The 60,948-nt window shown below is 34.9% G+C and overlaps 4 protein-coding genes and 1 non-coding gene across 21 annotated transcripts in view; 1 reads left to right on the top strand and 4 right to left on the bottom strand.

The window, feature by feature from the left end:
- Positions 1–16,680: 16,680 nt before the first annotated feature.
- LOC131638317 (uncharacterized) lies at positions 16,681–20,189 on the bottom strand. The gene is made up of 2 exons (XM_058908867.1): positions 19,874–20,189; positions 16,681–17,044 (listed from the first exon to the last, which is right to left on the bottom strand). Exons 1-2 carry the CDS (start codon positions 20,051–20,053, stop codon positions 16,958–16,960), a joined length of 267 nt encoding a protein of 88 aa, XP_058764850.1. The 5' UTR covers positions 20,054–20,189; the 3' UTR covers positions 16,681–16,957.
- On the bottom strand, positions 17,862–18,005 carry LOC131638330 (small nucleolar RNA snoR135). Its single transcript, XR_009294644.1, has one exon. It is a non-coding gene; the product is annotated as a small nucleolar RNA snoR135 (small nucleolar RNA).
- A 3,471-nt stretch (positions 20,190–23,660) lies between the features above and the next one.
- Positions 23,661–24,391, bottom strand: LOC131638320 (NAD(P)H-quinone oxidoreductase subunit S, chloroplastic-like). The gene has a single exon (XM_058908870.1). The coding sequence runs from the start codon at positions 24,289–24,291 to the stop codon at positions 23,782–23,784; it is 510 nt and encodes a 169-aa protein (XP_058764853.1). The 5' UTR covers positions 24,292–24,391; the 3' UTR covers positions 23,661–23,781.
- A 119-nt stretch (positions 24,392–24,510) lies between these two features.
- LOC131638319 (uncharacterized) lies at positions 24,511–27,145 on the bottom strand. The gene is made up of 8 exons (XM_058908869.1): positions 26,844–27,145; positions 26,633–26,771; positions 26,004–26,332; positions 25,825–25,918; positions 25,620–25,741; positions 25,334–25,483; positions 25,091–25,183; positions 24,511–25,009 (listed from the first exon to the last, which is right to left on the bottom strand). Exons 3-8 carry the CDS (start codon positions 26,322–26,324, stop codon positions 24,959–24,961), a joined length of 831 nt encoding a protein of 276 aa, XP_058764852.1. The 5' UTR covers positions 26,325–26,332; positions 26,633–26,771; positions 26,844–27,145; the 3' UTR covers positions 24,511–24,958.
- Positions 27,146–59,578: 32,433 nt separating this feature from the next.
- LOC131638322 (uncharacterized) overlaps positions 59,579–60,948 on the top strand; it is a 4,058-nt gene continuing 2,688 nt past the window's right edge. For 5 of the 17 annotated variants that reach the window (XR_009294640.1, XR_009294639.1, XR_009294642.1 and 2 more), the window contains exons 1-2: positions 59,579–60,704; positions 60,933–60,948. The exon at positions 60,933–60,948 is cut by the window's right edge and continues 175 nt beyond it. The gene's annotated coding sequence lies outside the window, so the exon portion shown is untranslated. The remainder of the gene's footprint in view (positions 60,705–60,932) is intronic. The other 12 variants (XR_009294641.1, XR_009294643.1, XM_058908877.1 and 9 more) reach the window with 12 other exon arrangements.

The raw sequence follows: 60,948 nt of genomic DNA, 5'->3' as shown, positions 1-60,948 counted from the left end.
TCGATCCCGCGATCTTACCAACATTGCAAAAAGAGATAGTTGTTACTTTATGTGATCTTGAAATGTATTTTCCTCCCTCGTTTTTTGACATAATGGTTCATCTAGTCGTTCATCTTGTGAAAGAGACACAATTGTGCGGACCAGCTTATATGAGATGGATGTACCCTGCTGAACGTTATATGAAAATATTAAAAGGGTACGTGAAAAACAGAAGTCGACCGGAGGGTTGTATTGCCGAACGATACGTTGTTGAAGAAGCGGTTGAGTTTTGTACTGAATATCTGTCAAATGTTCAATCAATTGGACTCCCCAAATCTCATATTGTCGAAAAAAAAGAAGGAAAAAGGCTAATTGGAAATAAAGTTGTGACAGTATCAATGGTCGAACGGGATCAAGCGCACTTGTATGTTCTGCACAATGAGATTGAGGTTGAGCCGTATGTTGAAATGCACAAGGTTGTTCTCCGAGATTTAAATCCAAATAGAAATGAGAACTGGATAGTACGAGAGCACAATCGAAGTTTCATACCGTGGTTTAGGGATCATATTTATTCAAAGTATCGTTCAGATCCTGCTTCAGTAACAGAAAGGTTGAGATGTTTAGCCTATGGTCCAACTGTAATTGTGCTTTCTTATAGCGCATACGCTATTAATGGATACACATTTTATACCAAAGAACAGGATGATAAAAGTACTATGCAAAATAGTGGTGTTACCTTGGTAGCTGAAGCAATGCACATATCAAGTGCGAATGACTTAAATCCGAAATTTGCAAATTTGTCATATTTTGGGGTTATCGAGCGCATTTTGGTGTTTGATTACGCGAAGTTTCAGATTCCTGTATTTGGTTGCAAGTGGGTTGAAAATAATAGTGGCATACGAATGGATAAGTCAGGATTTTTGCAAGTGGATCTCAATAGGGTAGGGTACAAAGATGAGCCTTTCATTTTAGCCTCTCAAGCTAAACAAGTGTTCTATGTCAATGATCCGACAAGTACGAAATGGTCTATAGTGCTTTTATCTAACAAAATAGTAGATGAAAACATTGAAGATCAAGGTGATATTGGTGTTGGCATTGAATCTTGTACAAGAAACGATCAAAATGAGAATGAATCTTGTACTAGAAATGATCATAATGAGGGTATTTGGATCAATCCAACCGTCCGCGTTGTTAAGAGACGCGTAGAACACAATCCTACCAAGAAAAGAAAGAGACGTTAGTGATAAAGGTAATAGTATACATATTCCGACTAATTTGTTTTATTCAATTTGTACCGATTGTTTTAATCAATAGCATAGTACTTATTCAATTTTGGTGCATATTCTCGTTTTGTACATAACTTTTGAACCATGTATCCGTTTGTCGACTTCTTTACATGTAACTATACTATTTTGACGATTCCGGAGCTGCTCATGCACTTATATGTTCATTTCGGGACTGTTTTTTTATCGGTTTTGCTTCTGCCCGTAATCAAAAGTCGGGCTTAGGGTCTGAATTTCGGAAAACCGACTTTATTTTTGAGTCCGTGGGGACGTTTTACCATAGCCATGTAAATTTCGTTCAATTCCGACAACTTTATTTTTTGACGCTTATTTTGATTTGTACCGATTTCGTTTCCGATTTACTTGTACATGCATGGTTTGACTTCCATTTTACTTGTATAGATTGTTAGCTTATTAATAGTGTGCTAATGTGCTTTAGTTTGTTTGATACAGGTTAAATGGCTCCGGATAGAGATGCTCCACCTGAAAACTCACAAGAAAGAGATGCTCAAGAAAGAGATGCCACGGATACAAATGCTCCACCTGATACTGAAACAAAAGAAGTTGCACGAGGCATCACTATCATGAAGGGAATCGTTCGACATAGAGACCAAGGATTAGTATACCGATTGGAATGGAATTCTGATAAACAAGCAATTGGTCCTAATTCTGCAAAGTTGACAAGTTATATTGGTACACTTGTTCGTATGCATATTCCGGTCTCCGTAGCTAAATGGAATCTGAAAAGCGAAGACTTGGATGCGAAAAAAAAAGCGATTTGGGACGAGCTTCAGGTATATATCATATATGGTTAATTGTTGTTATTATCTTGACGATAAATTGTTTAAATTACTTATACTAACACACTATGAGTATGTTTTTTTGCAGAGGACTTTTGAGATACCAGATGATCGTAGACGCTACATACTTGGTTTGGCCGGCAAAAGATATAGAGGGTGGAAAGCTTTTTTGACAAACACTTATCTTAAGGATAAAGATGGAAACTTTCTTGAAGAGGCACCGGGACGGCCAAAAAAGTATGAGATCTTCATTGGTGAAGAAGATTGGGCTAAGTTTGTAGAGAAAAGAGATGAAGATTTTCGGAAAAGGAGTGCCAAGAATAGTGCGAGAGCATCCAAACCCGCATATCCATACAAAAAAGGGCGTTTGGGATATGCACGCTTGGAGGATAAAATTGTAAGTAAATAGAAATGCGTTTTAATTAATTGTCTAAATGTGTTTTATTTGACGATTTTATCATTTGTGTCAATGCATAGTTAGAGGAGACTAAAAGTGAGGAAACCTCACTTCCTGAACATGTGTTGTGGAGGGAAGCTCGTGTGGGCAAGGATCATGTTGTCGATCCCGAAGTTCAGAGAGTTTTTACTGAATGTGTAAGTATAATACTGTGTCTTTAATTAAATCAAATGTTTTTTAATATATAAATGATTTTTTAATGTAAATGAATTACAGGAGACCTTGTCGCAATCGGCATCCACCGGTGAGGGGAGCGTACTTAGTAGAGCACTAGATGCTCCTGAGTATCCCGGTCGGGTGAGGGGTAAGGGTCATGGTGTGACTCCAACCTCTTTTTACAAGAGTCCTAGGAGAAGAAATCCTTCAAATGAAGAAGTGTTGCAAAAGTTGGCGGAATTGCAAGCACAAGTCTCTGAATTGCAAAGAGATAAAGAGGCGTATATGAGAGAAAAGTGCAACACTTCATCGGTGAAAGAAACTAGTGATAAGGCTAGTATCAACTATCAAAGGAAATTTCCCGAGGTAATTATAATTTTTTTTTCCTTTTAAATTGTTCTATTTTATTAATGATAATGACTTTATATTTACTATTGGTTTAGGGCATTTCATCTTGCCAACTATACTTATCGGAACCGAGTTATCGACTAGTTGGCAAGGGAAAAGTGCACAACACTTTGGGAGATTTACTTCACCATAGACCGCTCCCGGATGGACACCTGAAAGTATCGGTGGATGTTGTAGTAGATCATGATGCGATGCTACCGGTACCTGACATGGTCTCAGAGACGACATTGCTGCGAGATGCAATAGGATCATTTGTTGCATGGCCCTCGGAGCTCATTACCATTAGTGATGAGGTATATTGAAAACGATTATGAATCATTTAGTTTTCGAATGTCAATTCTAAACCGTTTATTAATTATTTTTTACATTTTAATTTTAGACTGCTCCTATAAAACCCACAGTTAAGGGTAAAGGGATTTTACAGGAGGAGGAGTCCGTTGCATCACTAAAAGAGGTACATTTAAAGTGTTAATAATTAATCTGAATCTAAATCTGCATGATTTTATATTTTACCTAACTTATATGATTTTTAGGCATCCGCTCGAGAGTCACAACAAGTGACGCAGCAAGTTCGTACCGTACCACCCACTGGTCCTCCGAAGCCAGCGGGAAAAAAAGGCCGTGCTTTTGTGCCTCGGTACCGGTCGACGCTCGCAACAATGGTTGATATGTCCGATTTGAAGGATGGTGCTTTACGTGAAATCGTTATGGATGAGAGTGTCTTCGGTATTGAATTCAAGTCACTTATTACACTTGATGACTTGGAGGAGATTTTTAAGCATGATCAACTAGGCGTCAATAACATGCACTCATACATCCGGTAATATTCCTTTATCCGATATATTATTTAATTAGTCCCACAATATAATTTATTTACACATTTCAATGAAAATAATCTAATGTTTATTATGTTTTTATTTAAGGTTGTTGTATGACAGAGTGTTGCGCGGGACTCCGTTGTCTAACAGATTCCGTTTCGTGTCTTCCGCCCACTGCAGCGGAATGGCAATTGCTTCGGAACGGGAATCAGTTAGACAGCGATTAGTCGATAGATTCATGTCCACCGGCAATACAGAATGTCTGCATCTTTGGGCGTATAATACCCGACCAGTAGGGTTAGTTTCTCATTCTTTGTTCATCTAATCTCTGTTTCTTTTGTGTATAGCAAAATTTTCATATAACCTATTGTTTTTATTTATAGAGCACACTGGTTGCTGCTTGCTATCAACCCTATAAGGGAAGTCGTGTATTATCTGAATTCGGTAAATGGTGAATGGACCAATTATCCGGCCATGAAGGACATCGTTGATTTGTAAGTGGGATCGTTCTAAATATATATTCGTGTATATTTATATATATATTTACTTATTTGTGGGATTGATCTAAACATATGCTTTTATATATTTGTTAATTAGATCAATACAAGTGTTCCGAAGTCAACGGGACGCACAGGTATCCCGAACTAAATCTAGCAACATTACTTGGATCCAAGTGCAGGTACATTATTTTTCACAATGTTGCTTATAATATATTTATGCTACTTGATAAAACAATGCACAACTATAGAATCTTATTTGTTTTTCTATGTAGTGTCCGCAACAGAAAAACAGTTACGATTGCGGATACTTTGTATTGAGGTTTATGAAAGAAATCCTTCAGGCAAATCAATTAGAGATTCCGCTCACGGTATGAATTTATAACTTAAGATAATTTCATATAATTTATTACATTTAACTAAATGTATCATTCATATTTTGTTTTTGTTTTGTAGTACCTTGACGAATTCCGTGCCGCTGGATACCCGAAACTTAAGTTGGAAGAAATAAAAGAGGATTTGTGTCATTTTTATATTAAGCGCTTTTTCATGTAGGATTTGTGTCGAATTGAAGTACTATAATATTATTGATGTTGTAATGATGTATATATATAATTTTGGATATTATAATGGTATTATATTAGTATATATATATATATATTGTCTTACTGATGGCTGAAATAATATCATCGAAAATAAATTACAGGTCGAAAATATTACAGGCTGAAAACATATTACAGGTCGAAAATATTACAGGTCGACTGGGAGGATTAAATTACAGGCTGCACATTAAAATACCTCATTTAGCTACTAAAGCGCTTTCTAAAAAGCGCTCTTAAAGGCCCACATACTAAAGCGTTTCTTTTTAAAAGCGCTGCCAAAGATTAATAAAAAAGAAAAAAAAAAAAAAGCAACATACTAAAGCGCTTTTGTAAAAGCGCTCTTATAGGGGGGCTATCAGAGCGCTTTTTCTGGAAAAAGCGCTCTTAAAGCCCACCTTATAAGAGCGCTTTTACAAAAGCGCTTTAGTATGTTGCATTTTTTTTTTATTTTTTACTCTCACAGGGGGGCCTATCACAGCGCTTTTCTGGAAAAAGCGCACTTAAAGGGGGGGCCTACCAGAGCGCTTTTTACTGAAAAGCGCTCTTAAAGGGGGGCCTACAAGAGCGCTTTTTCCAGAAAAGCGCTCTTATAGGGGGGCCTACCAGAGCGCTTTTAAAAGCGCTTTCGTAGCCTATGCCAGCGCTGGCTTTGGCAGCGCTTTAAAGCGCTGTTAAAGGCCAAAAAAAGCGCTTTAAAAGCCCTTCCTCGTTGTAGTGTTATGCTGCATTGTGTTGGTATTTTAAATATGTTTTCAGGTATTTATATTCCACAAGGCTTGCATGAGAAAAGAAGAAGAATGACAAAAAAACGGATTGAAAATCACATTGTAGCATAAAACTGCATGACATGAGACTGTGACGCTCGTCACATCCTTCATGCCGCTCACCACAAAGTGAAAATATGTGTGGCCCTCGGCACACATAGTGTTACGAATGCCACAAGTTCAAAATTGGTGTGCCCCTCGCCACAACTCAATGTCAGTTACTCAATTACGTGGTTTTTTCCCACGTCAAACGAAGGCGGTCACTCCCTATGTTTCCTCAAATGACCGAGTCTCCCAGGGAAGCCCCATAACATCACGACCCCTAGATTCTCTGGAGAGGAGGTCACAGTAAATGATATAAAAGGAGAGCAGTTAGCAACAGAAAAAGCTCTCGTCCATTCTTCCAACTTTTGAAGTTCAGAACTTTTGATTTCTTAGTTTTTAGGCATTTAATTACTTCCATGAACAGTGATAGTTTCCTACACCGGGGGGCTATCACAACCATAGTTTTAGGTTCTATTTTTGATTCAATCTATAATTTCGAGAAGCAACATCTGTGAGGATTGCCTTTGTACCCGAAGTTTAGCATAAATTCCAATTCCCTTTATAAATTCCAGGTTCTTATTCCATTTATATTTAATGTTTTCATACTTAGAAATCATGATTAAGTTATTGTTTGTTTACTGTTATTATGTGTTTGAACTAAAAAGTATGTCAGGCTAATTTCCCTGATACCGGTATGTAGAGTCATAAAAATAAAGTGGTTTGGCAATGATTTGACATAAATATTCACTAAATACTTTTTTGGTATTGGTTTCCATATAATATTAAACTTTTTTGTTACGAGAGTAAAAGACAAACGAAGGTTAAAATCAACACAACAAGAGTTTGAGATTTTAACCGGATAGTGGTGATCAAACATTAATTTTAAATACAGCGAGATCACTTTAGGATTAATTAGATTCTACTTGTTTTCAAAAAGTATATTTGGATTTTAAATTAGACAGCGAGAGCAAGCGTTTAGATTTAATAATATAGAGTGAATGCCATATTGGATTTTAAATGAGACGGCGAGAGCTCAAGTGCTTGATTAAGTCTAAGAAAAGTTTTTAATCTTATATTCTCTATATATTTTTTTTAAAATCATATTATATCTTACCATATTGGTTTAAATTTAAATGTTTCTTAAAAATTTAAATCTCTTGATTTTTTACCTTTTATATTAAAATTATTCCCTATTGTGTAAAATTTTGGAATTTAATATTTTTAAAACTAAGTTTTTTTAATTACCAAAAACTACGATACCAAAAATAGATTACGGAGAAAGAAAATTAAAATAAAATACAATAAAGATATACCATAAACATATTTTAAAACATTTATCAATAATTTCTTTTACTATAGCATATTTCATAAAGAATGTTGTATGTATCTTTAATATACTTGCACATAAAAACTTTTTTTTTTTGCTTTTTTAATTAAAATATACACTTTTTCACCATAACATTTATCTCTTAAAATCCTTCTATTAAAATAATTTAAATAAAATAAAAATAGTCTGTCTTATTTCTCAATCTAAAAATTGTAATATACATATTGCTATCATTAAAAAATACAAGTTGAATATTTAATTCATCAATGTAATAGTAACTTGAGATTCCTATACTAACATACATAACAAATTAATAGTCTTTTACCTTGCTAAAAAAAAAATTAAATAATCAAGACACATGTATAAAATAAGAAATAGAAAAAAAACTATCAAACAATTTCGAAGAGTACCAAAAAAGTGAAGATCTAAAACTAAACTCACATATTTAAAGTCATAATGTATCAAAGACATAGTTAATAATAATGTGAGTTTATGTGCAATTTTATAGGTGCGGTAGAATGCAAAGCATCATAAAATTTATTGGTGTTTTAGTGTAACGTTATGACCTATCATTTTCTATATAAAATATCATAACTTAAATTGAGCAGGGCCGTCTCTAACAATTTGGAGACCCTGTTCTAACTTAAAAAGTCGATCTCTTATATTTCAACGACTCTCCAATCGAGATAAGATACGTACAGACGCTTTAAGATGGTAGTTTTCTTTCGCTTTACTTGTTATTATAAAAAATATACATTATCAAAATTTTAATTCATATAAGTATGACTTTTGAATTTTTTTCCATGTAAAATTTATCTATTTATAGAAAAAACCGTATCATTTTATAAAGTAAAACAGTTTTTTGAACGGTTCAATTTTAATAATAAAGTGTTTTAATTAATAAACAATAAAAACCTTAAGTCGTAAAATATGAAAATATGTTGCGACCATTTGTTTTGTAGGATCTAGCAAACAACTAATGCAATTATAATTATAATAATGTGTTAATTCATATTGATAGAAAAATACAAACCCGAATTTGTTAAATATCTTTTATGTCTTTTAATTTTATTTATTATCAATTTAATCATAGAGATTTAATTAAAAATAATTTTAATATTGATGAAATTTTAATAATTATAAAATAAAATAATATATCTTTGATACAAAAAAAAATACAATCAATATGTTATATTTTATCATAAAAGTTTAATATTAAATAAGTATATTTTTAAATTTATGGGAATTATTATATGAAAAAAAAAAACACTTTCGATAATTAAGAATTTGATACGTATCTTTATATATCATAAACTAAAACGCAACTCTTCGTGGCTTACTATTTTTGGCAGTTTTTAAAATGAAAAGGAAATATAAGTTTTGATATGATGTGTTCAGGAATAGAGCCCATGTTCCTAAATCTCAAAACCTATGTTGCTTCCGCTGCACTAAGTTGGTCGCTGTGAAATGTGCTTTCGTCATAAAATATATATACACACTATACTACTATAGCTTATAAAGCCCACCACTAAAATATGAGGCCCCCACTTTTTTAGGCCCTGTGCAACGGCCCAGGTTGCACAGGCCCAAAACCGGCCCTGAAATTGAGTATTATGTATTATTAAAATTTAATTCAATTAAAAAATAGATTATTTTAAAAAAAAACATATAAAATTAGAAAGAGATTTAAAAACTGATTTATATAAATATAAATAAAATATATATTAAATTAATTTTTATTTTTATCAAAAATTAATTTTTATTTTTATCAAAAATTAATTATAATGTAGTGCTATATAGTCTAACATTTTTCATTTATAAAAATAATATTAAAAAAATCATTTTCTCACTGAAAATTTTAAAAATTGAATAATTTATAATTATACAACATATGAATAAATAAAATTAAATATTATATAATCTCAAAATGTAACTCTATTACAAATATATTTTATTAATTAATAAATTCTATAAAATAGAAAATTATTTCACTTTTAATTCATTCTATTTGTTTTTAATTTTGTTATATCATAATTATTAGCGCATTTAATATTTGTTTTTAATTTCTATCCATTATTATCATTGTATTATATATTAATTACAATTTCAATAACCATATGAAAAATATAAAAAGTAGAATAAAAAACGATGAGAATTTAAAAAAAAAAAAAGGATAAAAACGGTATAAATTAAAGCTATACAATGAATAGTTTTATAAAAAAAAACAATATAGTAGATAGTTAAGGAAAACTATTAAAAAGAGTAGCGTTTAAAGAATAATTTTTTTTGAGCAATAATAAAGAACAATAATTTTATAAACTAAGTAAAAAATGATTTTAATCATAATTAGTTATTAAAATAATTTTATACTTGTAATTTGTGATTTGTATTTATTTTCTTCAAAATTAAATAATTTGTGATTTGTATTTATTTTCTTCAAAATTAAATAATTTTATTAATATTTTTAATTTAAAAAAAAATGTGAGATTGACAAAACTTTTAGTTAGAATTTTGTCTAGGTTGTCATCTTGACAACTTTATATCTATATTAAATTTTATATTTATTTTTAAGTAGATTATATAGTTTTTTTTAACTCTTTTATTATTCTTTTAAAAACAAGTCTGTTAAGAAGTTGTCAAAATATTTTACAACGGACAAATACGTTGTAGCAAATCAATAAGTTAATTTCATATTTTTATTGATATCTTATTAAGACCATTTACAATGGTTGGTTTAATGAAACTCAACACCACAAAATCAAGTGCAATGGGGTGTTTAGTGGAGTGTTGAATGTGTGTTGGAGGAGAGAGGTGTTGAGAAAACTCAACACCATGTAAACTGCCACGTGGCTGGTATTGATTGGCTGGCCAGATTTTTATCCATTTAATACTTTGAACACAATTATTTCGTTGCAAATTAATTTTTTATTATTTTTTTTTATACCAAAATTCATGATTTTTTTTTCTCTATAAATAGAGACTTGGTTCATTTGATTTGGACACAGAAAAAAAAACCAAATTTTTCACTATCTTTCTCTATTATTATCTTTCTATTAGTGTTTTTTTTAAGTTAAGTGTCTTTTTTTAGTGAAATGGATCCCAATAATCATTTTAACACTCAAAATTCTGCTAATTTTCCATTTAACCAAAATTCCAACAATTTTCAAAATCCCAACAATTATCAAAATCCCAACTATTATTAAGTATTTATTATTTTAATTTAATTTTAATCGATAATTGTAGTTTTATGTAATCATAAAAATAAAAATAAAATTTAAATAAGAATATGAAAATAAAAAGTGGTGGGGTAAGGTGTTGAGTGAAAAACCATTGGAGAGGGTAAAAGTTGAATGGGTGTTGAGTTATTAGGTGGAAGAAAGAGAAAATGATGTGGAGTGTTGGGAGTTGAAAAAGTGGGTGTTGAGTTTTTCAACCATTGTAAATGGTCTAATAAAAATGAGCGTAACCTTTGCAACAGATTCTGTTGGTATCAAGTCAAGAGCATAATAAATTCAATTAGTAACACGTCAAGACCCATTAACCTACAATTAATTAGACTTGGTTAACCTGTTTTATCACAATCATTTTCGAAATTTGATGTAGTATTTTTTTTCATAGAGAATTTCTTTTTTTTTTACTTTGTAGAAGTGAAAAAATATCTGAAATCCAAAATGTTTTTCGGATATGCATTTTCAAACGCATTATAAAAGATGTTTTTAGAGATGCATCTCCAAAATACTATTTATGCGTTTGAAAGGTGTTTCGGAGATGCTTATTCGAAATCATCCCTGACACTGATTTTTTTTTTAAAAAAATCATCGAAAGAGGTGATTTTGTTTTGAAAAGTCATCAAAGTCTACTGCGATAATTAGAGCCGTCAAAATGGGCCGAAGCCCATGGGCCGGCCCGCGGGGCCCGAAAAATGTTAGGGCTTGGGCCTAATTTTTTGAGCCCATTTTGTTTCGGGCCTTTTTGAGCCCGGCCCTAAATGGGCCAGCCCGTATGGGCTCCGGGTAGCCCATGGGCCCAATAAATAGTAAAATTTAATATTTAATTAATAAAATTTAATATTTAATACTAATTAAAAAATTCAAATTTTTGTAATTCTTTAAAATATATTTTATAATAGTGAAATATAAAAACAAATTTTAATATTTTTTTAAAAATTAAGCTTAATATAATTTATTTTTTTAAATTAAAGAGAATATTTAATATATTTTTTGGAAATGGGCTTTTTGGGCCCGGCCCGAAAAAGCTCGAGGCCCGAACAGGGCTGGGCCTGGGTAGTAAAAACGGAGCCCATATAAAAATGGGCTTTTTAGGCCCGGCCCGAAAAAGCCCGAGGCCCGCTAGGGCCGGCCCGTTTAGGGCCGGGTAGCCCGTTTGGACAGCTATAGCGATAATAAAAATGCAAACGGAAATTGATAAGAAATATCAAACGATAATAAGCACAAAATGTTGTTCTCAAAATAGTAAAATATAATGCATAATTGTTCTGGAATAAAAAAAAGCATAGCCTACTGCGTATGCACAATCCTCACCCCTGGCCCCTCCTCTGCCTCTTGTATCCCACCGCAATCGCTGCCTCGCTAACCACCCTCCTCATGATGGTCACCGCCTCAAGTTCTCCCCTCTCAATGATCCCTAAGTCCAAAGCCTCATGCCCAATCGCCTATATTCGCTGACAGATCGACAAGACATCAGTGGTATGGTCATCCTCAGTCTGTTGGTTCTCCAAAATCTCCTCATGAGCAGGCCTAAGTGGACGTCCAGGAGCATATGGTGTCATGATAGAGTGTGACACTGTAGAACCATGTCACGTATACCTCTACACAATGCCAACTGTTGGATGCCTGCATCAACCAATAGTCCTGTGGCACCATATGATGCTCACAATCCTCAAAGATGTCATCAAGGTCCCGGTGGACAATGGTGTCGGGAGCAGCCTGAGATGGAGATTTGGGTATCATCTAAACATAGTCAAATTGCCGCAAGCATCGCTTTGGAAGATACCTGGCCATAGTGTCGGTCCCACATGTCGGCCACCCTGAGTACAAAGAGATTAAGTCGAATGGAATAATCTCTCTATGATCCTCGAACGGCGTTCATAGAATGTCATCATGAATAGTTCGATCAAGATATACCTAGAACGGGAGCACAACCTGATTCCCTCTGTGGGGAGATACATGGCATCCCTCAACATCTCTTCTGTATAGTCAAGATCAAAAGCATATTCATGAATGTGGTAGAAGTGAGAAATGATCAATCCCTGAAAAACAAATAAGAGACATGTAAGAAAAATTATTAATAGTAAATTAAACTCAATAGTAGGAATGAAAGGTACCGTCAGCAGTGTGCAAGAGTTTGTAAGTTGCATCGTCCTCCAGTTAGAGGCTTCATTCAGCTTTTGGTATAGGTAAACCAAACAGCTGGCCCCACGACTCCACTCCTTCACCGCATCTAAATTCATGAAGTACCTGAGGTATGTTACATCCACGTAGTTAGCACGTTTGTCCACCAAAAGGGATGTGCCAACCAAGTACATAAGGTAACACCTCAAAGCACACTGACAGTGATACTGAACAAAGAAGTTGTTGCCCTCATTCTCGGAATCAACCACCTCAATAAGGTGGTCGTGATAAAGATCATTTAGGAATGATAACTTGGCACGAGCCCCATTAGTCGAGGAACACTACTTAATTGTCATTTTCGGTTGAGCTCCCAAATAGTCAACCATCCACTCAATGGCAATATCACGAGTGATACGGGAGGGGTTAAGGAGTTTCCCTCAAATAAGAAGGTGTAGCATGCAAGCGATGTCATCCATAAGTTCTAAAAGTCTGGAGGAAATAATGACATCCTTAAACCAATTCGCAACAGGATGGACTAAAGTGAATAATTTATGAGTGTGGTTCATGGACTTTAGTATCGTTTGTTCCTGTAGAATAAAAATTAGGCTTAATTGCAACTTCGGTCCCCATGCTTTGTCTTCTTTTTTTTATTTTGATCCCTCCATTTTATAAATCACTATTTCAGTCCCCTTATTAAGTATTTTGTGCAATTTTCGTCCCTCTATTTTGGTTTTTTCTGCAATTTTAGTCCCTATTTTAGTCTCTTTTTCAACAGAAAATTCAAAAGGGGACTAGAATAATGGTTTTTAAAATGGAGGGATCAAAATCAAGAAAAAGACATAATAAGGGGACCAAAGTTGTAATTAAGCTTAAAAATTAATATCAAGATGGAGGTGTAATACAAAAGTGTAATAAAAAAAGTAAAAGTGTTATAAAAAGTGTAATAAAAGATATACCTCTCCACTAGAAACATGGTGGGTAGGGATGGCAAGTAGACCCAAATCCACGGGGCCCACCCGCACTCGAAATCGAGTCAACAGATGAAAACCTGAGTTGACTGGGTTTGGGTTTGGGTTCGGGTGCGGGTTTGGATAGTGTGAAACCTATATCTGAAACTCGAAATTACACCCGCTTATATATATATATATATATATATATATATATTTATTAGACATTCCCCCGCAAGATCTATGTTGGTTTGGAAGGTTATGCACGATAAAGTTCCAACGGACGAACAGGTTTGTCGTAGAGGTATTCAGATGGTTTCCAGGTGCATCCTCTGTCTTCGTGATGCAGAATCCACAAATCGTCTGTTTTTCAAGTGCAGTTTTATGAAAAAACTGTGGCTTTGGCTGTGCGCATTTTGAATTTACATAGTTGCCCGGATTCTCTTTTTGCTTGGTGGCAGAGGTACAGTGCTGGTAGTTCGAAGCAGTCCCGTTTGGTGCTTTCCGACGCGGTTATTTACTTGATCAACCAGATTTGGTTCATGAGAAACAATTCTAGACATCACAACGTGAAGCCGTGCTTGCGATTGGCCATAAAGAACATTCTTTTCCAAGTGAATCTTTCCTCAAACCACTCCTTGTCCACATCCTCTGGTTCGATGGATGACTTTTTGTTATTGAAAGTTTTCGGAGTTTCCGTTCTTCCCCCTAAAGATCCCTCCATAAAAGAGGTGCTTTGAAGTCCTCCTAGTCAAAGTTGGATTAAATGTAACTGTGACGGTGTGCATTTATCCAATTCTTCTACTTCGGGTTGTGGTGGTAAATTTCGTGATCACAAGGGTGATTTTCTTTTAGCTTTTGCCGAGTTTTTTGTGGTTTTGAGTGCTCTTGAGGTCGCTAAAAGAAAGGGTTGGAGCAAGCTTTGGATCGAGTCGGATTCGCTTCTAGTTGTCAAAGTTTTATCCAACATTTCCTTGGTGCCTTTGAGGTTTAGAGCTCGTTGGACTTTGTACACGGATCCTTCTAACTTTTCTAACCTTTTCATCACTCACATTTACAGAGAGGGGAATAGTTGTGCAGACTTTTTTGCAAATATCGGTATGTCTTCTTATTCCTTAGTTTTTTTTATTCTATCCCGATTGAGATTATGAATGATTTTGTAAAGAACAGGTTAGGTCTACCTTTCTTTAGGTTCTCTAATTTCTTTTGATGGGTTTTTGCCCCCCCCCCCCCCTTTGTAATGCTCTATATATATATATATATATATATATATATATATATATATATATATATATATATATATATATATATATATATATATATATATATATATATATATATATATGGGACGACTCAAGTGAGAACACTTGGTTATTATGAGAAATGAGAACAATGAATCACGACCATTAAATTTTGATTTGTTGATTTTAATGGACTGGATTGGTTTCTCTTTCTATGATCCTTAATATTTATTTTAAATCAATATAGAAAGAGAAACCAATCCAGTCCATTAAAATCAACAAAATCAAAATTTAATGGTCGTGGTTCATTGTTCTCATTTCTCATAATAACCAAGTGTTCTCACTTGAGTCGTCCCCTATATATATATATATATATATATATATATATATATATATATATATATATATATATATATATATATATATATATATATATATATATATATATATATATATATATATATATGAGGAGGGTTATATTGACTCCAAGAGTAAGTTATAATAACTTACTCCACATCTTGACCATTAATTCTTTTGAATCTAATGGTTAAAATTAATAAGTCATTAAATGTGGAAAGAGAAAACTATTCCTTATTAATTTTAACCATTAGATTGAAAAGAATTAATGGTCAAGATGTGGAGTAAGTTATTATAACTTACTCTTGGAGTCAATATAACCCTCCTATATATATATATATATATATATATATATATATATATATATATATATATATATATATATATATATATATATATATATATATATATATATATATATATATATATATATATATATATATATATATAGGAGGGTTATATTGACTCCAAGAGACATCTTGACCATTAATTCTTTTCAATCTAATGGTTAAAATTAATAAGGAATAGTTTTCTCTTTCCACATTTAATGACTTATTAATTTTAACCATTAGATTCAAAAGAATTAATGGTCAAGATGTCTTGGAGTAAATATAACCCTCATCATATATATATATATATATATATATATATATATATATATATATATATATATATATATATATATATATATATATATATATATATATATATATATATATCCAAAACCACATGCGACAGCCATTTTTGAACTTCACCCACAACACCAAAAAACTTCATTTTTTACACCAATCAACCACATTATACTATATATACTTCAACCTATTAACTCGAAATTATTCTAAACAATTTATTATAAACATTCAAAGTAGAATTTTTTTTTTGATAACTTACTTAAATTTGGAGTTTTGGGAGATGTTGTAATGAGTTGATATTAGGAGTTGAAATGAGTTGCCACTTGTTGGAATGAGTAGAAATCACTTGAGAGTTGTTAAAATTTGAGATTTTGGGAGTATTTGTGTATTTGAGAGTGAAGGTTGGAAAAAGACAAAAATGAGAGATTTTTGTCGTGAGTTTAATCAATATACCCTAATTGAAATATGCATCTCCGAAGCACCTTTGATTTTAAAAAATATATATTTCAATAGTGCATCTTCGAAAACATGTGTTAAAAAGGAAATTTCGCCATAGACCCCTAAAAAAATTAAGAGATCTAGAAGGAAATTCTCTTCTCCACTCTAAAATGAAGCGCTCCTTTGGCTTCAACCAAAGAAAGGGATTACTATCATCTCGGATTAGTAATGTCTCTCGGATTTTCCTCTATAGAATGTAGGGTTTGGCTGAGTTCCACTCATACACATTTTGAAGTAAAGTTCATCGAGGTTCTAACAAAGCTCAAATTGAGGTCCAAGCTGCACAAGTAGCGTGAGCAAATGTCATGTACAGAGCAATATGACATGCATTTTAAAAAGCTTGACAATCTCTTTTGAAATCATTTAAACTATTACATTCATTTAAATATTAAATCATTTTTATTCATAATTATGATGGGACATTGCATGCAATAAGTTTTGAAGTAAAAATCCTCTCAAAGTAAAAAGTTGTATAATAAAAATGAGGGCATTTAAACCAAAAGGTTATATGAACAAAATCGATAAAAGCATCAATTACTATATAGTAAACAGTAGTGCCAGTTTGAACAAGCTCTCCACAGAACCCAAGCATGAGCAGCTTATTTAAAATTTCTTAAGTTTTCAAATGAAAGTAAATGTAGCCAAAAAAGAAAAGGATTTCTATTACAATGATCCTAGACCCAAGTTTTGCATAACATTAACAGCAGCAAAACTCTTTCATGCTGTTCATAACAAGGAAATTTTGTTTGACAAGATTAGAACACCCACACCAGTGATGTAATTGATAGTCCTCGATTATTCATATTCTTTGTAGTCTTTGGTTCCGAAGTTCTTGCACCACATTTGGGAAGGGATTGGGCGAACCGGGTGATGTGGTCGTTGCTGAAGAAATGGTTCAAAAGTTACTGTTAGTCATAATTTACCAAAATATCATAAAATAGAAAACATAATTTACAAAAAATTCTGGCACATACAAAAGTATGACCAGAATAACAGCAACTAGGAAAAGTAGAACTAGATTCTTCCAAAAGGAAGTTCAACTCATCCATCCATTTCCAAAGTAAATCATGAGTAAGTTTTCTGGTTGTTGCAAAGCCAAATAAATATTCTATTTTATATTCAGAGAATTCGAGAATTCATAGAGAATAAGATCCATATGAAAAAATATATGCCCCATGATAAGTAGCTATTAAGCACTACTGAAAAACTCCAATAATTTAACGAATTCAATCAGTTAAGAGATTACTATACAAGTTTAATGGTTTCTATTCAAAATAAAAGCATCTAATTTAATGCCCAAGAGACATTAAAGGGGAAAAAACATAGGGAGAATATAAAGCTACCATGATCACTTGCAATTCATGTACATATACAGCTTCATTCCACTCATAATAGTAGATTTGTAGGAAGACAAAAAGAATCTAAGTTTACAGACAACATATTCGCAATAATTTTGGGAGACTGCAGGAAAATCCCAAGAAACTGCAGCAAAAAGACATTGCTAGTCACGTTTTGGTATAAACCTGACCTAATCTAGTAGATTTAACAAACAACACCTATTGATATAATGCAAAAAAAAATAAAACAGCAGAAAATAATAGGATATTTTTGTAGATAAAATTTAAAGCAACTGAAACACCAATAGAAAAAGTTTACTCAGAAATTTGTTTCTTTCCATGGCAAAAACAAAGAAATAATGAAATGTAGAGCAGCTGATTGCTGCTATTTTCAACCATAAAGATGAAACACAACTGCGCATCTTTCCCAACTTTATGTTGCATGGAGTTCTCTTGGAAGAATGCAATAATTGCCGTACGACATGAATACACACAATCCCTGCCCAGAACAAGGCTTTATTCTGCTGTTACACTTAAATTGTTTCGACCTACACTCTTTCGAATAAATTTACACTCTGCAGCTACATAGAAGATTGGAGATACAAGGATAGAGAATACTGACAAATGTATACTGTGAAATAAAGTTTGACCTATCTTTTAGTGAGAGGAAAAAAAAATCTAACGTGCAATATGTATTCCTTCCCTATAAACTGGCAAATTTTTATTTTGGTATTTATTCAAATTTTATTTGTTTTTAATCCCTACAGTTACAAATAATAGTATGTTTTTAATCCCAAGCCAAGAACTAAAGAGCTTATTTGTTAGGATTTACAAATTTAAACAACTATTTGCAGAAGACAGTTTACAGTTCACACCGTATAAAATTTTGAAAAAAATAAATCCGCCATTTATCATAGGTTTGTACTTGTGTGCTTAACTCATCTGTCAAAAATCCTCACCACATAACAACAACTAAGGCCTTTTACACTAGGTGAGAAGTGAGAACTGCTACATGGATCAAACGAAAACATAATGCCCTTATTAATCTTGTTTAAAGATAGACCACTTAAATTCTCTTAATGGTTTGGCATAAAGTTTTTTGAGATCTATCCCTGCATCCAACTATTGAACTATCCTCCAGGACTCCATCTATATCTATGAGTCCTCTCCTCTCCAGTCCATAATGACTAAATTACTAAAAGCAAGACTCTCATCTTTTGTACAATGGGAGAAAACCTCAATTTTCTAGTTGTCTCTTTATCGCCCAATATTCAATTCCATATTACATACGACTGTCCAGTAAAATTTTCCTATAAGAGTGTTGTTTCTATCACAAATTACAGCTTGGATACCTTGATTAAGATCACTCTCCCGTCCCTACTCCCTATCATACTGTATAATGAACCAAAATACTGAAACCATGGAATGGTAGGAATGTTATACCCTCCAATTTTTACATATAAGCTAGAATTTGTGTATTTCTCACTAAACTTTACATTTCACGAACTCTGAAGTACTCTATTAAAACCTGAACCTTAAGAAAAATTCAAATTCCATGACAAGATTAATGTCCTAGTACTAGTAGAGCAGTATTGTACAGAAAGATTGCACAAAACTAAAGCTATAATGACAGAACATGAAAGCATTCTCAAATAAGCTAAAAAAAGCATACAACCCATTCAACCCTTCTTTAACATCCAAGCAGAGTAACTTAAATCCCATTTTCCACTCATAATTTCAGGAATAAAATAATACTACACTAATAAAAAGAATTTAAGTAGACAGGTATAAATTAAAGAATAATAAAAAAGGAATGGATATAAAGAAAGATAAGAGTAGCTAGGAAAAATTCTAATCTTGTATAGTCTCCCTCGTAAATCAAATGCCAACCCTTAAGGAACATCAATTTCAAGAACCAAAAGATGTCTACAACACAATGAACTTATATTATTATGGTACCTATGTATTAGCACAAATCTCACTTCCCCTTTCATTTACAAATGCATTAAACAAAACCGTCGCCACATAACAATTCAGATACAGATTTTCTAAGCACGCAATCAACAATAAATAACAGTAACAACACTCCAGCATCCTAACCCACATTGAAAGGCTAAAATTTTCACATCTCAAAGTAAGCATTGCTGAGATCTAGAAATGTTCTGATCATCCTTAACATTGCCTGAAAACATTCTTAATTTCTTCAAACAATAACAACAATAAAATCCAATCAAATTAAGATTCCTTTCAGAATAATACAAAAAACACTAAAATTTCCCAATTTTTTTCATAATTTGAGAAATAAAAGAAAAACAGTAAAATCAAGATTGTAAAGAACAGGAATTGGATTGAGAGATAGAGAATGAATAGACACCTCGAGTTTAGCGGAAAGTTTGAAGATTGGGATACAGACAAGGAAGACGCCGAACATGGCGATGGCGGTGTTGCGTTTCCAGTGTTTAGGGCGACAGTGAGGGCCACCGGTCATACTCCAAACCTTGTATCTGAAATCTCCATTGCCGCCATTTCCGTGATCTGCTGCACCACCTCCCATTTTTTGGTTGTTGTTCCGAAATTCCAAAATCGAAACCCTAAATCGATTATGAATCGCTTTTAATTTTACACAGTTGGGTTGGGATTGGGAGGAAGTGAAGAAAGAGAACGAGGAAGTGCTATATCTGAGGTGAGGTCCGGTGTGTGACTGACCATGGTGTTATCATAGGGTTAACTAATTATCCTATTAGTTGGTTCGTTGGATTTTTTTAGTTACATTCGTTGGATCTATAAATCAATTATAAAATCAAGGGAAAACAAAAAATAAATCTTATGTATTTTTTTCTTCACTTTTTTAAGAATTTAGGTTTTAGTTTTTAAATTTAAATACAGAGTTTGTGTATCGGATGTGCCTAAACTTAATAAGAGTATTTTTGAGAAAGGTTAAAAATTTTTGAGGAAGGTTAAAAAGTGGTCTGAGTATTTATATAGTGCCACTAAAATGTACTAAGATTTGAAAAAGATGTTTTGATGGTCAGGAATGAAGAAGGAAGTGACTGAGTTTGTTTATGCTTCTTAACTTGTCAAAGGTTGAAGAATGAACAATAGAAACTGTTGGGTCTGATGCAATCATTGGATATTTCTGAGTGAAAATAGGACAACATTTTCATGGATTTTGTGAAAAGTTTGCCGAAGACGACGAAGGGATGTGATTTTATCTAGGTTATTGTTGATAGACTAACTAAGTCGGTTTATTTCATTCCAATTAAGATTAGTAATCCCTTGCCTAAGTTAGGCAAGTTATATATCAAGAAGGTTGTTAGTTTGCATGGTATACTTTCAAGTATCGTGTCGGATAGAGATCTGAGTTTCACATTGAGGTTTTGGAAGAGTTTGCAGGAAGCGTTGGGTATTATGTTGCGGTTGAGTTCTACTTCGCAGACGAACAGTCAAACAGAAAGGACTATTGAATCCTTAGAAGACCTGTTGAGGACATGCATGCTAGAACAAGAAGGTGCTTGGGATAGCTACTTGCAGTGATTGAGTTCACCTATAACAACAATTTCCATTCAAGTATTGGGATAACACCGTTTGAGGCATTGTATGGAAGGACCTGAGATCGTTTAGTAAACCTATAAGAAAATCAAGATAATCCAAAAGAAGATGAAATCGTCGCAGAGTCTTCAGAAGATTTATCATGATAAGAGGAGGAAATCACTTGAGTTCCAAGAGAGAGATGATGTGTTTTTGCAAGTTACTCGATTATGTTGTTTGATGTGTTTGTGTGTTTTAGTGATTGATTATGTGAAGTGTGCATAATTGTGATAATTATATTGTGGTGTATTATTACAAAAGATTGAATAATAATTGAGTTATCTACATGTTGTTGTTGAGTTGTGTATCAATGATGTGAAGATGTTTTTAGTGATATGTTGTGAATATTATCAGATGTTAATGTACATAATTATATGGTGATTAATTATGTATTGATGTTGTTGTTGTGATTGTTGGATAATAGTTTAGGCGAGGGAATTACTATTTTGTTGTTAATACATGTTGTTTACAATCAAAAAATGGCCTTAAATATTGTTGTTGTTGCATTGATTTGTATGACATGCATCATTTGTGTCGTGTTATTGAAAGAGGCATGTTCTCTAGTTAAGAAGGGGCAATTAGTGGCTTATCCCAAGCTCAAAATGGGTGCTTGGAGCTCAAAAAAGAGGTCTGATGGGTTCAAAAGGGGGAACTCGATTGGTGAGAGAACGAAATGTTAAGTTGGTACCACATGCATAGTATCACGGTGTGTTGTGAGTTTCATTATATGTGTGTGTCTGTGTCTGTGTGTCAGTTTGTGTGTGTGTGTGTGTGTGTGTGTGTGTGTTTGTGTGTGTGTGTGTGTCTGTGTGTGTGTGTGTGTGTTTATTTCTCACCCTTTGCTTAATATTTTCCACCATGGACATCTTACAGATAATCAGGAGTAGAGTTTTGTTGTTGTGAGTGGAAGATAGTTTGTTGGAGCCTACCTTCATTTATTTATCGCTTATCGCATTTTTAGTGATTTTAGTGCTCTGATTTTGTAACGTCGGAAACATATTGTTTTTATTGTGTTTGAGTATATGTTGAATTATGTTGTTTTGAGTTTTATACTTTATTTGGGAAGTTTTAAATTGAAGATGTATGATGTGATTTTCCGCTGCATGATGATAAATATGTTGTAAAGTCTTTGATGGTTGTCGTGGTGACCCATTCATACATATCTAAGATAGCTCAAATATATGCAATTCTAATCTATTTCTTCTCTAGGTATTTCCACACAATCTCTTTAGACAATCCATCACACGCCTTCTCCAAGTCTATGAAGCACGGACACGCCGAATATGACCCTGACACTGACACCATGACACTGTAATAATTTGAAAAAATGAATAATTTAAAGGTAATTACAAGTGTCGATGCAGGTGTCCGACATTGACACGCCTGTTTATAGAGGTGTTAGTGCTACATAGCTCTAGGTTAATAAAAACTAAATGCAAGTCGTGTTGGTTCATCCAATACTACTCCATCACTCGTCTTATAGATAGATCATTTCCTTGGACGACCTCTCGAGCATAAAACCAGATTAATTCTCAATTACTTGAGTTTGTTTTCTTAGTCTTTATTCAATCACTCTTTTCCGTAATTTCATGGTATGACTCATAAGTTTAATCTTCCTATAATTTGCACAATTTTATACATCCTTCTTATTCTTATAGATTGAGACTAAAGTGTTTATCCTTCATTCATCCGGCATTTACTTTAACCTCATAATCTCGTTAAAGAGTTTGCTGAGCCACTTAATCCCTCTATCTTAGGAACTTTTTCACACTTTAATATGTATGTTAATTGGGCCTAACAGCCTTACTGTTACTCATCATTTTCAATGCTTCTTTTACCTATTTTTTTCTGAATCTAAATGTAGTAATTATAGTTTCATTCATCTTCTTTAATAAGCCTATTTGATTCGTAACTTTCATTTTTTGAAATTTTAGCATGACATATACAAAATAAAATGAAGATTATGGTATTTTAAAAGAAATTTTGTATTGATAAAAGTATTAGAATTTTTGCATACAAACTTTACACCTTTTCTTTTTTGTATGAGAAAGTAAATTTTTACTTTTTTTAAATTATAAAATAAATAAATATTTAGTATGATTCTATTGGCACTGATTTATAATTTGACTAATAAATTAAATATAAAAATAATTTAAATAAAAATTAATATAATTTATATTATATGATATATAAAATAAAAAATAATTCAAAAGGTTAAAATATATTTTGATTTTAATTTTATAAATTATTACAAATAATTTTTTTTACATTAATATTAAAATTTGTTATATTAAATTTTATTTAATGTTACAAATTGTAATTAAAAATGTATAATACATTATCTATAATTTATATTTATTTGCAATAATCTAAATTAATGAAGATATTGCCCAGATTTTTTTATTAATCCATATCTAAATGGATAACATTCGTATTGGACAATCCAACAAAAGAAAAATTGGACACGTTTCTACATTTGTGGTGAACAGCTGAATATAGACAACTTGGAACTTGTCAAAACATTTTTGGATTCTAATCACATCATGTGATGCTATTTCATCATTCTCTTCAAGTTCATAAAAATAGAACACTATGATCAATTCAATTTGTCACAATAATAATAATACTAGTTAATTCTCATTTTGATTTCTCATAGGTACATAGATGCTACAAAAGAAAAGAGATTAATTTGAACTATGATGTTTTGGGTTCTTCAACAAGACTTTGATTTCTTTCTTCAACACTAAAAGTTTGAGAAATTTTTCTAGGTGGATTCTCCTCAATGAACTTGATCAAACCTTTTTCACCACCTGGAAACCCTCCAGTTAGCCCCATCATTTCCTTCTCAAAACCATCTTCTGGAATTTCAACAGTATCACTAGCCAACTTTTCTGAGTTTTCTTGCACTTTTTCATTTGATGATGATAATACTGATGATGATGATGATGATGATGATGATGGTGTTTCCTCTTTATCAATTTTCCTCTTCAGCTCTTTTTCAACTCCTTTTTCTCCATTGCATAGTCCTCTTCCTCCCATCATTTTTAGTATGTTGAATTCAGCACATATTTGTGGTTGACAAGTTAGGTTTCTATGAGTTCTTTTGGATGTTTTTATGACAAGAAGATGATGATGATCTTGGCCTAGGAATTGGGATCTTAGAAGAGAACCATGAAGGCCTTGAAGAGAAGCAAAAATAACCATTTTGAAGTGAAGTTAGGTGGAAAAAAAGAAAGAATGATGGTGTAATCTTCTTAAAAATGTTAATGAGTTTTGGATGTATTGTTCAAAAAATCTTGATGAATAGATTCTTATGAAATTCTAACCACACATTAATATCTTATATATTACATCCAATAGGTGGTTGGTTGAAATTGATTACATCTATCCAAAATTTACATGTGGACAAAAGTATAAGGCAGGTGGATCCTCTACAAACTCATATATCTCTCTAGGAAAATGTTACATTCAATGGATTAATCCAATGGTTGAGAGATCAAAATTCTTAGTCATTAGATTAATCCAACTGCTACGATTTTTCTTAAAGGACCAGAGATAGGTGCATGTAATTAAAAGGTGGAAATTATAAGGACAGAGCATCGACATTCATACGTCGACACCGATAATAATTTGAAAAAATAAATAAATTGAAAGTGTCGGTGTCGTGTCTATGACCGATACTAACACGAATGTGTCATTGGTGCTACAATCTACTAGTACTAGTTCTTTAGCCATCATTCTATACAATCAAGAGGGAGAGCACAAAAATAATTACAATATCATTTTGTATTTCCTTATATATAAACAAGGTATTACTAATGTGAAAACTACAAATCAATTCAAATCTTGCAGGACTGGCATATGACATACTTCAGCTAGCAACGAGGGAACCGTGCGACTTCTCGATAAGCAGCTCGAGTCTCTGGTCATTATTATAAAGAAAAAAAGCAATTAAAGTATAAATGCAAATAGAATCAATAGTTTATCAAGATGAGATACAAACCTTTGCTGATTTACTGACTTCTTCTAGTTTATTAAGAAGCAATCCTCCGCCTATTCTGCGCTTTACTGAAGAAGAACGCGGCGAGCCTATCACCTGCAGATTAGTGTAAAATACAAGTTTATATGGCTGAAATTCAAACAAAAAACTAGAACTGCAAGTTGTATTGTTTTCATTACTAATTCAATCCCTTTAGTTGCTAGGAGTGGCAATTTATTATGATTCATGGAAGGGGTCCATTATTACCTTATGACTTGTAGATGGTGGTTTCGAAACGCCCAGTCCCTCCGTTGTCGCTGGCATACGAGCAATGTTTTCCACGTCTATGCTTGGAGCAATATGCTTCCAACTTTTGCTTAAATCTCCTGAGATCTTAGAAGCTTCTGTTATGATCACCTGCAAATCAATTGACTGTTTTAAGATCATGACATCCCCGTTGGACGCATTTAGTATAATGTTGAAGAACCACAACAATGCAGTAAATGTTAAGGAAAAGTACAAAATTATGCTAACAACATGTTTTGTTTCATACCTTTCTCAAAAGATTGGGGTCCGAAACTCCCTGAAGCTGCAGTACATCTACAGGAGCAGCCTTTCCATGAGCAATACTTTCAACTCGAAAAGTGTGGACACCATATATAGACTGCGCACAACCTGAATAAGAAAATACGAAATCTAGCTAAAGGAAAAGTTACGACATAACAAAAAACATTGTCGGGTGAGACCTGCATCAGTACCTTGTTCAATAATAATATCAATCACCAAAGAAAGAGGTACGCGCCTCTCAATTGTTATGGTCCCCCAAAACGGTATAAACGAAGGCCTTGACACCTAGACCAACAGAGAGAAAAAATCAATTCTCAATCAAACTCATAATACAACATCATGAACACGCGTAACAATTCATATATACTACCTTGTAAACTATTTCAGTTTGTGTAACATATAATCTGCGAGAAGCGAAATCCTTTCGAAGTACATATCTCCTAAAGGGAAGGTAAAGCAACATTAAAAGGCCAACCCCCCAAGCTAATACAAGCAGAAATGATATAGAAAGCCATATGATTGTATCATATTTAATACTGTTGCGCGCAAGTTCTTCAAAGGAAACCGAGTAAAGTATCTGTTCCGAACAATTTTCCTCTTCTTCGTGATCACTGAATTCAGACCCAGAGTCTGTGAGTATTTGGTCTTTTGATGTTCTCAGTTCTGAGAGTCGATCAGTGTCACCCAACATTTTCGCAACTACAAATCATTCAAGAAGAAAGGAACATATAGAACAATATTAGTCCAAAAAAATAAACTACAAAACCCTTTATTCTAGAGCAAATACTACTGACATAAATAAATCTTTCAGAATCTGAAATGTGAAAGCTCATAAGAGATAGCAAGTGAAGATCAAACACTAAGAAACACAATCACGGACACCAAACACGGCACTAACACGTCGAAACCATTCATAATTTGAAATATTGAATAAATTAAACGCAATCACAAATGTTAGTATCGGTATCGTATCAATGTCCGACACTAACACGGACACACCTTTTTTTCAGCTGTGTCGCTATAAAGATCAAACATATGCTAAAAACTCCAGTCCCAAAAGCACTCTGAAGTATTTTCCAATGCCTTTATACCTCTCCAGAAACCCAATGAAATTTTCACTTTCAGATGGTCTTCAGTTCTAAACAATGCCATGAAGATTGATGAAAAAGGAACAGATTAGTAAAATCTAAGATAAAGTTGAAATTTTTACCTCGTACTTGGGAGAAATGGGATGAAATTTGATGGGTATGTGAATGGCAGCTGCAAAAGTGATGATTCAGTGGTCTGATTCTTTGTAATCTCTTGTCGGTAGGGTGTGTTAGTTGAAGTGGAAAACACTGAAAATGTCACCAAACATTCAATTCAAAGGGTGGTTGTAGTTGCATTGCATTACTATTTTAGTCGGCAGTGTTGTTTACATAAGCATAACCATTTACAAGGAGCAGCAAACAAGCATGTCCGACCTCGACCTGCAAAAATTTGAAAAAAATGGAATGGAGTGGAGTAGGTATAATTAAGGATGCAACTTAAAATCTTGGTCTGTACTCCGGAAAAAATGAGCATGGAGAATGTTCCTCTATATAAACTCTTTCAATGCTCTATTTCCGACCAATGTAGAATTTTAGGATCTTTCTAACAAAATATATATATATATATATATATATATATATATATATATATATATATATATATATATATATATATATATATATATATATATATATATATATATATATATATATTGGACTGGCCTAATGCTAGGCACAACCCACTAGCATTGGCCCAACCAGCTGAGGGCAAAGGAAGTCTCTTTTTCTCCTGCCCCTCTGTCAAGGATACACCTTCATCCGGCTCGAGGATACACCTCCGTATATGCCAACAGACATCCGCTCTGCTCCCCCATCGGGGACAAGTGGCTCTCTATTTGCTGGGTACCTCTGCCACTCAGAAATACGTCTCTTCCCGACCAACGGCTAGTTTCGGGCAACATCCCAGGATTCCTAAATATACTCCTAGAATCCTGGCAATCACGCATTGTAGCCTAGATCCATGATCCAACCCAAAACATGGACCAATGGCCAAATGCTAGGGAACAATATAAAAACCCTCTCATTTGAGAGGGAAACCCTAGAAGCATTCTAACGTATATGTGCTCCTACTTATTTGATTGTCAGAATACCTTGCAGGCACACCCCCTCTTCCTCATCATCAATGTGATCGAAGTTGGCCCACCTTCTGGTTCTGATCAACCGTTAAGATCGGTGGTGCCATCTATGGAAAGTCTTGTTATCCTCGTCTTTTAACTCCTAAAAAAATCAAAGACCAAAGCAATCTCCAAGAATCATATCATGACCAGTCACGACGATGACCACAATGCCCATGCTACCGTTATCTCTCCCGAGCGCAAATCTAGCCTCGGCTTCGCAAACCTTTTCCTGGAGGACGTAATTCCTCAGAAAAGGGAGGGTGCCACCGCATCTCCCTCCTCAGATAATGCTCTTGATCTTGACGCCCAGAACACCGACTCTGGCAAGATCAAGAAAGATCTAGAGAACGCATCAGAGACATCTTAACATATCCCTATATTGACCAACGCTGATCCCATCCTAGCAATCTTGGTCGAAGCGCTTAACAAAACCAACTCTCTGATCCTCCAGAAGAACGAGAGGATTGGAGTGTTAGGAGGAGTACGCCAGTCAAAATCTCCCCCATAGAGACACTGAATACAGTCCCGAAGTCCTTCTCCGCGACCCAGGGAGCGCTGTTTAAACTGGAGAGAGAAAGAATCCCCGACTTCCAAGAAATGTGACGTAACTCTCCCAACCAAATCCAGCTATCTCCTATAGCCAAGAAAGGAGAGAAAATCCACGAGCAGATACTCGACGGACGCCTCCAAAAGGACGGTCAAGAAGCCCATCTCCCCACCAACATCGCTGACATCGCACGTCTCCTGCCCGATCTCCCAGTTCCAGCGACTACGACGAGCCCTGAGGCCCGTTGTCACTCGACATCATGGCTACCTGACTACCTAAAGGGCTGAAGAAGCCTCCCCTTTGGGCACCTACGACGGTAGCAACGACCCTAACGAGCATATCGCGGCGTCAGGGACGTCATCAAGTGCAGGTCATTCCCCGCCACTCTAAGGAAGGAGGCCATGTCTTGGTACAAGAGTCCCCCGACGGGTCCATCACATCTTGGAGACAGTTAGGGAGAACCTTCTACCGGAATTTCACAGCTTCCCGTCGTCACCCAAAGTTAGAGGCATCGCTAAAGGAAATCATACAAGGGAGGGACGAATCTCTCCAGCATACATCAAGAGGTTCAACAAGGAAGCAGTCCACGTCTTTACGACCAACAACATGAAAAGTATTTCCTCAAGCGCGGCTTGTGCCCTCACAGCGACTATACCAAAGCAGTTGGCATGGATACTCCCGCCATCCTGGATGCCCTCCTACTCAAGGCCTATGCTTACATTCAATACGAGGAAAATGAGGCGGTTAACACTTCCCGGGACTCTAGACACCTGGAGAGTGTGAAGTCCTCAAAATCCGAAGACCCATCGACGTCTCGTCGGGGAGGACAAAAGAAAAAAGAAGACAGATCCCGACCCATCGACGTCCCGTCGGGGAGGACAAAATAAAAAAGAAGACATATCCTTAACTCTCAGGACTACAAGGGGTCGGCTGGTCGTTTTCACGACTACACTCCACTAGTCGCCTCCCAAGAAAAGATCCTATCTGAATACGCCAACGCAGAATTCCGACAAGTTGGGGTTCGCTTTCCCCGACAAACACCAGCCAAAGCTCAACACTGATAAATCCAAATACTGTTAGTTCCACAAGAGCCACGGGCACACCACAGAGGACTGCATTCACCTAAAGTATGCCATTGAGGTGACCATCTCTGATCAAGATATCAAGAGTTGAGTGCTTCGACCAAGACTGCTTGGATTGGATCAGCATTGGTCGGTATAGGAATCTGTTGAGATGTCTCCGATGAATTATTCAGAGCTTTCTTGATCTTGTCAATGTCAGTATTCTGGGCTCCAAGATCAAGAGCATCATCCGAGAAGGGAGATGTGGTGGTACCGTCCCTCTTCCAAGGGATTACATACTCGAGGGTTGACGAAGCTGGGGCTAAATTTGCGCTTGGGAGAGATAAAGGTAGTGTGGGCATTGTGGTCGTTGTTTGACTGACCATGATATGATTCTCGGAGATTTCTTTGGTCATTGATTTCTGAGGAGGAAAAAGACGGGGATAGCAAGACTTTTCATAGACGGCACCACTGATCTTACCGGTTAATCAGAACCAGAAGGTGGGCCAACAGCTTCGAACAATGTTGATGATGAGGAGGAGGGGTGTACCTGCAAAGATACGTTTGAATTTTTCTAGGGTTTGAAATTGTGTTACCTGGCCTTCTCAAATGAGAGGGTTTTTATATTGCCCCAACACTTGGTCATTGGTCCACGTTTTGAGTTGGATCGTGGATCTAGGTCCAAAACACGTGACTGCCAAGATTCTAGGAGTGTATTTAGGAATTCTGGGAGACTTCCCGAAAGTAGCCGTTGGTTGGGCATAGACGTACATCTGGGCGGCAGAGATACCCAGCGAACAAAGGGCCACTTGTCCCCGACAGGGGAGCAAAGCGGATGTCTTGGTACTGGAACAGACGGAGGTCTGGCCGAGGACAGCGATGATATGCTGTCCTCGGGCCAGACGAAGGTGTGTCCTCGATAGAGGGGCATAAGGAAAAGGGGTTTCCTTTGCCCTCAGCTGGTTGGACCAAAATTATTGGGACATTCTGAATGCATAAATGGATTGGGTCATACTTACCCATTGAATTAATCCAGAACAATCTCATCGTTAGCTTGTTCATTTCTTCAATATGAGAAATAAAAATGAAAAATTATTAATTTTTCTAATACTAAAACTATTACTTTTATTTATCAACAAATAAAGAATATGTTACATTTAAGTCAATGTTTTTCTTTTTCCATGTCAAACGTAATTTAAAATAGTTGAAACAATTTTTTATTAACAAGTAAATAAGTAATATAATAATAATAATAATACATTAGATCAAAGGAAACATAATGATTATGTTAAATTTTTATATTTTCAATTATGTTATAAATAAATATTATTGTGGATGTCCATATATATTATTATCTTTCATCTTCATATTCCCTATTAAGTGGTATAGTAAGGTTATGATTTTCCACCTTCCTAATATCCTATAAATAGAGACCCATATTACAATGTAAAGCACACTTGAAATAAGATAAGATAATATTGCTCTCTTTCTTCTCTATCTCTCTTTGATCTCTCTATTGTTTTAGTTAGTTTTATAAGACGTTATCAGCACGAAACTCTACCGTGTGAGCGATTTTATGATCAATTTCCATAATCATGTTTCTTCTCTTTCGAGTAAGTTTTTAAGATTTTTCTTCATCTCATAGATTAAACTTTAGCATGCTATTCTATTTTTATTTTTTTTTGTATAAGATTTCATTGGAAATTTTGTTTAATTAACACAATTATATATTTTAAAGTTGTCTATCATCGATAAGTTCTTGAAGCATCCCTGAAGGATTGCTTAAAGAATGATTGTTCAATTTTTATGAAAACAACAATTGTAATTTTCATGCATTCCTGAAGAATTGCATGAATAGCGTGCATCCCATAATGATTATAAATATTATTATTTTTAATAGTTGATTTGTGATTGAGTTCCTGAAGAACTAAAAAATGTGATCGAGTTCCTGAAAAACTATAAAAAAATTGTGATTGTGATTGAGTTCCTGAAGAACTACACAAAAAAAAAACCTCTCTTAAACTAATGTTAAGATATCTCAAGAGGATTACTTAAAGAATTATTTTTCTTAATCGATGCGAATATTTGTGACATGACTTTGAAGGGTTTTTTTTGAGCTTCCTAGAAGGATTATACAAGTAATTGTTTCTTTTTATCACTATGAGGATCATTTGTGATATATAATTTCCGAAGAGTTAAAGTTTTAAAATAAGGATTTCTCACACCTTAAAATATTGTATCTATAATATTAGAAGAATTTCATCATGATATTAATGAATCCCAAAAGGATTGCACAAAGAATAATTTTTCTTGACCGTTGTTTATGGAAATAGTTAGTGATGTGATTGTAGCGGGGAAAATCTGATATCGAAGCCATGGGATTGACTCGAATCAATATTCCGTTTTGAAATCGCCACCGCGCTTTATTTTTTCAAAGGAAAAGGGAAAAGAACGTAAAACCCAAAGTTTTGTTTTTTTAAAACAAGAAAGAGAACTCAGGTTCGGGTGTTGATTATATGAGGGGAAGGTTTAAAGCACCCCTCATATCCGTGGTACTCCACGGGAACCTTTTTGAAAATCTGTGTTGTGTGTGTGCTAAAAAACGGTTTGTTTTATTTTTAAAATAAGCTCGGCAAAGCGTTAAGCTTTGGGCCTACATACCTCCTCGGTGCAATGGAGAAGTCAGAGCTAATGTAGTTCCGCTTTTGGGAAAAACGTTTTAAAAACGAATAAACACTTTGGTGTCGTTAGAGAGAAATACTCAGCCATTGATCTTGAGCATGAGAACAAACAAGTTCTTTGCATCGCAAATGAAAGAAGGGCTCCAACTCGGATAAAATCAACGAGTATGCCACTAGCTCTCTCACGCGGAAAAGATCTCGTTATTATCAATCAATTTCAAAATCGTGGGGTATAACCACTCGTTTCGACAGTTAACGGTGTCTAAACTTTTGAAGAAAAGCCACTAAGGGCGAAAGATATTTTTGAGAAAAAAAGGTTTTGAAAAGGTTTGCAAACATAAGAATGTTTTGGAAAAAGAGAGAAGATTTTGAAAATTTAAGAATGGGAGGAGATGAAGAGGCTAACCTAGTGCATAAAATAAAAGCTAAGGAAAGAAACGGTCTAACCAAATAAGAAGCCAACACTTGACATTAAGAGCCAAGGTAGTTTTCCCATCCTTTGGATTTATCAATACCAACACATTAACACTTGGGGATCCAGATGAACTTATTGTCTTAGCACCACTTTGCATTAAGCACATTAAGGTTCTGACGAAAATCGGGCAGAGTAACGGCTGTTTTTGGGTAAAATCCTTATATCAATGCCTTGGAATTAACCATCAAGGGCTTTCAAGGAAATACCTGCACACATAAACATACAACAGAACAATGCCAGACAGACAGAACAATCACAGGATAGTAATAGAATGAGTCCATAGGTACTAGGTCCATAAGTCCGAATCTCCAAAGTGCTAGGGATAGTAACCGATAGTCCAAAGAGAGCCTTATGTGTTTTTTTAGATTTTGGTTATTTATTAGTGTTTTAGCGAAAGAGTAAAGTATGGTCCAAGTGGACAAAAGAAAAATAACGGAAACATAAACATATGTCCAAGTGGACAAAGAGAAAATAGCGGAATTATAAACGTCCAAATGGACAAAGAGAAAATGGCGGAAAGTAAATATGATGAAATGATAAAGTAAAGCGATAAGGCGAGAAATATAAAGAGCGGTAATATAAAGAGCGGTATAGTAAAGGTGCGGAAATTAAAGTTAGTTGTTAAATGTTAAAGATAACCATCTTGAAACTTGTCAAGTATGTTATCAAAGTTAGTAGGAAGATCTATGGTGAGTGAATGATGTACTCGGATTTAAAGTCAATGGGGCTTATCAGAAGCTTGATAAAATCATAGCGACTACACGATAAAAACCTCCACAAGTCTTAAATCAACCGCATACAATTCTCTTCCACATTTGATCTTTTTTATTCGGGACACGAAATATTGCGCTATGTTAAGCAGATCGCCAAGTGATTTATGTAGAAATCACCCTACAACGAGGCCGGTCAAAACTTTATGTGCTAATGCATGCGAGAAGAACGATATGTAGATCGCCTTCCGAAAGCAATACCGCACGAAAAGAAAATAGGTAACGATCTAGTCTTTACTAAGAATCCATAAGAATTCTCAAAGTATTAAGACTTTCATCGATCAAAAGAAAAAAAGGAGAAGGAGAAGGTAAAATGCATAAAGATAATCAACTCACACTATCATTAATATCATTCATCTAATATTATGGATTTGGTTCTTTCCAACCTATCAACATCCTAGATCCAATGATATTAATGAAATGGAGGAAGAAGAATAAAATTCACAAAAGATAATCACAAGAATGAAAACAAATTGATCTAGTCTTCATCAAGAATCCATAGAATTCTCAAGATGTTAAGACTTTCATTGATCAAAGAAAACAAGATGAAAAAGATAAGAATAGAAACAAATTGATCTAGTCTTTATCAAGAATCCATAGAATTCTCAAGATATTAAGACTTTCATCGATCAAAAGAAAGATAAGATGAAGAGATAAGAATGAACACAAATTGATCTAGTCTTCATCAAGAATCCATAGAATTCTCAAGATGTTAAGACTTTCATCGATCAAAAGAAAGATAAGATGAAAATAAGAATGAAAACACAAAAGATAATCAACTCACACTATCATTAATATCATTCATCTAATATTATGGATTAGGTCATTTCAAACCTATCAACATCCTAGATCCAATGATATTAATGAAGTGGAGGAAGTAGGAAACCAAAACAAGCATAAAAGAGGCAAAAAACCACATTCTGCCAGCAGGAAATCGATTTCATGCAGGGGGAAATCGATTTCCATAGTGCAGTTTTCAAAAAAAACAAGTTACGTTCAGTAGGAAATCGATTTCAGCCTTAAGGAAATCGATTTCCTCAGTGCAAAATCCAGCAAAAACAGCATTTAGAGGCATAAAACTTGACTTGAACAAACATACAAACACCTTATGATCACACATCAATTGGAGCACGAATTTTCCATCAAATCAACAACAAATAGCACCAATATAGCATCAAAGATGCATTGAACACAAACCACAAAGGATCTACATCATGATACACAAAAAGGATGAAGAAAATTTACCAAATCTTGCACAAACTTGGATCTACTTCAAGAATCACCAACACAAATCTTGATCTCTCAACAATTGAAGAAAAAAAGAGTGAAATGGATGGTGGTTTAGCTCAAAGTTTGTGAGGTTCAAGATGTAACTCACAAACTTTATGAAAGAATGAAGAGCTTTGGTGAATTTGGTAGGAATGAGGAGAGAAATTGCAAGAGGTTTTTTGGCTCTCAAAAGCTTGAGAAATGAGAGAGGCAAGGCCTCTATTTATAGAATTGGAGCAAGAGTAGTGGCAATTTGGTCTTTTGGCATTTGGTAATTAGCTTGTGTTTAATTGATAATTAAAGTGGTGTTTAAATGGTAAGAAAAGGTAAAATGAGGTTTAAGTGGGTTTAATGAAGGAGTTAATTTTGATGAGGTGGAAAATTGGTAAAATGATCAAAGAAAAAGGTGCCAAAATGATGTCAAGCTTCCCTCCTTATATTTTTTTGAATTTTGCCTGAAGGAAATCGATTTACCCAGGAGGGAAATCGATTTCACTCTGTTCCAGAAGAGAAATTGGCGCAAAATACACTAGGGAAATCGATTTACCCAGGAGGGAAATCGATTTCATGCTGTCCAGAATGTGATTTTGTTGAAGATTGCTGCAGGGAAATCGATTTACCCAGTAGGGAAATCGATTTCATCAGTCAAAAATGTGAAAAATGCCTTGTTTATTGCATGTCTTGGCTTGGTACCTACAAAACAAAAGCCTACAAAGAAACAAAGAAATATTTTTGGTATTTGGGTTAGTATAATATGCATACAAGGTAAACAATCATTGGTGCTTGATGGTCCCTCTTATTGATGAGGTGAGTGCAACACCATAAACAAAACTTCCAAGTGAAGCTCTTGATTAGTGATTGAGATATGAATGATATAGGATCTTAGGGTCAAAAATTGGGGTATGACAGATGCCCCTATTTAAGTTTCTTCGATTTGGAGATACGATGATTGGAAATCTTCGTTTTGACAAAATCGAAGAGACTTAAATATATAAGACACAATTTTTGATCCTAAGATGCAATGCAATGTTAATGAATGCATGTGATGATAGTAAAGCATGACAACACTGGGGAGTAACAGGTGATCCACTGGGGAAAACAAATGTCCTGCTATAACTCCGCTGGGGAAACAAATGTCTTGCGAGTAGAAACTTCACTGGGGAAGGCAAGACTTTGTTGGAGAGACGGAACTTTTGGTGGGAAAAGAAATTTCTCTGGGGAAACACTTCGCGTCAGAGAGGTTAGAGCATCCTCTTTCACTGGGGATGAGAAAAGGGGTCATCCTCTTTCACTGGGGATGAGACAGTATGTATCTGAATACCCATCTTCTGTTAACAGAAATCAGATCATCGTACCACTGATGAAGAGATGTACCGCCGTACCACTGACGATAACACATACCCACGTTCCACTGAAGGTATTAAGGAGATATACCACCGTACCACTGATGATATAAAAGGAGATGATTCATCGACGTACCACTGACGATGAAAGAGATGTACCGCCGTACCACTGACGATAACACATACCCACGTTCCACTGAAGGTATTAAGGAGATATACCACCGTACCACTGATGATATAAAAGGAGATAATTCATCGACGTACCACTGACGATGAAAGAGATGTACCGCCGTACCACTGACGATAACACATACCAACGTTCCACTGAAGGCATGAAGAGATATATACCACCGTACCACTGATGATATAAGGAGATGTAATTCATCGACGTACCACTGACGATGAAAGAGATGTACCGCCGTACCACTGACGATAACACATACCAACGTTCCACTGAAGGCATGAAGAGATATATACCACCGTACCACTGATGATATAAAAGGAGATAATTCATCGACGTACCACTGAAGATGAAAGAGATGTACCGCCGTACCACTGACGATAACACATACCCACGTTCCACTGAAGGTATTAAGGAGATATACCACCGTACCACTGATGATATAAAAGGAGATGATTCATCGACGTACCACTGACGATGAAAGAGATGTACCGCCGTACCACTGACGATAACACATACCCACGTTCCACTGAAGGTATTAAGGAGATATACCACCGTACCACTGATGATATAAAAGGAGATGATTCATCGACGTACCACTGACGATGAAAGAGATGTACCGCCGTACCACTGACGATAACACATACCAACGTTCCACTGAAGGCATGAAGAGATATATACCACCGTACCACTGATGATATAAAAGGAGATGATTCATCGACGTACCACTGACGATGAAAGAGATGTACCGCCGTACCACTGACGATAACACATACCAACGTTCCACTGAAGGCATGAAGAGATATATACCACCGTACCACTGATGATATAAAAGGAGATAATTCATCGACGTACCACTGAAGATGAAAGAGATGTACCGCCGTACCACTGACGATAACACATACCCACGTTCCACTGAAGGTATTAAGGAGATATACCACCGTACCACTGATGATATAAAAGGAGATGATTCATCGACGTACCACTGACGATGAAAGAGATGTACCGCCGTACCACTGACGATAACACATACCCACGTTCCACTGAAGGTATGAAGAGATATATACCACCGTACCACTGATGATATAAAAGGAGATAATTCATCGACGTACCACTGAAGATGAAAGAGATGTACCGCCGTACCACTGACGATAACACATACCCACGTTCCACTGAAGGTATTAAGGAGATGTACATCGACGTACCACTGACGATGAAGATAACAAAATACACCAACGTTCCACTGAAGGTGAACTACCAACGTCCCACTGGAGGTAGAAGGAGATGTATATCGACGTACCACTGACGATGAAGATAACAAAATACACCAACGTTCCACTGAAGGTGAACTACCAACGTCCCACTGGAGGTAGAAGGAGATGTACATCGACGTACCACTGACGATGAAGATAACAAAATACACCAACGTTCCACTGAAGGTGAACTACCAACGTCCCACTGGAGGTAGAAGGAGATGTATATCGTATCACTGATGGTGAAGAGCAATCAATAATGATTTGAGGATGCCAACACAAATGCATAATCTCAATATTCATTGTCCAGCAACCAAAATTCAATCCATGAACAAATGGAAAGAAGCTGCCTCAAAAAGACTGGACCAAGTGAGGGAAAAAACTCACTGGCATTCTGTTCGTAGACATCTGAACAGAATAACTGAAACATATTATCCACCTAGAAACAAATTCAATGGGGATTTTCAAGGAAAGTGAGCTTTTTCTGCTTGACTGCAAACCGTCACTTATACTGAAGCGACTTACCATTTGCTGAGCTTCTTCCATTTGGGAATCAAGAAGTTCATAAAGCCTGAGAGATTATCACTTGCTTTGAGGATAAGATTGATATGTGGAGACATACAAACTTGCTCAAATAAAGAGGCTTGCATTCGTTGTCAACAAAACATGCTAAGGACAGAACCTGCCTCTTGCTTTCAAGTACAAATTCCAACGGAGTGCAATGACAACACTGGTGGGAAATAAGCCTTTCAATATCTGATAAGAACATCAATCACAAATGAATTCTCCATTATTGGGGAAAGCAGAATCCTCAAGAGGTGCAAAATAAATGCCTTCTCAATCTAGGTTTCCCAGCCTAGAGAGGTTCAAAATAGTATTGCAAGAGACCAAAGTTCAGCTCCAAGAACAAACTGGACAAAAACGGCCAAACAAAGCTTTGCCCCTTGAGGAATAAACTCAACTGGGGATTAATTCCATCCTAACAAATGAGATGAGGAGGAACACCGAAGCAAAATTCTTCCACGAGGAACAAACTCATTGGGGATTATCAGTCTCTGCAAGGAATTTACAGATCATCCCCTTCTTATCAAAAGATCGGGCAACACCCCAAGCTCTATTATGGGGAATCAGAGAAAATTTCTTTGGAGAAAATCACCATTATGAACTTGCAGAGGAACTAAGAAGTTAACATCAAAGTAAACAAGTTAACATGCGGGGGATTTTAGTTCCAAACTCAACACAAGGTGAGAAAGAAAACCCAACAGTCAACCGTTGTCTCAAAACTTCTTGGTAGAGAGTGACATACTCTGGATTGGTCATGGCAACAACCTTTGTACTTCAAGCTAATGAGGTGATCAAGGTAATTTCTGATTCACAACTTGCCCCAGACTACATAGTCTATGAAAGGAAACTACCTCAAAAGGTTCATAGAGATCCTTGGCATCATGAAGACTTTGGAATAATCTGCCCCAGATCAATAGATTCTTGGAGAGATTTATCAAATCTCGACGTAACTGCCCCTGATTGACTAAACTTGGCATATTCTTTTACTCGACAGAGTCTTCAAGCTTTGCCCCATGATGGTAATCAAACTTGCAAAAGCATTATACTGGGAAAACAGCATGCCCTTGGCAATGTTTTAGTTTTCTACTGATGATCAGATGTAAACTTCCTGAATGTCAAACAAATGTTTACAAGCAGAAAAATGTTTATTGTGAGAATGATAATGAAAATGCAACAATTATGTAAGTCTTGAAGTTTCGAAAAGATGTCGCATAACTTTGTGAATGAATCACTAGTTAAGAGATGACATTGATTTTTTTTATTTTTTATGCATATGATACCAACACAAGTTTTCAGCATAACCGATAGGAGTCAGGAACGCTTTCTTGTTTAAGTATGCTTTCGAAATAAACCCTGCTTCAATTAGGACTTTTGAGGGTTGTAACGTGGCCAGGTTCACGGTTTTCAGAAAAAAAGATTTTTGGGCTCAAAGTTTATTTAGCCCACCCCATCTTCATGATGTTCTCCAGTCCTACGTTCAGTTAACTTAACACGAGTATTTATCTCTCAAAAGGATTTTGTGTCATTAAGAACCTGATGAAGCTTTCTTGGAGTAGCAGTCACCCTTTTGTCTTCATTTTTGTATTCACACAGATTTGTTCATTGTTGAGGACTTTTGCTTTGTAGTCCTTTCTTTTCACTTTTCACTCTTTTCTCTTCTTTTTTTTTTTTTTTCTTTTTTTTTTTATTTCCCTAACTTTTGCCTGGACTGATTCTTTTGAATTGGTCGTCCAGCGGGATGCTCTAACTTTTGCCTAAGTCACTTGTTTTCAAGTTTTTGACTTAGCGAGCTTTTTCTTTCTTTTTTTCACTTTTTCTTTCATTCTTTTAATTTGAACAAATCGTATGATATTGACTTTGTCTTGACTTGTTGAGAGGGTTGTGACTGCCTCATTCCTTGGCGTATGGAGGAAAACCATTGTGGTTTCACATTTTCCAGTCTTTTGATGCGCGGGGAATAACCATTGTGGTTTCCCATGATCCAACCATTGATGTGGATATGACATGCTTGACCTTTGGATGCACAATCCTTTTTGAAATATGAACACTCGGTCAAATCAACTGAACACTACCCTGCCCCAGGTTAAAATTAGGGTTTTTTCGTTTAGAAAAGAAACTCCTACTTCAAGGCTCAAAGGGGTTAACAAGGGATTATCTTCCTTATATCTCCGGTGTTTGGGAATTTGAAACAATGCCTGTACATCATCAGCAGGGTTTTATTCAAAAGCATACAACCAGAAATTTTGCGTTTTCATATCATCATCCTCCCTCCAATCTTTGCATAAGCAAGAGTTTGGCAAAAGCAATTGGTATCATAATGCATAAAAACAAATAAACATGAGTGAAACGAATGGATTACTTCAAGACAAACATTATTGTTGCATTAGCATTAACATTCAAAAATAAACAAGTTTCTACATGCAAACAATGCATTTGAAAAACAAGTAATATTACAAATGAAAATCAGTAAGAATACTAAAAAAACTGAGAAGGCTTTCTCCATCTGGGTTTGTGCTGAAGGAAACATCTTTCAAACTTCAGGCTACCATCAATAGTGATTCATTCATGCTTTGGCAAAGAATTGGCTTGAACATCAGGGCCAATGTCTCGGAAAGACAAAATACCAGCACGAGTCAATCTTTGAACTTCAACCTTTAGAGCCCAACAATCTTCTAAACTGTGTCCGGGAGCATCCTGATGAAAAGCGCAAGTAACATCAGCATTGTACCACCATGGAATCTTCTCTGGAATTGGAGGTGGTGACCTTGTCTGAACCAAATTCTTATGAATTAGAGCAGGGAACAATTCTGTGTAGGTCATAGGGATAGGATCAAAATTAGGCTTTCGAGATTGATTTTGCTCATTCAGTGGAGGAGCTTGTTGACGAGTACTTTGCTGATAATCTGGAGTTGCATGAATTGAATTGGATACAGGAATGATATAGGAAACATGATGATGTTGATGATGATTGTTTCCTCCCCTGATTCTCTTCTTTGAAAAGTCATTACCAAACTTCTTCACACTACCAGCTGAGTTACCTTCTTCAAACAAACATTCCTTTCGGACATCCTTTTCTAGAAGCGCTTTCATACCCACCTCTCTGTGGAAGTCAGCAGGTGTACTGACTACTGTCCCCTTGGGAAAGAACGAGTTCAGAGTTTCAAGAAAGACCTTTGCCATCCTTTCTTCCATCATAGGAGGATTGACTTGGGCAGCAACTAGAGCCTCAACCAGAGCAGTCAGATGCTCCATACCAGCCTTCAAAGTAACCACCTCTTTGCGGAGTTCAAGAATCTCTTGTTTGATACTTTCCATTTCTTCTTAGCACGAGCGTTGCACTGATGATACCAGGAGAAAGGAAATAAGGCTCTGGAAAAAACTTCTTTAGAGAGCAAGACCAAATGCAGAATGATGCATGCAATGCAAATAATTTGTTTTTTTTTTTATTTTAATTTTTGAGTTTCAAGGATCTTAAGATATTAACTTGTAAACACTCAAACATTGGACTAAAGCTTTGATTAAGTTATCATCAAAATCAATCATCCATTTTGGTGGATTAGAATTTTCACCCCATCAACACCCAAGATCCATTGAGTTTGATGAAACTTATGATGTTTACAAGGAAAGACCTCTAAGTTCCTTGAAAATCAAAAGAAAAAGAGTTTTCATGGATGCATGAATGCATGGTTTATGCATCAACCACAATCAAGAGCATGCAAGGTCACATAAGATCATAGTTCAAAGGTTTGACGTCACGAGCATGGAGCCATGGTCTAACCATCCCAAAAGGTATGATCTAGGGAGTTTTGTACCTGCCAATCGGGTTCTACAAAGGTTCCCAGAGTTTTCAATCTTCTATCGGATATTACCGGCACGCACAATTGCTCATGGGCGCCAATAATATGCCTAAAAAGACCTCGTCTGAGCGTAGTATCGCATGACAACAAGCTCAAATTGGTACTTGATCTTGTTTCTGCACTACATCCTAAAAAGGCTTAGATGGGTTAAAAGGGTTCTAGGCCATTCAGCTTCTACGGACACTCACTATTGAAAGTAATAGCGTTATCACGATGGTTCGTAACAACCTCTACTATCTTCCATGAGGCCTCCACTGATTGGGGTTCCACCATATGACGCTCATGGTAAGGATTGCTCCTGACATGCGACTATTGGTCCTACCACCTCCTATCTCAAGTTACTCACCAAAGTTCGGGTTAGAACTTTATCTCATCACAGAGGAACCATCGAGCACCAAAAGAAAAAAAAAGAAAATAACAAACAAAGCACACAACAATATATACAGATAAAAACACACAGATAAACAAAAATAGGCTTAACACACTTAAAACTGGATCCCCAGTGAAGTCGCCATTTTTCTGTAGCGGGGAAAATCTGATATCGAAGCCATGGGATTGACTCGAATCAATATTCCGTTTTGAAATCGCCACCGCGCTTTATTTTTTCAAAGGAAAAGGGAAAAGAACGTAAAACCCAAAGTTTTGTTTTTTTAAAACAAGAAAGAGAACTCAGGTTCGGGTGTTGATTATATGAGGGGAAGGTTTAAAGCACCCCTCATATCCGTGGTACTCCACGGGAACCTTTTTGAAAATCTGTGTTGTGTGTGTGCTAAAAAACGGTTTGTTTTATTTTTAAAATAAGCTCGGCAAAGCGTTAAGCTTTGGGCCTACATACCTCCTCGGTGCAATGGAGAAGTCAGAGCTAATGTAGTTCCGCTTTTGGGAAAAACGTTTTAAAAACGAATAAACACTTTGGTGTCGTTAGAGAGAAATACTCAGCCATTGATCTTGAGCATGAGAACAAACAAGTTCTTTGCATCGCAAATGAAAGAAGGGCTCCAACTCGGATAAAATCAACGAGTATGCCACTAGCTCTCTCACGCGGAAAAGATCTCATTATTATCAATCAATTTCAAAATCGTGGGGTATAACCACTCGTTTCGACAGTTAACGGTGTCTAAACTTTTGAAGAAAAGCCACTAAGGGCGAAAGATATTTTTGAGAAAAAAAGGTTTTGAAAAGGTTTGCAAACATAAGAATGTTTTGGAAAAAGAGAGAAGATTTTGAAAATTTAAGAATGGGAGGAGATGAAGAGGCTAACCTAGTGCATAAAATAAAAGCTAAGGAAAGAAACGGTCTAACCAAATAAGAAGCCAACACTTGACATTAAGAGCCAAGGTAGTTTTCCCATCCTTTGGATTTATCAATACCAACACATTAACACTTGGGGATCCAGATGAACTTATTGTCTTAGCACCACTTTGCATTAAGCACATTAAGGTTCTGACGAAAATCGGGCAGAGTAACGGCTGTTTTTGGGTAAAATCCTTATATCAATGCCTTGGAATTAACCATCAAGGGCTTTCAAGGAAATACCTGCACACATAAACATACAACAGAACAATGCCAGACAGACAGAACAATCACAGGATAGTAATAGAATGAGTCCATAGGTACTAGGTCCATAAGTCCGAATCTCCAAAGTGCTAGGGATAGTAACCGATAGTCCAAAGAGAGCCTTATGTGTTTTTTTAGATTTTGGTTATTTATTAGTGTTTTAGCGAAAGAGTAAAGTATGGTCCAAGTGGACAAAAGAAAAATAACGGAAACATAAACATATGTCCAAGTGGACAAAGAGAAAATAGCGGAATTATAAACGTCCAAATGGACAAAGAGAAAATGGCGGAAAGTAAATATGATGAAATGATAAAGTAAAGCGATAAGGCGAGAAATATAAAGAGCGGTAATATAAAGAGCGGTATAGTAAAGGTGCGGAAATTAAAGTTAGTTGTTAAATGTTAAAGATAACCATCTTGAAACTTGTCAAGTATGTTATCAAAGTTAGTAGGAAGATCTATGGTGAGTGAATGATGTACTCGGATTTAAAGTCAATGGGGCTTATCAGAAGCTTGATAAAATCATAGCGACTACACGATAAAAACCTCCACAAGTCTTAAATCAACCGCATACAATTCTCTTCCACATTTGATCTTTTTTATTCGGGACACGAAATATTGCGCTATGTTAAGCAGATCGCCAAGTGATTTATGTAGAAATCACCCTACAACGAGGCCGGTCAAAACTTTATGTGCTAATGCATGCGAGAAGAACGATATGTAGATCGCCTTCCGAAAGCAATACCGCACGAAAAGAAAATAGGTAACGATCTAGTCTTTACTAAGAATCCATAAGAATTCTCAAAGTATTAAGACTTTCATCGATCAAAAGAAAAAAAGGAGAAGGAGAAGGTAAAATGCATAAAGATAATCAACTCACACTATCATTAATATCATTCATCTAATATTATGGATTTGGTTCTTTCCAACCTATCAACATCCTAGATCCAATGATATTAATGAAATGGAGGAAGAAGAATAAAATTCACAAAAGATAATCACAAGAATGAAAACAAATTGATCTAGTCTTCATCAAGAATCCATAGAATTCTCAAGATGTTAAGACTTTCATTGATCAAAGAAAACAAGATGAAAAAGATAAGAATAGAAACAAATTGATCTAGTCTTTATCAAGAATCCATAGAATTCTCAAGATATTAAGACTTTCATCGATCAAAAGAAAGATAAGATGAAGAGATAAGAATGAACACAAATTGATCTAGTCTTCATCAAGAATCCATAGAATTCTCAAGATGTTAAGACTTTCATCGATCAAAAGAAAGATAAGATGAAAATAAGAATGAAAACACAAAAGATAATCAACTCACACTATCATTAATATCATTCATCTAATATTATGGATTAGGTCATTTCAAACCTATCAACATCCTAGATCCAATGATATTAATGAAGTGGAGGAAGTAGGAAACCAAAACAAGCATAAAAGAGGCAAAAAACCACATTCTGCCAGCAGGAAATCGATTTCATGCAGGGGGAAATCGATTTCCATAGTGCAGTTTTCAAAAAAAACAAGTTACGTTCAGTAGGAAATCGATTTCAGCCTTAAGGAAATCGATTTCCTCAGTGCAAAATCCAGCAAAAACAGCATTTAGAGGCATAAAACTTGACTTGAACAAACATACAAACACCTTATGATCACACATCAATTGGAGCACGAATTTTCCATCAAATCAACAACAAATAGCACCAATATAGCATCAAAGATGCATTGAACACAAACCACAAAGGATCTACATCATGATACACAAAAAGGATGAAGAAAATTTACCAAATCTTGCACAAACTTGGATCTACTTCAAGAATCACCAACACAAATCTTGATCTCTCAACAATTGAAGAAAAAAAGAGTGAAATGGATGGTGGTTTAGCTCAAAGTTTGTGAGGTTCAAGATGTAACTCACAAACTTTATGAAAGAATGAAGAGCTTTGGTGAATTTGGTAGGAATGAGGAGAGAAATTGCAAGAGGTTTTTTGGCTCTCAAAAGCTTGAGAAATGAGAGAGGCAAGGCCTCTATTTATAGAATTGGAGCAAGAGTAGTGGCAATTTGGTCTTTTGGCATTTGGTAATTAGCTTGTGTTTAATTGATGATTAAAGTGGTGTTTAAATGGTAAGAAAAGGTAAAATGAGGTTTAAGTGGGTTTAATGAAGGAGTTAATTTTGATGAGGTGGAAAATTGGTAAAATGATCAAAGAAAAAGGTGCCAAAATGATGTCAAGCTTCCCTCCTTATATTTTTTTGAATTTTGCCTGAAGGAAATCGATTTACCCAGGAGGGAAATCGATTTCACTCTGTTCCAGAAGAGAAATTGGCGCAAAATACACTAGGGAAATCGATTTACCCAGGAGGGAAATCGATTTCATGCTGTCCAGAATGTGATTTTGTTGAAGATTGCTGCAGGGAAATCGATTTACCCAGTAGGGAAATCGATTTCATCAGTCAAAAATGTGAAAAATGCCTTGTTTATTGCATGTCTTGGCTTGGTACCTACAAAACAAAAGCCTACAAAGAAACAAAGAAATATTTTTGGTATTTGGGTTAGTATAATATGCATACAAGGTAAACAATCATTGGTGCTTGATGGTCCCTCTTATTGATGAGGTGAGTGCAACACCATAAACAAAACTTCCAAGTGAAGCTCTTGATTAGTGATTGAGATATGAATGATATAGGATCTTAGGGTCAAAAATTGGGGTATGACAGTGATATTTGTAGAACTAAAGATTAATATTAAACTATCTGCAAATTATTGTTCAAAGATTGAGTTTAATCGAGTATTGTGTTTATCAATAATTGATGAATTCCAGAAGAATTCAAAGTTCGATAATCTTTAAAAGGTCGCATCTATAATATTATTGAATCCCAGAAGGATTTCATAATTTTTTTTTGTATCGATCTAAAAATTCATAACTTGTAATATGCTCATTAAAAGATTGTCATTCTAGAAAAATGACACAAATAATTTTAACGCATCCCAGAAGGATGGTTATATATATTTTTTAGATTATTGTATATAACAAATTATTTTTATAGTTTCTGAAGAACTTATCAAGTATCCCTGAAGGATAGAAAAATAAATTATTTTTATAGTTCTTGAAGAACTTATCCATCTCTGAAGGATAGTAAATCAAATTAATTATATGACGATATAATTTTAGTGATATAATATTGTTTGATTAAATATGTTTAATTTTATAAGGGGTAATTGTTTGATAATTATATGATAATATGTTCATATGAATGTGTTTGATTAAAGTGTTTAATAATGAGATACTATTATTATATTGGTTTTGAATTATACTGGAGGTATTGAATATCTTTGTATTACACAAATGAATTTGGACATAAAATGTATAATAGAAAAGCTACCGGCTTTTTTTCCTTGGGCTTGTACTACACTTATATTAGTACAATTTAAGCACATGTCATTGTAAACCAGTAGTTTACAAATTACACTTAAATGTGTCGTTGGTAAAACCGGTTGGGTCATCTCGGATATAATATGATGTGAATAATTTGTATTGAAGAACCAGAAGTTTCTTCAATCCATTAAATTTTTGTGTGTTTCTAAAAGAAAATAAAAATTTGAGAAATTGTGTTTTTATGACATTAATTGTTGCATCGACTAAAATATCATGCGTATGTCTCTACTCACAACCAGAAGTTTGTGAAATTATTTTCTCAACTAATTAGACTAAGATCTTGTTTTCTGGATTTTTTTATAGAAATTTCTGTATAAGTATCACATATATTATTAAAATTGATATTGAATATCATGTAATATATGTTCATAAAAAGAAAATGGACCTGAAGATCCATTCTTTAGACGTCTAAAGTTAATTTTATGCTTGATACTTATGAGATCATCAATTCTAAATTATATATTTGAAACACCCAAACTACGATATTAAGATATTTATTCGCATTAAGCCAACAAGATACTATATCTTAGTCCTCCCTAATTTATTCTAATATTTCTCATCTTAGTGAACATTTGGATGTGTTGTGTATATTCCAATTGCTCCAATATAATACATTAAGACGAGTCATGAAAGAATATTGGAAAAATATAATTAATATGACTCTCAATTTTGAGGATATAATTTGAGAAAATAATCAAATACTTGATTGCAGCTCAGTAGGCTGATTATCACTTGATAAATTAATTTTCCCAATATTAGGGGGAGGGAAATGAACAGCTGAAATTATGAACAAGAAGTTCAAATGAACAAGTTAAAATAAATTGTTGTCTTGATCCTCGTACAAATCAATATGAACCAAAAGTTCAAAATATTATTCATTTACAAAGTTTATGAAATAAATTATCAGCTGGTAATACTCCACTCAAAGTGGATTCTCCTATTGGATAATATAATATTGCAAATGAGTTGTAGCTGCGCCTGAAGCGTGGTATAAAAGTCGGTTCCAATGTTAAAAGTCCTCTACTAAGAAAAGAAACTAAAGATGACCCAAGTGAGGATATGAAAATGCTAAGAGCACTTTGATCTAATTTAATTTTCAGTTCCAGAAGAACAAATCAAGTACTTGAAATATGAAATCTCGATAAACTATGTCATGGATGAAATGGAATGGAACCGAAATTGAGATAACCAAATAAAGTCAATATTGACAATGTCTTTGTATACAATATAGCGCTAAAAGTGATCAATGATAATGAGGATCATGAGTCAAAGTCTGTTAAAGATTGTAGACTAAGTGAGAATTGGCCAAATGAATATATTCAATTACAGACGAATTAAACTCACTTTACAAGTGACTCACTTTTGGACCTGTAGTCCGAACACCTCAAGGTGTGAAACCAGTTGGATATAAATGATTTTTTATGAAAAAGAAACATAAGAATGATATAAAGTTTGATTTATTGCTCAATGATTTTCACAAATACCTAAGATTGATTTTGATAAAACATATCCACCTGTAGTGGATTCAATCGATTTTTTTATATTTAATTAGCCTTGTAGCACATGAAGGGCTTAATTTGAATATGGTGAATGTTATGACATCTTATTTATATGGTTCAATTAATAGTGACATTTACGTGAAACTCCCTAAAGGGTTCAATATACCAAAGGCACGTAATTTTAGATCTCGAGAAAACCACTCTATCAAATTGAACAAGTTTCTCTATGGATTGAAACAATCTAGACGCATGTGGTATGATCAATTTGTCCTTTTATTTTCATAAAATGATATGGAAAAGTATTTGCAATAATAGTTGTCTATGTGGATGACATAAGTATTATTGGAACTCCTGAAGAGCTTCCCAAAGCTATAAATTGCTCAAATAAAGAGTTTGAGATGAAGGACCTAGAAAAGACAAAATATGTCTAGGTTTGCAAATTGAACATGTGGACAAAAGAATATTTGTACATCAAGAAGGCTATATAGAAAAGTGCTGAAATGATTCTATATGAACAAATGTCACATGTTGCCTACTCCAATATGGTTGTTAGATCATTAGATATGGAGAAAGATCTTTTTAGGCCTCGGGAAAAGGATAAAAATTGCTTGGTCCTGAAGTACCATATCTTAGTGCAATTGAGGTACTAATCCACCTTGCTAAATATACACATCATGATATATCATTTGCGGTCAATCTATAAGTAAGATAGAATTATTCATCTACACAAAGAAATTGGAAAGCGGTCAACCATATACTTCATTATCTTAGAGATGCAGGTTACTTGTCAGATTCTCACAATGGTAGATCAGAAAGAGGTTATTTATTTACATGTGATGGTATAACCATTTCATGGAGATCTACAAAACAAATTATGGCAACAACTTCATAAAATCCTGCATAACTATTACCACTACATGAAGTCACTTCGAAGAAGACATTTTAAGTAACTACTACAAATAATATCATCTCACATATAAATGTATGTATAAGGGGGAGAAATAAATATTTTCTGCACTCTTTTTCCCTTCACCATGGTTTTGTCCCACTGAGTTTTTCTGGTAAGGTTTTTAACGAGGCAGTTCACAATCAAAGGATATTGTACTCTTTTTCCTTCACTAGATTTTTTTCCCACTGGGTTTTCTCTAGTAAGGTTTTAACGAGGCATATCCTCAATGGACATCCAAGGGGGAGTGTTATGAATAAATATTATTATGGATGTCCATATATATTCTTATCTTTCATCTTCATATTCCCTATTAAGTGGTATAGTAAGATTATGATTTTCACCTTCCTAATATCCTATAAATAGAGACCCATATTACAATGTAAAGCACACTTGAAATAAGATAAGATAATATTGCTCTCTTTCTTCTCTATCTCTCTTTGATCTCTCTATTGTTTTAGTTAGTTTTATAAGAAATTAAATAATATAACCCTTCATTTTAAAAATTAGATTTCACACAAAATCAACATAAAAAATTAACTATAAAATACAACATACAATAGAAAGTAGGACCATGGATCCTCTCATTCCCTCCTTTTCTCTCCTTCACAAAAACAAGTGTAGTAGAATTAATTGCATCAAGAAAAAATGATAAAAAGAAGAAGAGAGAGAAAATATTAGAGAGATATAGAGAGAAAAGTGTGAAGGAGATAATTGGAGAGAAGAAATTGAAGGAGAGGATCCAAGTCCTTGGTCATTTTTGTCGTCAAACTCCAAAAACAGAATACTTGGGTTAAGGTGTCGCGCCGATTGCATATGTTCATAACATCTACCATCAAAACAAAATATGATACAAAATAGTTTAAATTGATATTAAGTTTCTAAATTTTTTTTACATAGATATATAGTATCTAAATTAGTATAAAACAAAATAAGGACAAAAATTAATATACCTGAGACCGATGAAATATACTTAACAAATCAACTTTATATATTCCATTGTCAAAGTTATACTTTTCGTCAAAATCTTTACGCGTCTCAACAAATCAGGAAGCACAAGTCACGCCATATCGAACTGTATGGTATAACTTTGTAAAATTAGTTATTAGAGATTAGAATTGTTTGAAGTTTGGAAAACAATACAACTTGTTCCGTTTTCCAAACTTCTAACATTTTCGATCCCTAATAGTATAACTGTACAATATTATGCAATCCATTCCATATGGCATGATGTGTGTTTTCTGTTTTGTTGAGACACATAAATTTGACGGGAAAGTCCACCATAAATAATGGAGTATTCAAAGTTCATTTGACAAGTGTGGTTCATCGATTTCAGGTATATTGTTTTTTTGTCCTTCTTTTGTTTATATTAATTTAAAGGGAAAAGCTAACATGTGCCCCAAGGGCACAAGTTAATGATATATTTATAGAAATATTTTTTTGGAACGCGTGCATTCAATGTATTGAAATTTTAAATATGACTCTATTGCATTTAATTACATTTAACTTTTTCTAATTATAGTATCATTAACATGTGCCCTTAGGGCACACGTTAGCATGACCCTAATTTAAATACTATATGTTTACGTTATAAAAATTATAAACTTTATATTAATTTAAATTATTTCTTATTATATTTTGTTTTGATGGAATATGTCAAAAGAAGATGCAAGAATACTGATGCTACATCTCAATCCAAATATTTTATTTTTGGAGTTAATTAGACGAAAAAAAGAGCGCTACTTTATATTCTACGTTGTGTTATATAGTTGATTTATGATGTTGATTTTGTATGAAATATAATAAAATCTTAACTAATAACTTTTATGAATGAATTTTTGTTTAAATGGAGTAATTTGATTCATTTTAACCCTATTTGAATCCCTTCAAAATATTATTTTATTATGATTTTATTAAAGATTTTGTTTAAAATATTTAAGAGACATAGTTGGATAACAACATGAATGTCGACTAAGAGGTTACAAGGCATACATACACTTACAGTTTCCACCGTGAAGGCATGGTTCAGTTGAGACAGTTGGGTGAGTTGATTACTGACCACAATGAAACAACATTCAGTGAAAGTTATGGTAACATCTTAGCTCTCTTGTTCTCGCGTGTCAATGAATGGGCTCTGTCTACCCTTCTCCAATTCTATGACCCCGACCTACGCTGCTTCACCTTCTCAGATTATCAGTTGGCTCCCACTCTCGAGGAGTACTCCTACATTCTCAAGATTAAGATTCAGCGCAAGGTCCCTTTTGTTTGTGTGCCGGAGAAGCCCAGATTGGATTACATCGCCAACGCTCTTTATTTGAGCCTAAACTGTGAAGCTTTTTCTGCTGAACCTTCTGTTCTGGTGAACGCCATGAAGGCTCTTCAAAAGAATCAAGCTGATCTTGCTTCTCGTTTGGATAAGCATGAGGATACTCACAATGAGTTTCGCTCATTCATGAAGACGCATTCTGCAAGTACTTCTGAGATTCAAAACCTTCTGGCCAAAATAGTTTCCAAGCTAGGATAGTCGTACTGTGTCTTGGTCTTAGATGTTTTCTTGTTTATTGCATATGGTTCTTACATTTGCTTTTATCCTTTTGTATCGTCTGATATTTTATTGAATCAATGAAATATTATCTTCTTCACTCATATTGTTTTTCATTTGAATCTTTTAAATGCTTTTTGATGTTATGACAAAAAGGGGGAGAAACATGATAATTGATTTGGTTTACATTATCAGTTGCTGGGATTAAGTCTCAACATTCCTAACATTATTTGCAAGTTCTATGTCTTTGAGATTTTTTGCAGGATTGAAGATATTCTGAAAAAGCTAAACATGAGAAGCAAATACATTGGGAAATGCAAATCTATAAAGAAGCATGTTCTTGGATTTGAAGCTAGCTTAGTGCTGTGAAGCTTCAAGATCAGAAGCAAGAAGGAAGAATGTTCTGATATTCTTGTGGCAGAATATGCTTTAATACATTCTTATCCCTCATATGTTCTGATACATTTTTTTAAGAACTTATCAAAGTTTGCTCTGATATTTTTTTAGCATTGCTCTGATACATGTTCTTTCTTAAAAGAATGTTCTAATTCATTCATGCTCTGACGTTTGTAGTCTAGTTTGTTCTGAAACATTTCAGGATGTAAAGATGCTCTGGTACATTCAAGAATGTTCTGATACAATCAAGCATGATATGATTCAAGAAGAAATTCAAAGCTCTGAAGCTGTCCTATGGAAGCAAGAAGCAGAAGCTCTGAATGTTCTGAAGTTCTAGGCAAATGTGAACGTCTCGACTGAAATGGAAAATACTCAGGGAAGTCTTTTATTTATAAATTCTTCCAGTATTTATTTCAGGGGGAGATTGTTAATCTCAGGGGGAGTCACATTCACACACAATGTTTATATGCTTATGCTATAACTGTGTAATTGTCTTTAGTCATCTGATATTCTGATTGCAAATTCATATCAATTATATATGTTTTTGTCATCATCAAAAAGGGGGAGATTGTTAGAACAAGAATTGTTCTGATTAATATTCTTAGTTTTGATGATAACATTATATATGAATTTTGTATAAGACAATGTGGTACTCTAATCATATGCATTTTCCATTTCAGGAAATATATATAGAGTATGCACAATTCAGCGCAAGAAGCACTGACTCATAAGGTTCAAGTATGCAACATCAGAACATGCTCTCGCAAGACATCAGAAGATGGTCAAGCAGAATCAGAACATGGTCTATGAAGCATTAGAAGAACTTGAGTTCAGAAGCAGAAGCACTAAAGTTCTTATGGTATCACGCTAGAAGCACTTCAAAGTCAGAAGACAAGAAGATGCTCTGCACCAAGATGAATGACTCTGATATTCAAACGTTGTATCTTTAAAGATCAGATCAGAAGCAAGTACAAGATGACAACCTACGCTGACTGACAAAAGGAACGTTAGAAGCTATTAAAGGCAAAGTCAGTTAAAGCAGGAAAAGCAAGGCTCGAGGTAGTTGACAAAAGAGTGAAACATTAAATGCAATGTTGTACGGATCACGTTGTTAGAACAAGATTTGTTCTGATCAATATTCTTAGTTTTGATGATAACAATGTATATGAATTTTGTATGAGATAATGTGGTACTCTAATCCTATGCAATTTCCATTTCAGGAATCACATAAAGAGTATGCACAAAATTAGCGCTAGAAGCACTGACTCAGAAGGTTCAGCATGCAACATCAGAACATGCTCTGGCAAGACATCAGAAGATGGTCAAGCAGAATCAGAACATGGTCTATGGAAGCATCAGAAGAACTTGAGATCAGAAGCAGAAGCACTGAAGATTCTCATGGTATCACCTAAGAAGCACTTCAAGGTCAGAAGACAAGAAGATGCTCTGCACTAAGCTGTTTGACTCTGATGATATTCAAACGTTGTTTACACAAACATCAGATCAGAAGCAAGTACAAGATGGCAGGCTACGCTGACTGACAAAAGGGACGTTAGAAGATATTAAAGGCAACGTCAGTAGACACAGCGAAAGCAAGGCTCGAGGTAGTTGACAAAAGAGTGAAACATTAAATGCAATGCTGTACGGATCACGCAACGCATTAAATGCTCCCAACGGTCATCTTCTCAAACGCCTGTAAATAGAAGTTCTGATGAGAAGCTGAATAACAACACTTTGCGCAAACTTACAGAAACGCTGTCAAATTCAAAAGCTCTCAAACTTCATCTTCAACCTCACTACATTGCCGTTGTAATATCTTAGTGAGATTAAGCTTAAACTTAAGAGAAAAATCACTGTTGTGATAATAGCTTATTAAGAAGCATTGTAACTCTTATAAGAATTTGTTTACATTAATTTGTAAGAACTAGAGGAGATCAAGTTGTGATCGGATTCTCTAGATAGTCTTAGAGGGTATCTAAGCATTGTGTTCCTAGAGTGATCAGGTTGTGATCAGAATACTCTAGAAGACTTAGAGGTTATCTAAGTGGAAAACCATTGTAATCTTGTGTGATTAGTGGATTAAATCCTCAGGTGAGGTAAATCACTCCAAGGGGGTGGACTGGAGTTGTTTAGTTAACAACGAACCAGGATAAAAATCATTGTGCAAATTGTTTTTATCTTACAAGTTTTAAAGCTACACTTATTCACCCCCCCTTTCTAAGTGTTTTTCTATCCTTCACACGCAACGCATTAAATTCTCCCAACGGTCATCTTTTCAAAACGCCTATAAATAGTGAAGTTCTGATCAGAAGCAAAGTTACGAATTTACAAACCAATTTACGAACAACTTTTGCAAACTTGCTGAAACGCTATTGAATCAAACTTCATCTTCAACCTCACATTACTTTTGTAATATCTTAGTGATATTTAAGCTTAGAACTTAAGAGAAATATCACAGTTATGATTATAGCTTATTAATAAGCATTGTAATACTCTTGTAAGAATTTGTTTTACATTTATTTGTAAAAGGTTCCTAGAGTGATCAACGTGTGATCAGAATACTCTAGAAGACTTAGAGGGTATCTAAGTGGAAAACCATTGTAATCAAGGTTGATTAGTGGATTAAATCCTCATGTGAGGTAAATCACTCTAAGGGGGTGGACTGGAGTAGTTTCGTTAACAACGAACCAGGATAAAAATCATTATGCAATTGTTTTTATGTTAAGAGTTTTTAAAGTCACACTTATTCAAACCCCCCCCCCCCCCTTTCTAAGTGTTTTTCTATCCTTCAAGCATTACATTAGATAACCATTATGTATACTTCGCTTCGGAAACAAACTGGTCATTAAATAACCCCTTAACCGTGCTAGCAGTGGCTTCAACTTTTTTTTTGAGATGGTCTCCTTCAATGTTGGGAGACATCACACGCGCTAGCATCCATATTCAGTTGGTGGAAAACTAACTACGCCAATATCAATGTCAGGCATCTCATTTGGGGTTATAGCGAAAAGGTCTGCGTTATCCTATAGGCGTTCCACCATACTCGGAATCACCATCTAGTATCGGCCAAATCTCGGCTTCACGAGCTTATAGGTCGAACGCACCAGGATTCCTTTCTAGGTCAAACACACCAGGATTCCTCAACTCTCCTTCTACTTCTGCTTTTGAGGTCATGGCTGACGCTAAAAGATCCATCTGAATGATTCTTAATCTGTTTCGCTTCATCTACGTCGACGGTTACTAGGACCGACCTTCCTTATGAGTTGTGATATGTCATCTTCAAATGAATCAGAGATGCTACTACATCTAGTCTCTCTAGGAAAGATCTCCCTAGGATACTCTAAAGGCGCTCTGACACTGTATTATCCAAAAATTTCACTTGTTTGGTGCTTATTAGATCCATCGTATACGTGTAGAGGACGTTACATGAACTTCCGTCATCCACAAGGAATTTAGTTAGATTGCGATAAGCTTATCACAATCTAGAAATCCTAATCCTGATCGATCTTTCCCTCGCCAAATATCTGCATTAGCTACGAGTATAAAGTGATTCAATAAAGGACATGTGCTAGATGATGCGATATCACCGAATTCGTCGATCAATGATACCTGGTGAATGGTAGATTCAAGGGATGCATTCGAGATCTTAGACATGGCTATTAAAGTTATTGTCTCTATCTCTCTTGTTGCAGTTATAGATATTATTTCAGATCAAAATTGACTTGAAGATGAAAATTAGCGAGAATCAGGCGTCGATTACTGTAGCAACCTGCTCTAAAAATTAAGCTCTTAGAGTCGCCACCTATTCTGAAGGGCGAATAGGAAACCCTACGCAGTATAGAGATTGGGGTAAGATTATTATAATCAGGTCGAGGGAAGGTGTTAGGCACCCTCAACCCTTTCCTAAGGTTTGTATCTAAGATGAAGGTTTATGGCAAAATTATAGAGGTTAATAGCTAATGAAATGAGAAGGGCGAAAAGTGAGATTTGAAAGAATTGAGGTTTTAGGGAAGGGGACTCGCCTTGGTTATCCAAGTGCCTACGTATCTCCTTAGGGAGAATCAGAGTCAACGTAGTTCGGGCACATGGTTGTACGCCTTAGAATTGATTGTGAAATGGTTTGAAGGCTTTTTGAATGGCCTGTCGTAGTTTTGAAATGCAAATGTTCGCAAGGTATTTTAATTACCTTATCGTAGTTTGAACATCGCAGTATTGAAGAGATGAAAATCTGTAGTGTATGGTTTAGTGTGTTTAACCTAAATAGATTTAGTCGGGTCGAGAAGAGAATTAATTAAGGGTTAATGTTTTTTCTTTGCCAAATGGGCAGTGGGATTGGGCAAATCCTAATATGTTGATGACCTTTCTAGGGTTGTGATTTATATAATTAAATTGGTTAGAATAAATTAAATCGAGAGAATCGGGAAAATAATTGAGGAAGATTATAACCCTAACACTAATTCTAGTTTTATTATTCTAATCCTAATTTTATAAATTAATTAAATTAAATACTATTAATCAATATTTAACCTAAATATTTAACTAATAAAATAAATAAAAATATTAAATAAGACCTGGTTATGATCCAGTACGATGAAGCCTTGAGTGTCCATGGTACACCTTGCAATTCCAGGGCGTTAGATCTGGACGATAGGAGATCTTGTGGCTGATACGTGAGGGCGTATCGTGCTCCTAATGAACTTGCGTGCATGGGATCTGTGTATAGAAAGAATTGGAAAAAATGCAAGGGCCAGGGATCGAGCCCTGGACCCCTGGGTTACCAAACTCAAGTCCCACCTCTCAACCAAACGCTATTAGCTGTTAACAAAACGCATTCAATAAAATAAATACAAGATAATGATGCATATGGGAAGAGTCAAAGTAAATGTGGGCCCCAGATTGATGCACAGCGAATGAGAAAGAGAGAGAAAAGTTTGGAAATTTGACTCGCCAATCAAAGATGGAGAGAAGGTGTGTTGCTTTTGACTGGCCAATAGGATCCTCCAGATATGCCACGCACGCTCATCATACAGCCTGGGGAAATCACACCGCCAGAATAGTTGTTCCGGTTATCCTCTCCGATCAGCTCCGGCGTCCCAACCTGAAAAATACAAAAAATAAACACGTCCAAGGCACCCTACCCCCCTATTTCGGGGTCTGTGAATCCATTGGCGTGGTCATCTTGCACTGAAACGGCCTGCAATATGGAGTTCTAGCTCTTGGTCGTGAAGGTGCCCTAACAATGGCAACCTTCGAACCCTGCGCCTAAGCTTCGAACCAACACGTTAAAACGATTCTAAACAATATTTTGGACACATATGAATACAAAAAGACAGCATATATCGTGTGAATCGAGATATCTATGATTGAAGAACTATACCAACTGGTGTAACCAAAGAGGACGCTTCTGGGCTGTCTCAGTGTCGTGCGAAGGTCTAGATCGGCTCCTTGATACCTCAGGATGCAGATGATGTGCCTGGAACTCGTGGAGGATAGCTGGAATTTGAGATTCGATGGTGCAAGTTTCTTCTTCAAAGTTTGAACCCTAAACCCTCTTCTTTGACTCCAATTCTCGTCCCCCTTTCTGGATGCAACAACACCCCTTATATATGTGGTGGAATTAGGTTAAGTCTTGGGAGAAAATCATGAGAACATTCATTGGAGAATTTTGCACCAAAACTTTCTATTTTTGGCTCTATCATATCTTTTTCTCTCTCCACGAAATTACCTTGATTCATTCTTAGAATATTCTTCCAAATTTGATAGCAGTAAGATCTTATTCTAATCTTTAATTATTTTTATCATTTATTTAGTTTATATTGGCTTTTATGAATAAAAATCCAATATAATAAAAATAAGTAAGTAAAAAAAGGAGAAGAATAGCATCATGGGCTTCTAGTGTACTCATGACTAAGTTTAGAAACTCAAACCTAGGCCCATTAACTAAATAGTCAAGTATTGGCCACTTTACATTAGGTGCATCTCCTCAAAATCGCCCAACTTCTAAGCCTTGTATCTCCTTCCATTTTAATCATATGAATGCACTCTAGGACTTTTTAGAAAGCTAAAAGAGTCCTCTAAAACCTCTTTTTGGTTTCACCTCAATTGGAGCTTCCATGCCCAAGTTATGAGTTTTGACCCAAAAGGTATTTTTTGTTGACCTTTTGGAGGACCTGTAATGTTTTTGTCCATATCTCCCAAATGGTGCATTTCTTGATCTTGGGCCCAACATCAAAGTTGTAGAGGATGAAATTTCCTTGAGAATAGGCTTTGGTTGGAGAATTTTTGACAAACCATGCGAGAGTTATGACCGGTCAAAGTTGAGTTGACTTTCTCCTATAAAAAAACCCTAATTTGAACCTCTGCATTTATTCATTTCGGAGTTTTTATTGATGGATCATGATTAACCTTTGATCAAATGATGGATATAACCTCACATACTTGATGTTGACCAAAAATCTTGAAGTTTGACTGTATTTTGACTATAGTTGACTTTTAGGTCAGCATGGTCGATTATTGGTCATCTGAGCCATTGAATGAGCGGTCCTTGGAATTGAAGCTTGACTTTTGACATGGATATGCTTTGATACATATGTGACACCTTGAGATCCCTTTGAGGCCTCAGAGATTCTAAATTCTCTTGATAAACTACAAACCCTAATCTTGAGACCCTTGATTAGGAGACTGTTGCTTGAGAAGAACTCTTGAGCTTTGAGCCCTTGAAGATGAAATGATATGGGCAAATTTTAGGGTATGAGAATGACCACAAACGGCACCACTGTCCCGTTTGGGAACTAGAAACGGATGCAGTTGAAGAACTGGTAAGCTTGAACCGTGACTCCGATCTTCTTTCTGGTGGCGCTGGGTAAACCTGCATGATTCTTAATGAGTTCAAGATTCAAGATAAGTATAATGAATAATAAAAATCAGATATTATACACTACTCTTAACATGTAAACTGGTTTTATACTGAGTTAAATGAAGTGATTTTAAGATGGATTAAACTTTGGTTGGTCCAGAGCAGGTAATATAGACATTCTTTCAATAAACAATCAATATAGTATTTAAACTATGTAAATATAATAAATAATCTTTAAAATATATTAAATTCATCAATTTAATTTATATTTTTTTAATAAGCAGTTTGTATCTAATAGGATTCGAATCTGAGACCTTAAGAGAATCACACTCTCAATTTAGTTTATATTATTAAAATATTGAATTTTTCACGACCACTTTTTAAATTACACAAATTGATTTTTGATGTTATTATCGAATAAAATCAATATTCAAATTTCATCAAAATCAGTAAAATTTTATTGGTAGCAACACATCTACAATATAAGAAAGTTTGATGCTCTGGAAAGTACCTATTTGCCCCTTTGCTTTTTTAGAGAGCCACGTGGCTGCTTCTTTTGCATGCTATTGCTTCTTGCTTCTACTATCTCTCTTCAACGTCTCAGTCTGAATTTAGAAGATGATTAATATTTTCAATTTTTCTTTCTCTCTCTTCTCTTTCAATCTGCCTGTCTTCTTCCTCTCCCTCAACCTTCCCCTCTTTGTCTCTTTCTTCTTCTTTCTCTCTCCGAGTCTTCTTTCTCTCTCAGAGCGACATCTTTCAATCTCTCTTTCTTCTACTTTATGCTTTCTGCTTTCTTCCTCTTCATTTCCCCTTTTCTTCATCATCTTCTTCATTTCCCAAAACGAAACCGACACGGTTATCAGGTTTTTTTGGATTTCTGTTTAACGATACTGTTTAGATATTGTGGTTAGTGTTTTTGTGGTTTATATGATGATTTTGTGGTTAGGGTTTTTGTGATTGTGGTTGATATCATGATTTTGTGGTTAGGGTTTTGATGCTACTATTGGTCAAATGGAGGTATGTTGTTCTTTTCATCTTTGTAACAAAAATATGAATAATGTTTTCACCGGTTGCTTTTAACATTCAGATCTATGGTGGCAACAACAGGTTACCGGCGATTAGTGTGGTGGTGGTGGTAGAAACGGGTTTCCGCCGACGAGTGTGGTGGTGGCCGAAATCAGAAAGGTTTATCTATGACTGAGGTGTGTTTGCTATGCGATAATGCTCATTTCAATTTGGGTTTTTTTGGTTACTTTCTTTTATTTATAATTTTGACTTGATTATATAGTTTTGAAAAGTGGTTTATTATTAACATCTTCACTGCTTGCTAGGGATCAAACTGAGCCTCTTTATTTTATGGATCTTTTGTATGACAACATAATATTTCTGAATTGGTATGCGATATTATGTTTTGTTTCTCATCCAACAATATATTAAATGACATATTCTTTACCCAGTCTATTGTTTCTTGGAAATACCATTTTATCACTACACATAATATTTATGAGACTTACACTTTTGAACTGATGGATCATGCAGAACTATACAATAGGAAATCCTGCTTGTGTTGTACATTAAGAATTTTCCAAAAGATGTGATTAATGAGGATTTCTATTTTTTATTAGGTGAGTTTTCAAGACTTTCATATTCAGGCTTTGTTTAATACTTTTTTCTTATGCAATTCGAATGTTTTACCATCCAAATGAAATATTACTCAGTAACCTAATGAAATTATAGATGCTTTGAGATTTTCTTAGTTTATTGTTCTTTTCTTTTTTATTTTGTTGAAATATAGTTATTGTCTGGGTGTTAATTCCAAAGCGGGTCTGATATTTGCTTTGTTTTTTCACCAGTTATAAACTAAAAGCT

The sequence above is a fragment of the Vicia villosa genome, unplaced genomic scaffold (assembly GCF_029867415.1).
Source record: "Vicia villosa cultivar HV-30 ecotype Madison, WI unplaced genomic scaffold, Vvil1.0 ctg.002260F_1_1, whole genome shotgun sequence".
Lineage (NCBI taxonomy): Eukaryota > Viridiplantae > Streptophyta > Magnoliopsida > Fabales > Fabaceae > Vicia > Vicia villosa.
Note: the sequence above shows the minus strand (reverse complement) of the source record. Positions and strands in the feature narration are given on the sequence as shown.

Bases quoted from the DNA above. Each gene is read 5' to 3' on its own strand.
- LOC131638317 (XM_058908867.1), bottom strand. From the start codon at position 20,053: ATGGGAGGTGGTGCAGCAGATCACGGAAATGGCGGCAATGGAGATTTC. The intron at 17,045-19,873 runs GTGTCTATTCAT...CCATTTCTTCAG, and splicing joins AACTTTCCGCTAAACTCGAG to CAACGACCACATCACCCGGT.
- LOC131638320 (XM_058908870.1), bottom strand. From the start codon at position 24,291: ATGGTTATTTTTGCTTCTCTTCAAGGCCTTCATGGTTCTCTTCTAAGA.
- LOC131638319 (XM_058908869.1), bottom strand. From the start codon at position 26,324: ATGTTGGGTGACACTGATCGACTCTCAGAACTGAGAACATCAAAAGAC. The intron at 25,742-25,824 runs GTACTGATGCAG...TTTCTTATTCAG, and splicing joins TGATATTATTATTGAACAAG to GTTGTGCGCAGTCTATATAT. The intron at 25,484-25,619 runs GTATGAAACAAA...ATTGATTTGCAG, and splicing joins ACCCCAATCTTTTGAGAAAG to GTGATCATAACAGAAGCTTC.